Source organism: Crocuta crocuta, unplaced genomic scaffold (genome assembly GCF_008692635.1).
Source record: "Crocuta crocuta isolate KB4526 unplaced genomic scaffold, BGI_CrCroc_1.0 scaffold54, whole genome shotgun sequence".
In the NCBI taxonomy this organism is placed as follows: domain Eukaryota; kingdom Metazoa; phylum Chordata; class Mammalia; order Carnivora; family Hyaenidae; genus Crocuta; species Crocuta crocuta.
This window is the reverse complement of record NW_027530356.1, coordinates 2,959,613-3,020,560: the sequence shown is the minus strand read 5'-3', so window position 1 is coordinate 3,020,560 and position 60,948 is coordinate 2,959,613. Positions and strand designations below refer to the sequence as shown.

General features: G+C 37.8%; 2 protein-coding genes across 4 annotated transcripts in view; both read left to right on the top strand.

Moving 5' to 3' along the window:
• The first annotated feature begins 1,688 nt into the window (after nt 1-1,688).
• LOC144233061 (ceruloplasmin-like) lies at nt 1,689-31,209 on the top strand. The gene is given in 20 exon segments (XM_077765857.1): nt 1,689-1,847; nt 2,848-3,088; nt 4,505-4,717; nt 5,220-5,390; nt 6,212-6,454; nt 9,110-9,275; nt 10,912-11,042; nt 11,419-11,559; nt 12,087-12,298; nt 13,855-14,005; nt 14,634-14,846; nt 15,735-15,942; nt 16,738-16,877; nt 18,485-18,613; nt 20,697-20,803; nt 21,751-21,952; nt 24,615-24,754; nt 27,260-27,422; nt 28,159-28,322; nt 31,176-31,209. Coding segments are annotated over 18 exon segments (3,126 nt in total). The 3' UTR covers nt 27,419-27,422; nt 28,159-28,322; nt 31,176-31,209.
• Nucleotides 31,210-35,151: 3,942 nt separating this feature from the next.
• CP (ceruloplasmin) overlaps nt 35,152-60,948 on the top strand; it is a 64,900-nt gene continuing 39,103 nt past the window's right edge. For 2 of the 3 annotated variants that reach the window (XM_077765877.1, XM_077765878.1), the window contains exons 1-9: nt 35,152-35,559; nt 42,619-42,866; nt 44,606-44,818; nt 46,020-46,193; nt 47,823-48,077; nt 49,501-49,672; nt 52,833-52,972; nt 54,162-54,314; nt 55,833-56,047. In XM_077765877.1, coding sequence (XP_077622003.1) covers nt 35,414-35,559; nt 42,619-42,866; nt 44,606-44,818; nt 46,020-46,193; nt 47,823-48,077; nt 49,501-49,672; nt 52,833-52,972; nt 54,162-54,314; nt 55,833-56,047 — 1,716 coding nt within the window. In that variant the 5' untranslated portion in view covers nt 35,152-35,413. The remainder of the gene's footprint in view (nt 35,560-42,618; nt 42,867-44,605; nt 44,819-46,019; nt 46,194-47,822; nt 48,078-49,500; nt 49,673-52,832; nt 52,973-54,161; nt 54,315-55,832; nt 56,048-60,948) is intronic. The other variant, XM_077765880.1, reaches the window with a different exon arrangement.

The window sequence follows — 60,948 nt, the reverse complement described above, 5'->3', positions numbered from 1 at the left end:
TCTCAGTGCTGTATTTGTGTTTGATATGTATCCTATTTTTTTTTGTCACTTCCTTAAGTCTGTATAGACATCAGTCTGCACACGCAGGAAAAATATACTTTGATCTTGTGTGTTTTAAAGAAACAAATGAATTACATTCATAATAAAAACAATGGTGCACTTAAAATGAAAGAGGTAGACTTGTAGGCAGTGATACATAAAGGTGTCTAAGACATGTAGTTGAGAAATAAAAACAGGCTGCAAAATAATACATGCTGTATGATTAAACTGCCTTAATGTTCCCAAGTGTGGGTTTCTAAACCTAAGTCAGCATACCATTCTAATTGTTGAAAGGCATTGCGGCTTTCTAAGTGGAAAGTCTCAAACAAGGTCTAATAGAGATATCCCAATATATGAAACACAAATCAATAGCAAAGACTCCTGTTCCTTTCCTTACTTACTGTAACTATGACAAAGACACTCTATTTATTCCAAAAAATGTTGGCATTTATTCCTTGACATTTCTAGAAGATATACAGAGTAAAAAGAAGTAATCTATAGGATTTATAATCTATTGGGAGTTGAGAAAATACATGAACATTTAAGTAACAGTACAAAACTGTGTGGTTAACTGCCAGGCCTGGACACGGTAGCTGGTGAATTCAGAAAGAGAGAGGTGTCTATAGGCCAAAACAATCATGGCCGTCTTCACTGAGGAGGTAAAATTTCAGGAGGCTTGAAAAATGGGAAAAATTGAGTAGGACAAGGAAGGGAGAAGGGGAGGGAGAAAATATCAGGCTAGGGAATGGGTGTACATATGATCAGATGAATTCAGAAAGGCAACTCTAACAACGGGGAGAAAGGAGGTAAAAAACATTTGTTACAGGCTGACTGTATACCAGGCTTCTTATGTGTCCCCAAGCTCCTTTACAGTGTGTGCTATTTTGTCTAATTTTCACAACTTCCTAATTGGGAAATTAATTATTATTATCATTTTATAAATGAAGACGTTGAGCTCCACAATTACACACAGGTTACACAGCAGGTGAACAGAGGAGTTGGGCAAGATGCAAACTCAGAGCTGCCCGATTGTGGTGTTCAGGTATTCCTCCACACCCCGCGCTGTGTCCCCAATCAGTCAACTTCCCAGAGGGAAGAGATACTGCAGTGAATTATGTAGACAAACTTGAAATATCAGATTGAGAGCTAGATTATGGACAGTCTTAGATCTCAATAAATTTGAGAATAATATATAATGTTAAGTGACAAGGAATTTAAGTTAGCATCTAGAGGAATAAATTATTAAAATTAACGTGTAATGAAGAATCTGGGAATGGTACATAGGATGGACAGGAACAGTGAGAAAGTGGATCTGGAGAATAAACTGTAGACAATTCCTATAATTTGGGAACAGATAATAATTGTCCCTGGATGATGGATGACTTGGGTGCCCTATGTACCAGTAATTCAAGCAAGCTCTAATACTGGCCAAGAATCAGCATTCTCTGTTTGTGCAACATTTCACCCAGCCTGACTAATGAAAACTAAATGCATTTGGAATCAAAATGACGTATGTGTAGATGAAACACATGATGGGCTCTTATGCAACCCTGATTTATGTAAATGGATACAAATAAAGGAAGAAAGCCTGGATTATAAAAGAAAGGCAGGCATCACTCACTTAGCCTCTCCAGGCTTAGGGTTTGAAAATGAAGGCCCTTTTACCATTAATGCTTCTGGTTTTTGTTAGTTCTCCAGGTTGGGCAAAAGATAGGCACTACAGCATTGGCATCAAAGAAACCACTTGGAACTATGCTCCTACTGGTAAAAATATGCTCAATGGGAAGACTTTTTTGGAAGATCAGTAAGTAATACCTTTCGTTGTTTGCTTGTTTGTTTGCTGTCTTTTGGTTTTTTTCTCGTTTATTTATTTAGCTTCTATTGTCATAGAAGACAGATATTGATAGAAATCAGAACTTATTCCATAATATTTTTTTAACATTTACTTATTGCTGAGAGACAGAGAGAGACAGAGCATGAGCAGAGGAAGGGCACAGAGAGAGGGGGAGATACTAATCTGAAGCCAGCTTCAGGCTCTGAGTTGTCAGCACAGAGCCCACTGCGGGACTTGAACTCACAGATCTTGAGATCTTGACCTGTACTGAAGTCTGATGCTTAACCACCTGAGCCACCCAGGCGCCCCAGATTCTTCCTTTTAGAATTGTCGCCACTCTTACCATCATGGAATGTTACTTTAGGGATTATCTCTAATTCTGTGTTTATCATCAACTTTGTGTGGTGCTCAAGATATAAAACAACACATTTTCTTCTGATATGGAGGGTGTGGTGGAGATTGTAAAAATTGCAGCCATCTTCTTGATTTCTTTTTTCAAATATTCAGGAGGAAGAAATCTAGGGGTTATGGATGGGGTTCTGATTTACCGTATTTGTTGGCGAAATGACCCTAAGTCTACCAACAAATCCACAAATCCATTTAAATGTGTAAACAATTCTAAGTCATAAGACTTGATCTAATGCTCAAGATCTAAAGTAACCTTCAAGTGGGGTTAGAAACCTTTTTGTGGCTTTTAGTACAAAGAATTTGATAAGTCTTGCAAACCAAAATGCCATGTGTATTTGTATTTGATCGCTTTAGCACATATGCCAATGTTCTCTTTGCTTACAACATCTTTTGTTTTTTAACTCCTTTCACATTTTCTCTAGTGTCTTGAATTTTGTCTATCAAAATCAGACTGCAAAGCTTCTTACTTCTAGTTTCAGTGGATTCAACATTTTTTCTTTCCTGTCAAAATGTGTTAAAGTTCTCACTTTTAGTTTCTTTGTTTATTTTTTTACAGAGAGTTTCAGTCCTATGCATATCTACAAGGAGGCCCAAACAGGATAGGATCTGTTTATAAAAAGGCTTTGTATTTTCAGTATACTAATGACACATTTCAAACGATCATAGAAAAACCATCCTGGCTGGGATTTTTAGGTCCAATAATTAAGGCAGAGACTGGAGACTTCATTTATGTACATGTAAAAAATTTTGCTTCAAGAATCTATAGTTTCCATCCTCACGGACTCAGTTACACTAAAGAAAATGAAGGTAAGTGTGTCCTCTTACCTTATATTTCTGAGTTGTTGTTTATGGGAAGTATGAGCCCATTACTGCAGGGAAAGCAGGGGAATTATCAAATAGTAGTAGTTTGGGATAAATGCAGGCTTTTACTTTTGATGTTTAAAAAAATTTTTTTTAATGTTTATTCATTTTTTGAGAGTGAAAGAGACAGAGCAAAAGTGGGGGAGGGACAGGGGAAAAAGGAGACATAGAATCTGAAGCAGGGTTCAGGCTCTGAACTGTCAGCACAGAGCCCAACATAGGGCTTGAACTCATGAATTGTGAGATCATGACCTGAGCTGAAGTCAGATGCTTAACTGACTAAGCCAACCAGATGCCCCTGATTACCTTTAATGTTTATATCCAAGACAGTCCTTTTTCATTTTCTCATCTTGACTAAGTGACTATTCTTGTGCAATTCCTGGGAAAGGAAACATACTTTTCACTAATAATTTTAATAATAATGACAATAATAATACAAACTAACTCTATTCATGGCTTAATGGAGAAAACATGGGTCTCATTCAAATTTTTTGGTAGGAGACACTTATGAACAAATGTTAGCTTGGCAAAAATAATATTCTGCCCCCACCTCATTTCATTTCCTAATGGATGAGGATTAGCCTCTTGAAAACATCAGCGTCAAGAACAATCATTATTTTCCCGGCAGTATCTTGTCTCGTAAACATCTATACTCACAGTTGCCTAATGGTGTTGGAAAAAGGAAGGGAAGAAAAAGCCAACAAAGAAGGTTTTGTGTTCAGCGTGGAGAAAGGAGGTCCTGAAAATAAATGTGTGAGAAGTTGTCCATGCTTCCAAATCTTCTATTGAATGGAGGGATTTTATTCATAGTTATGAAGGCTCCAGCCTCAAGAGATAAAGATCAGAGGCAAAATTCTAGGAAAAGGAGAAAGAAAGAAGAGAAAGTCCCCAGATTCAGAACTGGGGTATAGCTCAGGGTAAGGTAAGCTATGCAGAGGGCCACTTTTGCACTCCAGTGGAGGACACATGGATGCCTCTTGATGCCTGGGGTCCCAAGTCTGATTTGCAGTGAAGAAAATAGGGAAGGCAACTCAGGAGCCCAGACTTCTGTATCTAAGGTCTACGGATATAGTAGATGCACAGTAAATATTTTTGGAATTCATCAGTAATGGTGATAATGGTGTGCAGTTATGCTGCCCGCCTCATTCTAGTTTCGTCTAGAAACTGGGCACACTGGGCATTCAGGTGGAAGCCAGCTAAGGAAGAAGAGACAGGAAGCAGGAAAGAAGAAGGGAGAAATGCACATTTGATTCTGAAAATATAAAATAACATACATTTATGGCTTCATAGAGAAGCATGAGTCACATTCAAAATAGTGCTGCCGATGGTTACTGTGACCGCAGTGCCGATTATGTTTCCTAGGTGCTCTCTATCCTGATAATACTACGGGCCTGCAAAAGGCAGATGATCACCTGGAGCCAGGGGCACAATACACTTACAAGTGGTATGTAGAAGAGAAACAAGGACCTGGCCCCAATGACAGTAACTGTGTGACACGGATTTACCACTCCCACGTAGACACTCCGAAAGATGTGGCTTCCGGTCTTATTGGACCAATTCTGACTTGCAAAAGAGGTAACATATTTTTAAAGATCTCATTGTAGCAATAGAACCAGAATAAGCGGGCTCTCCCTTGCTCTTCTAGTGGAATTTTTCTATCAAATGAGCTCTCTTTTCCTGCCTTGACCTTGATTCTCCAGTGGAGAAAGTAAAGCTGCCCTCTCAGACTCTGAGCACGAGATGGCGATGGTGAGTCCAATGCCTTAGTTCAAGACCAGTGATGCAAGATGGTCACTAGATGGTAGTCAAACCCAGTAAACCTCACTGAAGCCATCTCTACACAAAATGATGGAGCCCTTTCTTCTACAGAGATATGTTGAATCAGCAGAGTGGAATAAAGTAGGAAGATGAGAAGCTGTCTGTCTGTTCCTTGCATGCTTTGCTCCTTACGGTTCTGTCTGTAGATATGCAAGATTTTATTTTTATATTTTAAGTTGAATCAATTAGAATCACCAGTTTATTTCACAGCAAAAATAATTTTTGCGAAGAGCAAGTTTTGTTGTTCTTTATGTTTCAGGCACATTGGATGGAGACACTGAAAAAAATATCGACAGGTCTTATGTTTTGATGTTATCTATAACTGATGAAAACAGTAGCTGGTATATCGATGAAAATATTAAGACGTGTATTGAATCTGGCAAAGTAAATATGAGTGACTCTGGCTTCCAGGAGAGCAATCAGATGCACTGTAAGATTAAAGAAAACTTTCTTATTCATAATATCCTGTAATTCTAATTTCTGCAATTCTATTTAGTGATTTCCTTTTGTTCAAGTTTATGTGGTTGTGTCTACATTTTCCAGTTTTTCGCCCAGGGCACACTGGTTGATATGCAAGTCATCTAGTAAGTCTTGCTAGTTTGTAAAGTGTCATAGTACATAAAGCTAGGTAGATGCATATGTTTTCTAAAGTCTGATATTGATCAAAAGTGGATGGGCAGTACATAGGAAGGATGTAATTTTTTTTGAAGGATGTAATTTTAAGGTAATAAGCTATTATGGAAGAACAGAAACATAACTGACACATTTCACAAAAATGTGTTTCTACATAGGATTTTTCAGAAAAGATGCTCTCCTCATCTCAGTCACCTCTATCTGTCCTTGTTCTCTTCCTTATGGGACTTAGCTTCTTTCTATTCTTTTCTCTCGGCTCTGCTCCCTGCCTTCCAGCTTAACTTTCCTTCTCTTTCCTCTAACTCTCTGTGCTCCTAACACTTCTGATTATATAGAATATTGATAGCCTTTTCATGTGTGAAACAAAAGTCAAATCCTGTGGTAGATTATGCATGAGAAGAATGTTGACACGGTGAGGTTTGTATAATGAGGAAATGCGCAGAATGTATAGCATGTGGTTCTGATCTACCATGTATGATAGATCAAGGCACGTTTGTTTTCTTGGCTTAGTTGGTAGAGCATGCAACCCTTGATATCAGGGTCGTGAGTTTGAGCTCTGAGTTGGGGGTAGAGTTTACTTAAAAGATAAAGTAAAATAAAATATACGTTCATTTTCAGCAATAAACGGATACATGTATGGAAATCTGCCCAATCTCACCATGTGCGTAGAGGACAGGGTCAAGTGGTATATTGTTGGCATGGGTGGTGTGCTGGACATACACCCTCTCTATCTGCATGGACAAACTCTGATATCTCGGAATCACAGGAAGGACACCATCACCGTCTTCCCGGCCTCACTAGAAGATGCCTTCATGGTGGCCAAGGGCCCTGGAGTGTGGAAGCTGGGATGCCAGATATATGGTAGGAATTTATTACCTTTATGTAATGCAGGCTCAGAGAACTTTCAAGGCTACAACCCATCACAAATGCCTTATCTTCCAAATAGAGAAACTTATTTCTAGGGAGGTGATGGTATTGTGTTTGGAAAGTAGGTGAAGAGATTAGAACTAGAACCCAGGTTTCTGACACTTAACTCCATAAAAACGGACCTTTTTAGATATATTAGGTTGTTTTGTTTTGTTTTGTTTTTAAAAACCTTTTTTAAATTGTTTCTTAATTTTTTAATTATTTCTTTTTGAGAGAGACACAGAGACAGAGTGGGAGTGGGAGAGGAGCAGAGAGAGAGGGAGACACAGAATCCAAAGCAAGTTTCAGGCTCTAGGCTCTCAGCACAGAGCCCAATATGGGGCCTGAACTCACAAACTATGAGATCATGTCCTGAGCCAGTAGGACGTTTAACAGACTGAGCCACTGAGGTGCCCCCCAAAACCTTTATATTTATTAGGTGGTGAGCCTTACAAAAAGCCTGAATGTCAAAGCACATATTACTGTTTGTCTGTTTGTTTGTTTTTTAGTTGAGAAAATAAGTTTCAAGAGGTTAAAACACTTGTGCAAAACCCTATAAGAAGAATTGCCAGGAATTATGTAGGATCAAATTATTCTAGTCCAGAGCTCAGGAAACCTATGTATTTTCATTTATTTGCCTCTTCATTCACAGTCTCCATTGAATAACATGATGGCCAGTTATGAAGTTATTAATCTTTTCCAGTCTTAAATAGGACCAAATGCTACATACAATCTTGCAAATGTTTTGTTTTACCTTTCGATCAAAAAACGTGATTGTTATTAGAATTGAAGAATTTCACTTTTCATTTTTTGTACAAAAATGGGGTTTACTTTTCTGATCAAAACTCATCTTTTCTAAGTCCCATCCTTTGATTAGCATCATGCTTCAGTTAATTACTTAAAGAAGTACACAGCAAGTATTTATCAGGATTTCCTATGTGTTGTGGCCGTCCTAGGGTTATGGGAAAAGGGTTATGTAGTTCCTATAACTCAAGGATTAAATTTAATGATTAGAAGTTTCTCACTTAGAAAGGAATTCCATTTTCAGGTGAAAATGTACATTCAGCTCCAGTCTTCCTAGTTATTTACTTTACAGAGGGTGTCTTCAAGTCAGGTCTGGCCCTCAACTCTGCTGAAAGAATACGGTTGGCCCTAAGCACAATTGAAGAAATGCCTGAGAGTTCCTTGGCTGATTTGATTGACTCCATAGCTTTCTCATGTGTTTAATCAGTCTCTTTCTGTGTCCTAGAGTTGTATGTGGTTTGAAAATTTTACTTCCACTCTTTTAAAAATGTTTACTTAAAATCTGCTTAAAATTCTACTTTATGTTATTAGTGATTACAAGGATACATGGATAGACTTTTGTTGGAAAGAAAGGAAGGACAGAAAGGGGAACGAAAGAGGTGGGGGGAGGAATAGATGGGGGAACAGCAGGCAGAAAGAGTGAAAGTCTAATGTGATGTATGGGGGCCACCTCGTAACATCTCAAGAGGGCTGAGAGTTAAGACAGCCAGCTGGTAAACTCTTGGTAACTTCAGACTGCCCACAGTGGGAGTGTTTAGACCACAACAATTAGCAAATAAATCAAATGTTGTGGTTTTTGTCTTTAGAGAATTTAAGGACACACTGTTAGTCCAACCCTTCCATCACCATCCTTATCCCTTCCTAGATAGTACACCCTGGGTACGAATACTTGGACCTGTTTTTATGCATTTTCACGTAATATATGAACATGTAGAAACAAAAATACACAGCTATATTTTGTGTTTTGTTTGATATAAGTAGATCACACTGCATATAATTTTCTACTATATTGTATTCTTTTTTCATCCACCAATATGTCTTGAAATCTTTTCTATGACATTCCCCATACATCTAACTTATTCTTATAAATTTTTGTGTACTTTTCCACACTGGGGATGTATCCTGAGTTATTTAACCATGCCTCTTGATTGGACTTTGTTTGAATTGCTTCCACTTTTTTGGCTTATTACCAATGACATAGTTTATACATTTTATTTGTATCTTTTTATGTATATGCAAATATTCTTCTTGGTTGACTACCAAGAAGTGAAATTATATACTGCAGGGTGTTTAATTACAACAAATTCTGCCAGAATGCCTTCCAAAAAGTCTACTCAAAAAGTCTAATTTACACTCCCACCGACAGTGCTCTGAAATCAAAGCACAGGACTGATGCCCTCATGGAAAGTTTCCTGCCTTCATTTTCTTCCTGCCTGCCAACTAGTTAACCTAAGAAATCAAGTAATTCATTCGTGACTAATGGTAGTAATTTTATACCCACGAGGAAAGATGTTTTTGGCCAAAACAACTCTCAATTCTTCCTGGTACACAGGCACCATCTTCTAGAGACTGGTCCAATGGAGATTATTATTCTCCGGTAATATATGTTCCTCTAACATCCATCTTTGTATCCTGCTTTTTGTACTTGCTTCTTACACTTTAGGTTTTTACACAGAGTCCATAAGTAAAATACCTTGAATTTCTCAAAAAACGAGACATTGCAATATTGTTGACTAAGATACAAAATATTTAGGAATAAGAAAAATATTTTAATAACATTCTCTACTTGGGTTTACTATTTTTCAGATAGTATGCAGGCCTTTTTCAATGTAACGAATTGCCACAAACCTTCAACAAAACTTACTAGGACACGTGTTATACATTACTATATTGCTGCTGAAAAAATTGTTTGGAACTATGCTCCATCTGGTATAAATTTCTTCACTAAAAAAAATTTAACAGCCACTGGAAGGTAATCACTCAGGGATTAAAATATTTATGGTTAAATAAAGATAATTGAACTTTTTCATAACCAGCTACTCTTAAAAAAGATTTAGGCATCTTAAAATAAAAAGGTACTGATAAAATAAAGGTAGAAAAATATCAGTAATTAGAAAATATTGAGTCGAAAAATCACTACCACACAAAATAGTTCTCTATTTTGCCTATACCTTGGTAGCCAGTACAAAACGAAACATACCACTCATTGATTTTTTCCTAGCACTAAATTTTAAAATAGATTTATTATATATAATTATGAGACACAGTGGATAATGTTATCAATAACAATTTTACAAAGATTTTTTTAAAATGTTACATATAATTTATATTTTCTTGCTAAGGTCTGAAGGCATAATTAAATAATTTCTTGTGAAATTATTTTTTAATACTTTTGAAATTAAGAATTTTATTTCTTAATTAAAACAAGAAATGAAATTATTTTTAAATTACTTTTTAAAATTCTTTCTTATGACATTCTTAAATCACATTTTATAAATATTTTTTATTAATAACATCTAAGAATATATTACCAGTTACTTTTTTCATGACCAAAAACTAAGACCAAAACATATTACTGTGGCATCAGCATTTAAGAGTACACAAAAAGTCTTTCTGATAGTCTAACTGCTATAATTATATTTACCAACTCAAAGATTACAGTTTTATTTAAAAAAAAATTTTAATGTCTATTCTTAAACATTTGACATGAGGCTTGAACTCATGAACCACAAGATCATGACCTGAGCTGAAGTTAGATGCTCAGCCAACTGAACCATCTAGGCTCCCCAAAGATTATAGGAGTTTTAACCCTTCGGGTCTGTTGAATGAGTTATATGTCAGAAAATATCAAGTTATAAAAATATCAAGAAATGCTTCCCATGGTATTTATTTTTCTCCAAATTGCTTACAGAAATTTTGAGAAAACTAAGACTGTTATATCAAGTGAATATTTTTTCTTACATTTTAAAGCTCATCAACAAATTATTCAATCTGTGTAATGGAAATTTTGCATTAATTGTATGAAAGATATCTGGGCTTAAAGAAAAAATTAGATTCAGAGTTAGGTCTAACTCTCATTGTATATTAAATAAGTATGAATTAGTAGATTTTTTTTTCAGCTTGCTTGACTATCCTGGCTATGAAATTCTATGNTAGGGGACCCAATTTAATTTTATTATAATAAAATTTAAAAATAAGAATGACATCTCTCATCTTAATAGTCTAGCATCTCTGCACATAGTTGTTTAAAAAATAGTGTTTGTTAACTACCTGACTGGAAAAAAAAATATTTTATTCCAGAAGAAAATGTGTAGATAAACTACCAGGTAGACAGACATAGATACTTATATATCCATCCATAGATAAAAGACTGACAAGAAGTCCATGGAAAATGTTGATCACAGTTATATATAGGTAATGAGATTATGAAGATTTAAAAAATTTTTGTCATATTTCTTCTTATTTTTCAAATTTTCTAAAATGAGCATGCATTGCTTTTATAAATAAATTACAAGTACTTTAAAATGGATATATGTAGATTCTTGCCTTCTTTTCACATGATCACTGTTAATTTAAAAGTTTTTTGTGTATCTATTTTCTCTGCACAGTGAATCTCAGGTATATTTTGAAAAAAGCCCAACCAGAATTGGAGGATCTTACAATAAAATAGTTTTCCGTGAATACACAGATGCTTCCTTCCGAACACAGAAGGCGAGAGAAAAGCACCTTGGAATCCTTGGTAAAATTCTATTCATAGTTTGCAGGGCTATAAACACCATTTCCACATATTCTGTGCAATCAAAATAGTATGCACTTCTCACGGTTTTAGAGATTTTAGCTGTCCTCTTATAACCTTAGGAAAACAATACATTCTGATTCATGCAGTTCTAAACTACATTATTTTGTCCCTGTACATCCAATAAGATTAATATATTCACATGATCCAAAGTGACTTTCTAAAAAGACCCTGAATCATCTAGAGCTCTTGCAGTTGGATGCATTTCTGGTTCATGACATCATCTTAATTTGTTCCTAGAAGAAACTTACTCAAGTAACATACCTCACAATTGTGTTTGTGAAAACTGAGGACTTCTACTAATTCTGTTGGTTTCTAGGCCCTGTCATTAAGGCAGAAGTGGGACAGACCATCAAGATCACTTTTTATAACAATGCTTCCCTGCCACTCAGCATTCATCCCCATGGACTACGTTACAACAAGAGCAACGAGGGCTCCTTCTACAAAACACCTGGAGGAGGTAAGTACAGAGCAAGGGAAGCCCAAGCAAGTCATATGCAATAGAATGCTATTTGGAAAATAAAACTCCTCCTGGGGCGCCTGGGTGGCTCAGTCGGTTGAGCCTCCAACTCTTGATTTCCGCTCTTCTCATGATCCCAGGGTCATTGGGATTGAGCCCACAGCAGGCTTTACACTGAGCGTGGAGCCTGCTTGAGATTTTCTGTCTCTGTCTCTCTGCCTCTCTGCCTGCTCATACCAGTGTGTGCATGTACGCTCTATCTCTCAAATTTTAAAAATAAGATAAAAAGAAAATCATAATGATCTTAAGAAAATCATTTTCATAATTTTCTTAAGATCATTATGATTTTCACATCATACCAGCTCTGTGTCCTTATTACGGCAGTAATCCATCTTTAACACCTTTCAACTACCACCCAAGGTGCTACAAGGTGAGCAAGATACGTCTTTGCACACAGAGATCTCATAGTCTAGACTAGGGTACTTCTGGTCCTAGGTCTCTTTTCACAAATATTTGTTTCTCACTAGGTATCCCTCCACCCTCCTCGCATGTAAATCCTGGCATGACATTTGTCTATACATGGGAAGTCCCAAGAGATGTGGGTCCTACCTCCACAGATCCCAACTGCCTGACTTGGTTATACTATTCCTCAGTAAATATGACAATAGACATCAATACTGGCCTTGTAGGGCCTCTGGTCGTGTGCAAAAATGGAAGTCTTGGAAAGGATGGCAAACAGGTGAGTCATGGAACTATGTCCAGATATGCCTTGGTGAGGGGTTGCCTGAGACAGAGCTGCAGGGGAAAAGTAATGTGGCAATGAATTTCTTTTGTGTGCTGATTCTCCCAATTCTATCCATTTCTTAATTCCAGACCTGTATCTTCCTCTGCCCAATGAATACCTACCCTAACTCTTTATCTCACTCTGGACAACCACTCTCTGCCCCTCTCGCCTATAAATCAGCTTTTTTTCTTCTACTCTGTCTCTTAGTTAATGACATCACCCATCCCAGTACTTTGTCAACAACTCCTTTCTCACTTCCAACATTAGTCACCAAACTCCCAATACCCCTGCCTTATTTGAGTCACCATCTCCTCTTTCTGAATTTCTTTAACCTCCTGGCTCCTGTTTCCACTCTCACCCTGCTTCAAATTAGCTCCACATCCCTTCCTTCCAAATCCAGCTATAGCACTCTCCACATGAAAAATCGCTCTGAAGTCTGTTGCTTCAGAAACCAACACATGAGGCCCTGTTGATCCCTCCAAATTCATGAGCCTTCTCTGCCACCCTGCACATGCAATTCTGGCTCCACTACAAAATTAGCTTGCTAGTTCCTGAGGAAGGAAGGCTAATACACATCTCTTTGATTTTGTCCTCTTCCTTTACCTGCTAAAAGGGGAGACATTTTTAAAAGTCAGACTGAAGGTCCCTTCCTGCCCTTCAGACAATATTCGCCAACTAAAGTGGTTTCTACAGGTTACCATAGTTTCTTGTGTATGTTTCTGTTGGATCACTTATCTATGCAATTATATTTACTGGCCTTTCTGTCCCACCAGACTATAAGTTTCTTGAAACCACACACAAGTTTTTTTAATTCTTTTGTTACAACCACAGCCCCTCTCTGACATTGTAGTAGGTGCTCGATAAATGCTTGACAAATGAATTTCCCTTATTCCTTACTCACAATTCAACTAATATCCAATTTCCTTTTTGCATTTATAATTTATAAGGTAATAAAGCCTAATAAATCCCTCCAAATAAATATATGTATAATCGAACATATATTTTCTTTAAAAATGAGATTTAATAGTCATCCATACAATGAAAGTGTTTTAAGTCTCATAATTCTTATAGTACATATAATTTTTCTATCTATCTAAAAATATAAATATGTGTACGTATTTAATTTCTTCAGAAATGGTAAGAATGCAGACTTTCTAGAATTGAAAACATTTTACCTAACTTACTTTCTATAAAGCATCCCATGAAAAGCCACTATACACATCTATGATCATACAGTTCAATTTTATGAAGTTCAGATGTAGGGCTTTGTAAGTTCAGAGTAAAAGCTTTACATGCAAACAGCTGTAGAGAATTTTTAACTTCTTTGTTCTGTGATAAATCCATTCACTGGGATTCATGCCTTTATATAAATGTCCGTAAGTGGATTTTCCAGGATTATACAAATCCCTTTTTATATAGGAAATCCTATGTACAGATCAACTATTTGACTAGACTTTGTATATAGACTATCTATATTTCACACCTATTCTATTTTCTATTCTTATCTACAGAAGGGAAAAGACAAAGAGTTTTACCTGCTTGCCACAATATTTGATGAAAATAAAAGCTATCTCTTAGATGAAAATATCAGAGCCTTCACTACAAAACCTGAAAATGTGGATAAAGAGGATCCAGACTTCCAAGAGTCTAACCAGATGTACTGTAAGGGAACATTCAGTTTACAAGATAAATGCATTAACAGTTGGTTAATTTCACTGAGCCTAAAGAATTTGGGATTGTTTAAGAGAGACAAACATTTTTCCCCCTAGTTTTGGTTACTATGTTTCATGTTTCTTTTAAAGTTAACTTCCCCACACACAAAAAAATTAACAATTAAAATGATTATGTTAAGTTCAGTTTACTAAATATTTAACAATGCCTTTTTGGTGCACTATATTGTTTAGCTATTACTAGATGTGAGACATAAAACTCACGTATTTTTCTACTCCCAAATTAGTGGTGTAGGTGGGTGGAGTGTTTACTGAGTTGGTTAGTTACTTGATTGGTTGGTTGATTGGTTAGTTTTTGAAGACTACAGGTATAGGGGGAAAGGATTGGTCTAGAATCTGGGGACTTGGACTCTGATCTTAACTGCTCTCAATATTAACTTAATGACACTGGACAAGTAATTGCCTCTTTGGCATTAGTTTCCATTCTAAAAAAGGGTTTAACTCAATCTTGAGATTCTTACATGAATGAGCTGCTTTATGATTTGTCCTTCACTGAGTTTCAAGAGATGCCAAGTTACAATAAATTAAATATTCTTTTCTTTGTCACAAATGTCTTATAGCCATAAATGGATACATGTATGGAAATCTGCCTGGACTGGATATGTGCTTAGGAGACAACATTTCATGGCATGTTCTTAGTGTGGGATCAGAAAAAGACTTACATGGAATATATTTTTCAGGAAATACCTTCACTTCCTTAGGATCAAGGGATGACACCATCTCTCTGTTTCCCCACATCTCTCAGACACTTTCTATGACACCAGATTCCTTAGGTAAGTAGTCGATCTTCTCTTTCAGACTGAAACATGTCCGAATTGTGAAAAACAGTGTCTTTACATGCACTGAATATTGTTTGTACAGAAAAAAAAAAATGACCATATGCAAATGATTAAAATACCATTCCCCTGCTCCATTTAATTTATAGGAGCAGTAGTGTATCATTTTCCAGGACATAAAAATAGCCTCCACCTCTCTCAGTTTTCTCTTCCTGGGCACCAGACTCCTTGCTCCTCAAAATCAACCCAGCTCCTCAAAAGCGATGAAGATGCCTTGAAGCATTGAACTTGTTTTTATTCTATTATCTTCTCCATTTCTTACTCTTCTGTTCATTTGTTTCCCAGGCCTTCCTTCTGTTTCTGTCTTCTCTCTGCCTTTGCTCTCTAGGGAAATTTTCTCACTTCAGTGAGGTTGATTGCTGCTGGTAAAATGTTTTTAAAAGGCACCCCCATATCAGAAAATGGTTAGAGGTGTCAGGGCCTAGCCTGATCAACCTATAGAATAATGCTAGTTTCTCCCTTGACCTCTCCCTGCCCCTCTCTGCCCCACCCAGGATTCTCAATCTTCCTTACACTGTTCTGCCTTCTTTAATCCATAGCTCTTATCAGCTTCCAACTATATCAAAGTTACCTGCTGTGTTTATTGCTTATCTCGACAACACCCACCCTGCAATATAAACCCCAAGGACAAGGATTTTTAGCTATTTTGTTCACTGATGTTTAGAACTATGCCTGGCATTGAGAATAAATAAGCATCTGTGAAATTAATGAAAAAAAATAAGTAGACTGTCTTACTATATTTCATTTGGGGGTTTATATCTTATAGATGACTTCACAGAGAAATCCGAATGCAGAGCTTTACCCACTCTTCTTACTTGCCTCCAGGAACTTTTAATGTGGTTTGCATGACAACAGAGCACTATCTAGGAGGCATGAAGCATAAATACCACGTGAGGCAGTGTTCGAAGCCAAGCCCTGATCAAACACAGTATGAGGAAGAGAAAACCATTTATATCGCAGCTGAGGAAATTGTGTGGGATTATTCTCCCAGCAGGAAGTGGGAGAAAGAACTGCAGCATTTACAAGGAAAGAAGTATGGCCCTACCTTCCATCTCAAACCGGGAAGGGTTCATTCCAGAGTCCTCCACCTTTTCTTTTTCAGTCTTTCACACATGTGCCTGTGTGTGCACGCATTGTGTATTTGCCTGGTGTGCCTTGTGCATTTGGCGTGCATGTGTGTGATGGGTGTGTCTGCGGGGTATGTATGAGGCATGCATGTGCTTAGGATGCGTTCCACTACAAATAAACTTCACAGAGTATCCGTGTGCCATTCCTTCAATTATAAGTGGCTTCAAATCTTCCTAAATATCTGCATCGCTTACTTCTATGCTCTGTTTCTTCCTGTCTTTCTTTTCATTTCTTGCTTCCGATCTTCCTCAGGTGTGTTACCAGTCAATCTCCTCATGCTGAGGTGTCATGAATGTGACTTCAACTACATTTAACACTTGGCATCAGGCAGATTTCCTTTCTGTCTTCATTTGTTTCTGTCAATCTTTCTTCTTCTGGGAACCTCAAACCGAAGACTCATTTGTGTGTGTGTGTGTGTAAAATTTGATTTCTTTCTCTGACTTTCACTTCTACTATTTATTCATTTATCGAAACTAAAATTTCATACTGAAAATATGTTTTAAAGTAGAGTGAATAACCAACAATCTTACCAGAACTGATATTTTTTAAGAAGAATTACTTTCCATGGTGAAGTAGCCTCTAGACATTAATCAATCGTGTTATTTCAATAAGGAGTCCTTCCACATGAGAATTAGTCTAATTTAATTGTTAAATTAACTAACTTGGCTTTTTTTTTGTTTTTGTTTCTATTTCCATAAAGCAAAACAAACATATATTTGGATAAAACTGGGACATATCTTGGGTCCAAATACAAGAAAGTCATATACCGTCAGTATGAGGATATCACATTTACGAATCAAACAAAAAGAAATGAAGATGAAAAACATCTGGGTATACTAGGTATTAACACATGATATTCTTGTCCTCAGTCACTAGAGATTGTTGTACACATGGAGGATATCGTTAACCTTTATCTTGACAGAGGAAAATGCCTATAACTCAACCTCTAACTTGTTTGTTGGTAGGCACTTTTTGAATCAAGCAAATTGATTGAAGTGTTATTTCATAGAAAATGAAGAGACCATAGAAAATTAATGTGGTTAGTTTCAGATTACCTGGCTTCTTACCCTCAGAACTCATGAATTCTAGAGAGACCTTACAAATAGCCTTTGGAGAGTATTTCACTGATATTAAACTGTTGCCCAGAAGCTCTACTATAGTGAGGAAAGGGCCTCTTTGTTTAAGTGTTTAACTTAAACACTTAAAGTGTTAATATTTAGTTTCATCTTCTGTCCAAGAGTGAGGAAAATTACAGCCCTTTCTTCTACCCTTGACAGGTAAGTTAAGAAAATTATAAGTCACCCCAAAGCACCTGCATGTAATATTTCCCTAAGTCACACAGCATTTCCAGAGGTCATATGATGTTTTCATATGTCAAATGACATTTCCATATGTTGCACAGTATTTCCAGAAGTCACATGGCATTTCCATATTCCCAAATTTTATTCGGGTCTTGATATCTGTGTGTCTGTCTACTGGAGGCTATTTTCTGGTGTGGGACCCTCTGAAGATGGGTTTACATGCAGTTGGAGAAAATCTTACTCTCCTTGGCTTCTCCTTGGCCTCATGAACTTCCCCATTTGTGGCCCCAAGAAAGAGGTCTATGCTACCCAGTTCCTACTGTTACTGGGTGGGCTCCTATCTTTAGTAACAGCAGAATGTTAGTTTTCACTAGGATTCTGGATGAGTGCATCAAGATAAATAATACAGTATGACCCTCTAGATTCCATTATTATTTATAAAAAGAAAAAAAGGAAAACACTTTATGGAAAAGGGAAAACAAGCATAGTGTTTGGAAAGGTGGACCAGCCAAGGGGACAAACCGAAGATGTCTCTGCTACCATCTAGTGTCCACCAGATGTCTTCAGGGCTCTGATTGCACTTAATTATAGCACAAGTTCAAAGAGAATTCTTACTGCTTAGTTAATCTCAAAACCAGAATTTTTAGTCACTGATATAATCCACTCTAAATAGAAAGAAGTTTTAAAAAAACTTTTTTTTACCTCCAGTTCTTGACCTGGATGGAAGGGAGAGAGAGTATAATGAAGGGGTCTTCGGTCTGTGAGAAAAAAAAAAATCACCCTTCGCCAATAAAAAGGCCTTCAGCTTCTCCTAATTCTCCACTAAAGGGCGGAAAGAATAAAAGGTTTAAATGATAAGGTTTGTCAAGAAGAATGTAAAGATTTCACATCTAAATTGTGTGTTTTCGTAGGCATTAACTGATGCTCACCAAAGTAAGTTTTCTAGAGACTTATATTTTCCAGGCAAAGCCATGTTTCATAAATCAGCAATGATCTATTTGTTAAAAGTGTGTTTTATTTGGCTCCATGTTAAGGAAAAAAGATAAAAATAAGTCCCTGTATAAATACAGGGACAGATGACTCATAATTTAAAATAAATAACAACTTATTATAACATTATAACATTTTCCTTTTTATATTCCCTAGGTCCTATAATATTTCTCACTCCTGGTCAAAAACTCCAAATTATCTTTAAAAATGAAGCCTCGAGACCATATTCAATTCATGCTCATGGAGTGAAAACAAACTATTCCACTGTTGTTCCAACTCAACCAGGTAACTGCTTTGGGAAAGAGAAAAGCTTCAAAGCTTTTATGCAGGGCTATGTGCTAATATTCTTTCTTAAATATCAGTGTAGTTCTAGATGAGAGAGACCAGGGGACTAGTAAGAATGGTCTAAAGTAGTTGAGGAGCAAGTTCCTTTTACAAGTCTTGAGTTTGCCTCCAGGATGGGTACCATGGAAAAACTCCCCATTTTATACAATTCTTTCCTAGAACCACCTTCCTCCCCCATTCTCTACCTGTCTTGCTGCTTGGTATTCTTACACTGTGCTCCATCTCTCCAATTCAAGTGCTCAAGTAGGAGTTGAGTATAAGATGCAGCATGTGAGGGGCGCCTGGGTGGCTTAGTCGGTTAAGCGTCCGACTTTCGCTTAGGTCATGATCTCGCGGTTCGTGGGTTCGAGCCCCGCGTCGGGCTCTGTGCTGACTGCCAGCTCGGAGCCTGAAGCCTGTTTCAGTCTGTGACTCCCTCTCTCTCTGACCCTCCCTGCTCGCGCTGTCTCTCTCTCTCTCTCTCCTAGAAATAAATAAAACGTTAAAAAAAAAAAAAAAAAAAAGATGCAGCATGTGAAGGAGGGAGCAAGGGAGAGACTTGAACCACTGAGAAGTAATGAACATCATGTATTAACATTCCTATGGCATCATCATTATACAGCATTCCATTCCACATGCCTCACGTGAAAACAAATGCTTTTTAATATAAATGTTCAGGGAGCAGACTCTGAAATGAAAATCTGTGTGCAGATAGTGCTCTTGGGATCAAAGGCAATGGAAAGAAAGACAAAGAAACAGAATTGGGCAGAAGTTAAGCAGAGAAGCAGCCTCAAAAGAAATCACAGCCAACCTAGAAGTTCTGAAGATAGGGTGGCATTCAGCTGTTCTGAAGTGGGGTGAGAAAACTGGGCCTTTCTGTCCCTGTATCTGGCATTGCATGCAAGCTTGGGTGAGGTGGCTCTTTTCCCCCAAGGCTATCCTGATGGGGGTGGGCAGCCTGTGGAGCAAAGTTTCCTTCATTCTTAAAGAGGAATCTGAGTGAGGCCTCTGGAATGTCTACCAAAGTTGCTTATCAAAACAAGTAGTTCAGGGAATTGAGTGTATCAACAAAACAGTCAGATTGAGAAAGGGAAGATATGTGGTACAGAGGGATGAAAGACAGATTTTGATGGTGAGTGGAATATTCCCTTTCGATTTTAAAAAAGAGACGGTCCCATTGTGGTGTCAACATCAATCTCCTATCAAGGGAGTTTGCAAGTCAGCGCTCTGTGCTCATTAGTCAGAGAAGGATCAAATTATGTACATTCCACAAACACTTCTGAGTACCTGCTGTGCCCAGGCAGTCTGTGGTGCTTTGGAAGGGGAAAGTTGGTACTAAGTAGATTGATTGTTAAAGATTTGGAAGCAGAGAGGCTAGGGATAGGAGTGGAGATGCTTGGAAAAATTAATTTAAGCCTCTGAGAGTGGGAGATGCAAGATTATTCAGCAAGGGGCAGGGGTGGGAAGAGGTGTCCAAAAGAACTTTTCTGAAATAGGCAAGAATATAGGATTCAGATTCAGTAGGGCTAATGCAAATGCTTTGGGAGCAGGGAAGAGCCACATTTGATCTATAAATTGGAAGGTTCAGGGCTGGAATTCAAAATAAGTCTGTCACATTTCAACCCCCGAGTTATCTTTACTACAGTAAATATTTGTTAAATGAATGAATTAGATATTTAATGACTACCATTTTTCAATGGCAAAATCACTATAAGGTTTTGCTTCATAACCCTGAGAACATAATGGCTAGCAGTGATGGTTACATCAACTTCACCCTGTGGCCCAAGTAATGCAACATCAGTGGCTTCATTTTGCACCTTCTTGTCTAATCCCTAAATTCCCATTTTATGTGCATGAGAAAATAGAAGCTCAGAAAGTGTAAACACATTGGCTAACACCAAAACGACAGTAGATCAGGAATGGAAAACTAGGACTACACTCCCTAATATTTGTGTAGCTTTAGGATTTGCTCATTATCTGGTTTCCCACAAAAACATGTGCTTTGAAAGATTCTGTTTATATACACCATATTTGTCTATTTTAGGAGAGATCCAAACATACGTTTGGCAGATTCCTGAAAGAGCTGGTCCTGCCTCAGAGGACTTTGAGTGCATACCTTGGTTTTATTATTCAACTGTGGACGTGGTTAAGGTAAACTTCAAATCAAGTCATGGTTTTCCTCTTATCTCCTCTTAGAAATTATAATGGAAGAAAGAAGGAGTTTATTTGTGTTTTTAAAAAAATCTTAGTTCTATGTAATCTTTCTTTTTTAAGTAACCTAAATGCTGTTCAGCTTTTCTTCTACACAGTTTTGCATTTTACAAGCGCAAAATCATTGCATTATGATTACTTAGATTCATGATACTTTCCCAAATGGCACTGTGAGTTGAAAATACAATAATATCCTCTTTGTTTCATTGAATAGGATTTAGATCACAGACAACAAAGTATGGAATTTAAAATTCTCTGATTTAATGAGAAATAAGCACATACACATGTATATTTTTTTAAAAAACCATCAACTCTGGAGTTCAGTTTATTTGCATTTAACAGCAACAACAACAAAAGTTTCCTCTCCAGACTTTTAGTTATTTTGGCCCTCTCTCTGCCTAGCACAAGAATCTACACAAACATTCAACCCCAAACCAAAATGAGTATAAACAAACCAAGGCTCCCAGCCACAAACAGCTGTAGGGGCAGAAGCATCACAGGAGAAAGGGTCCAAGACCTTTAGACTCCGCTGCCAACCAACTCCAATGCCAAGAAATTCTAATTAAAATCAAAGCCTGGGTTTTTTTTTTTTTTTAATTAAAATTTTAAAAGGAGAGCTAAATCCACTGAGGAATGTGTCTGAAATCCCTTTCAGGAGTTAGCTATTCTCTTTAGATTTCAACTCGAATGAGTAGGATGACAATTTTTCCTTAATCAAGAATTTAACATGTCAAACATTTTACTCCTTACTCTCAGACTTAGAATCCTAATAACTAAAAACTCAGCATCTGACCTCCCTAGAACTAACCCTTGATTCTACTCGTTTCACTGGTTGGGGGAAATTTTTAGTTCTGGACATAGTTAATAATGTTGCTTTACCTCTTCAGGATCTTAACAGTGGACTGCTAGGCCCTTTGATAGTATGTCGCAAAAACACCAAAGCCAGCTTGGTTCACCGTGTTCTCCACTTCATGATTTTTGATGAGAACAGATCCTGGTACTTTGAAGAAAATGTCAGAACCTATTCTTCGGAACCAAACGAAGTAGACAGAAATGATGACACTTTTATTCTCAGCAACAAAATGCACGGTAATGTCCACTCGCTGACTTATCATCTGTGGCCCATAGGTTGTTCTCCACAAAGGAACAAATGAAGGTTCACAGTTGTCAAAACTCAGCCCTTCAGAGAAGACAGTCACATAGAGCTGTTACGTAGATCATGTGGACCAGGGGTTGGCAAACTTTTTAAAGAAATGGCCAGATACTAAAGAATTTATGCTTGTAAACCATACAGTCTCTACCATAAGCTACTTTCTACTCTGCCATGGAGCACAAAGTCACCTGTAGACAGGACGTCAATAAATGGATATGGCTATGAGCCAGTAAAACTTCGTTTATGGACACTGAAATTTATATATCATATAATTTTCACATGTCAGGAAATGGTTTTTTGTTTTGTTTTTCAACCATTTAGAAATTTAAACCCATTACTCATGGGCCATAGAAAAACAGGCAGTGAGTGGGCTGGGTCTGGCCTAAGGGCTGTAGACTTAACAGCGTGGAAAATTCCAGTGCCTCTGGAGCCATGTGGGCAGGTTATATAAAACCAAGAATACCAGCTATAATTTCTGGAAGGCTTTGCTACCCACTTTTCTAAGTATTTTACAGGGATGAACACAGGAAGAGGTGGGGCTTGAAGCACACTGGAAAGAACATGGCCCCACCTGATTTTCCCACCAGGCAGAAAGTTTAAAACACCCCACACTCATCAGCCAAAATTCTTCTATAGTTTGATTGTGATTAGGCATGTCCAGTTTATGTCCTTCCTCCCATCTAGAATCATAGTAATGAGACAATTATTCACATAAAAAGCACATACACAGTCTCAGACTCCTGGCCCCAGTCCTTCCACCTGAGGCAACTCTGGGGTAAGACTAGATAAGGGATTCTCACGTAAGGCAAACCCAAATGTGATCTTTTTCAACTTCTTCATTTCCCCCCGCCCAAGACATATATAGTAAATTTAAAATTAACTCAGGGACTGAAGCCTTGCCACCCATAATCTTTTAATAAGACTCATAAAGAGCGTGGAGTGTCCTGCTGAGAGCTAAGGACCATGAGATGAGGCAGCTTCTGCCAAGTTGTTCACAGCATAGGGGCAGCAGACTTGTGCATTGTTACAATGCAAGGTGGATGTTGGGGGCTGCTATAACAGAAATAGAAACACAGTGCTGTGTTTTAAACTCCTATTTGGAAGAAGGCTTCATTAAAGGGAGGGGAATTTCAAGTCGAGTATTTAAAGATGCATGGTAATCTGTCGAGTAGAAAGGGAGGGGAATGACATTCCATGTATATGCAAGAATGAGGACTAAGATAGAAAGAAAAGAAAAAGCCAACACGATTGTGCAAGACCTTGAATAGCCTGTTAGGAATTTAGACTCCATCTAAATTGGGGTTTCTCGAGCTTGCCACTATTCATGTTATCACTCTGATAACTACTGTGGGGGGAGGCTGTCCTGGTATCGCGAGATGTTTAGCAGCATCCATAGTCTCTGCCCCTAGGGAGCCAATAACACCTTCCCACAAGTTGTGAGGGAATAATAGGAATCGATGTGTACCATAGGGACGGCTCTGGCAGTCAGCTAGGCATGTGTCTTCCAGGTGCAGTCCATGGACCAGCAGCAGCAGCATCGCTTGGGAGCTCATTAGAAATGCAGAATTTCAGGCTAAACAGACCTAGTAAATCATAGTCTGAATTTTAACAAGATAGGGCACGCCACATACACATTAAAGTCTGAGAAGCACTGTCTAAAGCAGAGTCCCTAGTTGTTTCTAGAGCATCCCTCTATCAGCTAAAAGTATTAGAACCCAAGCCTCCATGGAAATCTGGTTATAAATTCTATATTTGGTACCATTGTATCAAAGCATTTTTGGCATTTCAAAAGATGAACACAAAATAAAACGGTAAAAAGGAGGATATAAAATACATATATATACATATAACATATATAACTAAATTAATATTTTCTTCCTATTACCCTTTGGAAATGACACCTATAGAGGATTAGACAGAGGGAAAGACAAAAGGCCTGGATTTCAGCCAATGGACATTCTAGTCATACTAGTGATGGAGCACAAAAGTCTGACTTAGAATAGTTAAAGAGGAACGTACTTAATTTCAAAGCATCTTGTGATCACCTTAAATGTGCTCTAAATATGTAGACATCTTTAAGTACCCATCAATTTAAGTATTCTTAGTTGTGAAATATTCTAGTTCAAACTAATTAGGTTAAATCAAAGGCAATGCCTCATTTCCTCAGGCAAAGAAAACTGGTTAGACTCATCTATGAATGGATGGCTTGGTCATGTGTAACATGTTCTTTAGGCTGACTTTAAAATCCTCATGGCCTCTGAAAACAGCCATGATACTTCTATGAGGTGTTTTTAAAAGAAGCCTACATTGGGGCGCCTGGGTGGCTCAGTCAGTTAAGCCTCCGACTTCAGCTCAGGTCATGACCTCAGGGTTCATGGGTTTGAGCCCCGCATCGGGCTCTGTGCTGACTGCCAGCTCAGAGCCTGGAGCCTGTTTCAGATTCTGTGTCTCCCTCTCTCTCTCTGACCCTCCCCTGCTCACTCTGTCTCGCTTTCTCTCTCAGAAATAAATAAAAACATTAAAAAATTAAAAAATAATAAAAGAAGCCTACATTATTTAAAACCTTTGTTGAATATAATAAATTGTGTCCCTCCACAGCAATTAATGGAATGATGTATGGAAACAACCAAGGTCTGACGTTCCATGTTGGGGATGAAGTGAATTGGTATCTGATTGGCATGGGGGGCGTATTTGACCTGCACACGGTTCACTTTCATGGCCACAGCTTTCAATACACGGTAAGAGTCCTAGACAGCTTGATTTAATTATTGCGTCTGAGAAAGTAGTTATCGGGGCAGCATATTAGGATGACAAGACTAGAAAGGAAATGACCAAACCAGAATGGAAGTTCAATACCTACAATTTATACTATATCACATGCACGTAAATAGTTATACATTCAGCTCTTTGTGTCCTGTGAACACTCAGCAAATGCTTGTGAATGGATGAAGTGCATTTATCACTCTACTCTGGTGTTACATGGTAGGTAAATAACACTTCTATAACCACCTTTAGTTTCACCCTTTCTAACCCAACTTTTTTTCAAACCCTTAGTAACGTGAAAGAAAAACACTTTGAACACTCATACACATCACATTTTCTCTCTCTCTGTCTCTCTCTTTATTTTTCCCAACCAAAGTTAAGGTAAATAGCGAACATCAAGGCTCTTCACCCTTAAATACTAAAGCCATGTGCATCCTAAGACTAAGAAGAATCTTTGCTCCACCACAATGACATTATCACACCCCCAAGGTTAACATTAATTCAATAGTATAAGCTAACATATGATCCATCCAAATATCCCCAATAGTCCACAATATGTTCTTTATAACTGTTTTTTTTTAAACCAGGATCTAATTATTTATACATAGCATTTGGTTGTCATTGTCTTATCTTTCCTAAAAGAAGAGACCTTCATTGTGTTTCTCAGTTCTTCATGTCATTTCATCTTTGAAGGGTCCAGGCCATTTTCATAAAATGTCCCATATTCTACCTTGGTCTGATGGTTTCCTCACAATTGGATCCATGGTAAACATTCTTGACATGAACACTATACAGGCGATATTATATGCTTTCCAGGCATCATATCAAGAGGTGCATGATGTCAATAGGGGATGACATTGATGAGACTTGTTTGATAACTTTATTAAGGTGACGCCTACCGTTTCTCTCCATTTTAAAAGTATCATCTGGGGGCACCTAGGTGGCTTATCTATTAAGCACCTGACCTCGGATCAGGTCATGATCTCATGTTCGTGGGTTCGAGCCCCACATCGGGCTCTGTGCTGACAGCTGGGAGCCTGGAGCCTGCTTTGGATTCTCTGTCTCCCTCTCTCTCTTCCCCTCCCCTGCTCACACTCGGTCTCTCTCTTTCTCTCTCAAAAATAAATAAACATCAAAAAATAAAAATATCATCTTCCTCTTGTAGTTAATAAGTAATCTGTGAAGTGATTTTTTTAGACATATTTTATTCTCCAACTATATTTCACCTTGTAGCTTTAAGATGATTCTTGCTGGAATCAATTTTTACAGTGAGAGTTATAAGTGGTAACTTTCTAGGTCTATCATTCTTTTAGCATTTGTTATGAAAATAAAAATGTGGAATTAGGTGATAATTGACTTTATGGTAACTTTTTCTTTTATATAATTATCTCCATCTTTTTCTACTTTACATAGTCTTAGTCTCTTTATAGCTCTGTCACAATTGCTTTTTCCCACCCAACAAGTCATACTCTTTACAATTGTTTCTTTACTGACCACTTTTGCCTGGTCATTTCTCTAATTTATTACATTTTGAGTTTTATCCTTTCCCTTTTCAGTGTTCAAATCAGCATCCTTTATTTGCTTAAGGAGAATTTTCTTTATCTCTTCATCCTAATCCTTTTTATAAACATTAATGTACAATTGAGGGCTAATTATGCATTTGACACCACAAATATTTAGTTCCACCACTTGACATAACACAGTCCATTTTTTGGCATTGATAAAAGTTTCAGATAAAGCTTTCCTGGATTCTAGATGTGTATCATGTTCATAGTTTCTTTATTGCTCAGGGCCTATCAGACAAATTAAATGAATGTGCATGACTTGATTTGCACAAAGCTTTATTGGTGTGCTTTCTTTTCTGTTCTTTAATGAACAAATTTATTCCTCTCAAACTTATTTGTTTTGGCTTTAAAGCTATTTTTTTTAATTCTAGGAGATTTTATATGACATAGTAGACAGAATAATATAATGAATTCCTTTCCTCAGTACCTACCCCCAACAATCATGACCTTTTTGTACTTCATCTACATTCCCCATATTTTTGAAGGAAAAGCCTGGATATTAGGATTGTTATTCATAACTTCCTGTAGCCCTGAGTTTTCCTGATTAGCTACATTTCAAGGAATGATCATCATGTCACTAGTGTCCTTAGTTAGAAACATTTCTGTTAAAACTTCTGGGATTTGTAAGACCAGATATTGTCTGAAATCTAGAGCATTCTTCTGCAGGAAATGCTGACAAGGTTTCTAACAGATAATGACATGAGGTCCCTTTAGAGTGAGATATTTCTCTGTGGCCTGTCCCTGAAATGTTCTCAGACTTACTTTTCCTCTAAACCCTCAATTGTACTCAGAAGAGAAATGCAGTGTCACCTAATAATTTCTTGTCATCTAACAAAGTCCATTAGAATTGATAAAATGTGTAAGTGACTAATCTCTTTTATAAGTTATTTAATGGTGTTTTGTCTCCTTATTGAGGATGCGGGACTGTATCTCTCTGATGTTTATGACCTTCCTCCTGGAGTATATCAGACTGTAAAGATGTATCCAAGAGATGTTGGAACCTGGTTATTTCATTGCCATGTTAGTGAGCACATTGAGGATGGAATGGAAAGCACTTATACTGTAATCAGATGAAAAGGTAACCCAAATTAATTTGAAGTGATCATATTTAAATAAATTCTATGTTTATATAAAGATATCCACTGAATATTTCCATGATGTGAAATGCTACTCATTCATTCAAAGGTTACTGTTTTTAGATGACCAAAAAACTCTGGTTTTATCTTATTTCTCAAGCTTAGGTAACTATTTCTGATCTGATAAAAGATACTCTAGAGTTAAATATATTATTTCCAGATTCATGTAATATATGCATAAGGATTTGAACAATTTATAGAATACTAAACAAAACTGATTATTGAGCTTATGAAGATATCTAAGCTTGCTAATAATCAAAATCACCTAAAAATTGCTTTTAAACAACAGTAAGATACATTGAATAAGGAAGCTATTGATTAGGCAAATATTTCTTTTTTCTAAGGTAATATTGATAACAGTCTGGTGAGATGAGTACATTGCATATACTTTGGTATAAATGTGAAGGGTTTCCACAGCTCTTGAAAGAAACTAATGATTATATATTATTTCATATTCCAGTGATACTTTATTTCTTCTCATTCCCGTATTCCATTTCTCCAACACATTTTACTAGTAACTTAAGGATGAAAATATTATCTTTGTTTCTGAGATTTTCATCAGCTCCTTGGTTACTTAAGCCATCCACGAAGTCATTACCCTTTGGTCTTTTGATACAATTATTGTAATATTTTGACTCAGTTACTTCTGAGAACGTTATGAAACTTTCTTTTCCACAGCATAAACATCTTTCTGATATGAAGATAAGTCAATGAGCAGAGCTAAAGTGGCTGAAGAAGAAATATCAGCGATGGAAGAATCTAGATGGGCCTGACTGAAGACTTTCATGGCAATCTACTAGGAAAACTGGCTGGAAATAAATTGTTTTTGACCAACTTTGTGTGTGAGCTGCTTCCTCTTTTTGTAAGCTGTACCACTGGAGCAAAGTCTGTAGTGGTGTAACAAGGCTTTCAACACATAGCAGTGGGCTTGGTCAAGAGGAACAAAGACAGTGGCTACAAACCGAAGTCTAGCTCAATTAAAAAAAAAAAAAAAGAATACAATATCCAGCACTAAACTGCAGTATTTGCAAACATCCAAAAAAAAAAAAAAATGAAGTTCTCATAACATAGGTGAGAATTTGAATCGGTCTTTAAAATACAAATCCATGTGTTATTGGAATACTGCAGGTTACAGAATGTATAAGTGCCAGTTTTCCAGAACCAAGAATAAGGACTCATGCTCTGACCTTGTATCTCGCGATATTAACATTTGAGATATGGTCTGCTACAAGTAACAGAAGACCCAGCTAAAAGAGGATTATCAATGGTGTTTCTCTCAGATTTTTAAGAAAGTTGGGAGACAGGTGGCTGCTAGGGTTGGCTTAGCAACTTGATGATAAAAGGGCCAGTGTCTTTAATGCCTTTAGCCTTTCCCTCATGACTGTTGCCTCACAGTTGCAAGATGGGTGCTGCAACTCTGAATATTACATCCACATTGAAGGCAGGCAAGAAGAAAAAAAGAGTAATACTGACCACATTGTCTCCTTTTATCAGGAAAGTAAAATCTTCTGAAGAGACCCAGCTAACTTCTTCCAGTGTGTCGTTGGTCAAACCCCTATTACCTGTCTACTCCTTACTGCGATGAAGGCTGGAAAAAAGTTTTTGTAGCCTTTGTAGGGAAAGAACAGGAAGAAGGGACTAGAAATGTCCTGTGCGTTGGCTAAGAAACAGTTTATACCTTAGACAATAACTAAGAATATTTGAAATCAGGAATTGGTGAAATAAAAGAATTGAAAGTGAGAATTGAAACCAAAACCAAACTTTTCATTCCTTTTACTTTTGAACTTCTTAACTTCATAAGAAATATATAAACATCTGGAGTCTTATCAATCTTATCATTTTGCCCCCAAAATACTCCAACTTGTGTCTCCAGAAAAGTACTTTTAAAAGTTATTATGCTAATAATGCAATTATAACATTGGATATAAGTAATAATACTACTTCACTCTCTGCTGTTGAAACCAACTAGAACCTGTAAAATATGGATGCAACTAGCCCTTCCCCTCTTCCCCACAATAAGCATCCAAGTCTGAAAATTTTAAAGGTATTGCTGATAAAACTACACTATTCTTTAAGAAATTATTAAAGATGTTGCCCAAATTTCACCAAAAATAATGCTTAATTCATCCACTCATTCACTTAAGAGCACAATCCTAGACTTTGGTATTCAACAATGGACAGGAGTCATAGTCTAGTAAAATAAACTATAATTTAATGGATACATGAAGTGGGATTTTGTAATTGGAGTTGAATGGAAAGGTCCTCAACTGCATGCATTCTTAATAGGAAGAGTCAAAGACTAAAAATGCATCAGTGGGATATGTCTCCTGCACAACTATTGAAAGATGCTTTCATTGTAGTGATGAGTACTCATTATTTCAACAGAAATATTGTTAGTGCAAAAAAAAAAAAAACAAAAAAATAAGGAATATGCTTTAAGAATATATACTCTTTTGGTAAAGTTCTATACTTACCAAGAAATTTTCTTTCCATAGTTTGATTTTCTAAGTAGATTTATAAGCAAAATTTTTAAAAACCTCAATAATAAATGAAGTGCTTGGCTGGCTTAGTCAGTACAGCATGTGACTCTTGATCTCAAGGTGGTGAGGTCAAGCCCCATGCTGAGCACAGAGATTACCAAAAAAACAAAAAACAAACCAAAAAAACCCCACAACAACAACAACAACAAAACAAGCCAATAATATATACCAATCCTTCTTTACTTTTAAATGAATGAATTACCGCATTGATTTATCTCTCCAAGTTTGTTTCCAATCAATGAGCCCTATAAACCTAGTCATCTTTTTGTCAACTGACACAATGAAGTTTCTAAATCTGCCAACTGCCAACCAAACCCTGGCCAGAGAGACTGGAAGGTCCAGCCCAACATGGTCTGGGGCCATGCTCTAATGTCTTCAGGATCACAGTGCATCTCTGGGTCAAGCAGGCCTATACTTGAATTCCATCCATTCCACTTACTAGCTATGGGGTCTTCAGCAAGGTATAAAATCTCTCTTATCCATAGTTTCCTCATCTATAAAGTGAAGATGATGATGATGATGATGATATCTATCTGTGGTATTCTGTAAGCAAAATAATGGCCCTTCAAAGATGTACTCATCCTAATCCCCAGAACCTATGAGTATGTTACCTTACACGGCAAAGGTGAATTAAGGTTGCTAATCAACTAAACTTAAGATAGGAAGTTATTCAGGGTTATCATGGTGGGTCCTTAATAATAGACTAGAGACACAGAAGAGAAGGTCGGATGTGATGCAATGTAAGGACTCATCCTGCCATTGTTGGCTTTGAAAATGGAAGGGGGCCTGAGCCAAGGAATGTGGGCAACCCCTAAAAGCTGGAGCAGGCTAGGAAAGGGTTCTCCTCTAGAGACTCCAAAAAGGAATGCAGCCCCACTGACCCCTTGATTTTAGCCCAATGATACAGATGTCTGATTTCTGACATATAGGACAGTAAGATATTAAATTTATGTTGTTTTAAGCCACTGAGTTTGTGGTGATTTATTAAAGCAGCAATAAAAAAACTAATATGTCTACCTAATTGGTTGTTTTGAGGATTAAATGAGATAAAATTTATAAAGCTCTTGGCACTGTGCTGGCATACAGTCATCATCTAATAAATGTTAGTGACTGTTATTATAGTTAACATTTATTCATCCTTTCCATTTTTATTAGGCTGTATGTCAACCACAATGTTGAATGCATAGGATTCAACACAAAACAAAGCACAGTCATTGGTCCGCAAGAAAGCCCAGTCTAATTGAGGAGACAGTCACATAAACAGATGATTCCGGTAAGAAATATGTATTCATCATGTTTTAAATTTTTAATATTTTATGATGCTTTGACATCTTTGAGGGATCTTGCTAGCTGGGAAAAGACCATCCCTCCCAGACCTAGTTAATTCATAGAGATAGTGAACAGCTTGTAGATGAGCCAGAATTTCATATGCAAACCATCCTCTCCCAGATTCCGTACCCTCAGCCACCTCCTTTATCTAACTCACACACCAAGGCCATATTTCCTCTGCCTTAAATCAATCCGAGCCAAGTACCAGACAACTAGAGACAGTTCCTATGCCCCAAAGCCAGCTTTGATTATTCAAACTAGCCAATCATAAGCTATTTACTCTGCCCTGCCTTGCCTTTCCCACAGAAACCGCAATAAAGGCTATGGCCTATGCTTTCCCCAGTCTCTACTTCGGCCTCCTGAACAACTCTGGTGCCTCCCCACGTGACCTCATGTGAGGTGCATGCCTCTTGTTACTAGGGGAATGGTAACTTTTCTTTCAGTGGCACTGGCCTCCTTATGTCATCAGCGATGTGTCATCTTTTGTAAATTAAGACCCAGGCACAAATCAAAGTGTTAAGAGCTATACAGAATATATTACCCCAGCATGGGATAGAAACAAGAGGGAATGAGGTCAAACATGGCAAGAGAGGAAGATGTTTCAAGAAGGTCATACATTGAAGTTGTATGTAATTAAGCCTTGTGAATAAGTTATTCTTTAATCTTTTATAAAAGTAATTCTAGGGGTGTCTGGGTGGCTCAGTCAGCTAAGCGTCCCACTTCGGCTCAGGTCATGATCTCGTGGTTCGTGAGTTTAAGCCCCACTAAGCACTCTGTGCTGGCAGCTCAGAGCCTGGAGCCTGATTTGGATTCTGTGTCTCCCTCTCTCTCTGCTCCAATTTATCTCTCTCTCTCTCTCTCTCAAAGATAAATAAACATTAAATTTTTTTTAAAAAAAAGTAATTCTACTATTTTGGTTCTCTTCCATTGCTAACAAATCACATGCTTTGATTTCTATGTTGTTCATGGTAGTAAGAAAACAAGAATGGAATAGCTGGAGTCCTTATGCCTTTAAAAAATAAATTTCCTCCATTGTAATGTACACATCAACAACACCAAGGCTTTTAATGGATTAAAATCTAGGCTCTCTCTTCCCCCACCTGTGACCCATCTACCTGCCAGAAGGTGATGGACCTAACTTTTACCCACTAATGAGCAGCCGAAGGGGATTGAGCAGTGAGAGTCCTCTCTGTGTGATCACTCCCTAAATAATCATGAATTGAGCAGTAGAGGAGAAGAGGATCAGCCAAGCTGGTGCTATACTATTTCAAGTCAGGGGACTTGTTATCAGAGCTCTGTATGTGACCACACTCACTGATAACATTCCAGAGTTGCACAATTTCCTGTAAAAAGATAGCATCATGGTGGTCTGACTGGTCATGAACAGAATGACCTGCTATTTTATAGTGAGTGTTTCCTGCTGTCACAGAGTGAAGGACTCGCCTCGGCGGTTTGTTTCTTAATAATTCTGATTTATCATGTTAAAAGCCACTTTTCATGGATCAACCAAAAAGAAACTGGGGGTATAAGCAGGAAGAGTGGTGGGAAGGAGAGACTGAATCTTGCCAGAACAGAAATAAAATGAAAGCTTCCTTGATTTTAGCCACTATCAGTCCCAGGACCTCAATTGCTAAACAGGTAAGACTCACCCAATCCATGAATCTTTCAGATGACAAAGGAAAAAAAAAAAAAAAGAAATTGTGGAAAATGACTAAAACTTGGTCATGTAACTCTAAGTGTGCAGTGATTATTTATAACAAACTACAAAGATATACCCCAGGGTTCTGAAGTAACAGCCTTCTGACAGACACAGCTAGGTGGATAAGTTACTTGGTCCTATCTAGATTCTTCTCTTCTTTCTTGCAGAGCTCCAAGCGTGCTGAGCCTCTCCTGGTGGCTTCTTATCTCACCCCAGTTTATGCTGCTGTGACACATTTCTGGAGTGCAGAAGTTCTCAATTGCAACATTATTCAAAGTTCACTTTTGAGTATCAGCTCTGGAATCACCGTAGGGAGGTTTGCAGTGTTAAATGACCCCATCAATGGCTGGTTGCTTATTAGCCCGCCCTGACCCCTCTTATTTAGACAGTCCTGAGGCCCAGAGCATTCTCCCTACTTCCCACCACTCCATAGCTTCTTTATGCCTTTTAATGGGAAGGGTTACTGTCACAAAACAGGACAGAAATATGGACTTCCTGACCCTCTCTGCATTGCAACATAAAATATTGACTCCCACTGGTCAGGAGTGTTACTGTGTAACCATTTCATTTCACCACCAGTATAAGGGGTGCTAGAAGTATACATTCTGGAGCCCTCTATAGTAACTACCTGAGGGGTGTGTGTGTGTGTGTGTGTGTTATTTATTTATTTGGTGGGGATGGGGTAGACATACTGAAAAAGGTGACTTCAAGGATTATTGCTGTGATCTGGTTACCGTGCTCCCATCTCTCAGGGCTGAGTTTGAGCATGGAGTAGAGAATGAGAAAGAAGGAAATGCCTGGAAAGCCACTGGCTCATACAGTGGCGTGTGCCATTCTCCCTTTGGGAGTATGAACTGCTAAATGATGTCCCTTCTGAGTAGACCATTTGGAAATAGGAACCCCTCTGGACACCAATATTTAAACGGAAGAGCATCTTGCAAGGCACAGATTTTGACCAGTGATCCTCTCAGTGGGCATGAGGGCACAATAGTTACAGATGGCTCTAGACGGAGGTCCTGGGACATACCGAGCAATGGAACTCTGTTTTCTCTATCAGGGCAATTAGTTAAGATTATTACGAGCTGGTGGGAGAAGCATCTCTAAGCCTTAATGTAGTGGATCATTTCATTTGCCATCTGGAAGTGGTCGTCTCAGACTGAGGTTTTACAGGTGAGGAAACTGAGGTTAAGTTTCTTGCCTGATGTGATGTGGTGTCATCAGATCTTGATCTTTATCCTGCTGTCTTCCCTGTCACTCATTATCGTCCTTCTCTGTTTTTTTTCCATAGCACTTGCTGCTGATACTAGCTATTTCTCTCTTTATTTGTACATTATCAGCCTCTTACAAGCAGAACATAAGCTGGTGAAGGTAGAGTTTCATGTCTGCTTTATTCACTGCTGTATCTGCAGCACTTAGAGAGCAGGGTCTGACACACAGTGGGCTCTCTCAGTAATACTTATTAAGTTAGTGAATTATGCAAACATCAGGGTACTTTTTCCTATACCAATCTATTTCTATAAATAACTTGGGACAAATACATAATGCATCGAAGGATTCTAGAGGAAAGGTTATACTAACACAAAATGTACAGCGCCGACAGCCAGGATTTTCTGTTAATAAATTTCATATTACTTCAGGCAATAAACTTCTATTTATTAAGACCAAGCTTTGCCTTTGAAAACAGATCCACTTATATCTGATTTCTTTAATGTAAAACAGAATTATCACCCCGTTTTGCTCTGCTAGTTATTTGCATATAGTAATACAGAATAATTTGGCAAACTTTCTACACAGATATGTTAAGAGCGTACAAAATAGATAAATCCTTCACAGTAAGATTCTTATTGTGGGGCACTTCAGTTTGGCATGCTAAATATCATATTTCGTATCATCAAGTTGCAATCAAGTGTTGCTAGCCATTTCAAAAGTAAAGAGTGACACGTTTGAGTCCATTTTGCCTAATTTCCTCATGACTTAATAAAAATTCAGTGCAAGCAGGGCACTGTACTGTGGCATATTGTTCGAGGAACAAAGGGAGCATTTAGAGATGATTTTTGCCCTCCTGGAATTTACACAACAAATGGAGGAAGGCAGAGTTATGCACACTCTAGTGGCTCCAACAATAACTGTTGACTTTTTTTATTGGTAATCAGAGAAGCCTGGCAACAGAAACCTTTCTTTTCCCCCGGGGTTACGAGAACTGAGCCGAAGTGGGAAACGTTATTTGCTTTGACGAAACAATTTACTTTTGTGCAACCTGAAGTTGTGTCAATCAAGCAAATAAAGGAAGAAAGCCTTATTTATAAAATTGCCTGCTTCTGATTTCACTTCGTTGGCTTCTCAGGCTCCACAAGGGAAAAAAAAAATGAAGATTTTGTTGCTGGGCCTTTTTCTATTTTTATATAGTAACTCAGCCTGGGCGAAAGAAAAGCATTACTACATTGGGATTATTGAAACAACTTGGAACTATGCACCGGACAATGAGGGAAAGAGACTTATTTCAGTTGACAGGTAAGTCACTATTTTTGTTGGTTACAGACCAAATTAATTTTATCAATTAAAACCGAAAGGCAAGAAGATAAAATGTTTTATTAATGTGTTGTAGATAGAAACTGCAAAGTGTGGACTTGAAACCCAGGAAGCTAATAAATCTCCTCTAAATTCCCAGGCATGTTTTGGTGGGGATGGGGTGGGAAGGCTATCCAACTGCTTTCCCCTGGGTCCTGGGGCATCTGTGTGGGGTTATTATTACCTCCTCCTGTCAATATTGCATCTCTCATCAGGGTTCAGTCTTCTTGCCTATTTATGCAGAAGTTCTTTAATTTAAATAACGACAGTATAAAGTGTTGTGTTGCTTATACCATTTATTGATTATTAGCAGGTAAGTCTAAAATGATTTTTAATCCTTTAAAACATCATTTATAGATATCAAATACAATTTTAATAAATAGATTTGTTAGATAACTCTGGACAGTTAATTAAGTTTATCTCTCTCTCAGCCTCTGCATGTTAACCTGGAAAATGGAGACCATAAAAATACCTCATAGGGTTCTTTGAAGAGTTGGTGCCTGTAAAGGTCTTAGTACAGTGCTAGGTACATCATACCTGTGCAAAATATGTGAGATATCTGTTGTGATGACTCCCCCCAAAACTCTGTGTAACTTAAATGTTTTCATGTTTCAGGTGAAAGCCCTCTTATTTCAAGAAATAGTCACCATACAATACAGAAAAGAAAAAGCATAGTTCTTCATGTTTTTATAATGGAAGTTTATACAGAGGTCATCACTCTTACTAATGCTAATTAAACATCTATCACCAAACCCAATGTTCACTACTTTTTTTTTTAATGTTTTNGATCATGACCCAAGCGAAAGTCGGACGCGTAACCAACTAAGCCACCCAGGCGCCCCTGTTCACTACTTTTAAAAATGCAATTTAGGGGTGCCTGGGTAGCTCAGTCGGTCGAGCNGAGAAAGAGAGAGTCAGCATGAGCAGGGGAGGGTCAGAGACAGAGGGAGACACAGCACAGAGCTAGCCATCAGCACAGAGCCCGATGCCGGGCCTGAACCCACGAACCGCGAGATCATGACCCAAGCGAAAGTCGGACGCTTAACCGACTAAGCCACCCAGGCGCCCCTGTTCACTACTTTTAAAAATGCATTTTAGGGGTGTCTGGGTAGCTCAGTCGGTCGAGCATCCAACTTCAGCCCAGCTCATGATCTCATGGTTCATGAGTTTGAACCCCACATCGGGCTCGGTGCTGAAAGCTCAGAGCTTGGAGCCTGCTTCAAATTTTGTGTCTCCTCTCTCCCCCCAGCTCATGCTCTATCTCTCTCTTTCTGAAAAATAAATAAAAACATTAAACAATTTTTTAAAACTGTATTTTAATGGTGATAAAGCATAAATGAACCCAATGACAATCAACTGCTAAGATTATATCTTTAAAAATAGCAAAACAAGTATGCCAATTTTCATAATTGTAGGTTCTGTTGATGGGTATATACTATTCTATTCATTTTATATATGTTTGACATTTTTCACAGTAAAAAATATATAGCTGTTAATAATATCTGCTAAGTTATCAATTTAGTAAGAAAGGTTTCTGACAAAAAATAACTGATTGTAAGCAAAACTAATACATCTTGCAATAATTTTTTTTTACACCTGTTTTGAGGTAGTGTTCTCTTCTTAGGAATAGGACCTGTTTTCATGACTTCACAAAATTATTTTGTTTGAATGCAGTACTTTGTCTGATTAAATATAATGTAAATTATACATGGTTTCTATAGGGAAACAAGACACATTAAAAAGAAAAAAAAAGAAAAAAAAGTCTGCTTTACTCCGAGCCCCCATCCACTATTCTTCTGCTATTATTCATAATCATAAGTCAAATCAGCCCTACTGGGCATAAATGAAGTGCAAGACATTGTTCCAAGCATGCTTCAATGAAGTCTGTAATATCAGAAGCTAGAGAAGGCAGAAGAGAGAGGGAGTTTATTAAGAATGGGGCAGGAAAGGACGCCTGGGTGGCTCAGTCCGTTAAGCATCTGACTTCGGTTCAGGTCATGATCTCACAGTTTGTGAGTTGGGGTCCTATGTGAGTTCGAACCCCGCGTGGGGCTCTGCGACGCTGCACTGATAGGCAGGACCTGCAGCCTGCTTCACATTCTGTATCTGTCTCTCTGCCCCTTCCCTACTTGTGGTCGCCCTCTCTCTTTCTCTGGGGTGGGGAAGGGGGGGTCAGAGGATTCTTTGGGTTTAGACATTCTTGTGTCTTGTCTGTGTTTAGGGAGGTTTTGCAACATTGGTTTCATAATCTGTGGCTTCAAGGACAGCCTAGAATTTTAGTGACTCTAGATGGCACTGCTCACTCTGCCTGTGATCTGATTTGTTTTTTGTTTTTTGTTTTTTTAATTACATCTAACTGTGACTATTGAACACAGATTCAGCAATTTCGCCAATACTATGCTAAATTTTTTGTATAGATGAGTTTAGGTAGCAACTTGTTTCTCCCTTCTTTGTCTCCAGTTACCAGCATGTCCAGCGGTTTTAGTTTCTGCGGGCTGCTATAGCAAAATATCACAGCCTAGGTAGCTTATTAACAACAAAAATGTATTTTTCAGTTTTAGAGGTTGAGAAATTCAAGTCAAGGATCAGCATGGCCATGTTCTAGTAAGAGCTTTCTTCCTGGTTATTCCTGGTTATAGTAGCCTATTCACTGTGTCCTCACATGGTAGAAGAAGCTCCAGATCTCTCTGGAGCCTCTTTTATAAATCCCTAATCCCATTTATGACAGTTTCATTTTTATGACCTAAGTGCATCCCAAAGGCCCCATCTCCTAATCCACCATGTTAGAGGTGGTCCTAAACCTCAGAACCTACACATATGAGCTATCACTCTGTGAGCTATGTTATACTCAACGGTGCAGTTGACTTTAAAATAGGGAGATGATCTAGATGGGCCTAGTCTAAAGAGAATCTCTAGAAGAAGAGGAAGAAGAAAGGGGATTTGAGGTGATCCAATAAACTGCTGCTAACTTGAAGATGGAAGAGGCCACTTGAGAAGGAATGGCCCTGAGGCCTCAGGTGGCCCTGAGGAGGTGGGTGAAGTCCTTGGTTTACAGCTGGCCAGGAAGTAGGGATCTCAATCCTACAATCACAGTGAACTGAATTCTGCCAATAACTTGAATGAGCTTGGAAACAGATTTCTCCAGCTCCTCCAGATGAGTGCTCATACCAGCCAACACCTTGATGTCATACTCGTGCTAATGTGAGCAGAGAAGACAGTCATGCCACACCAGAATTCTGACCCACCGAGCTGTGAAATAATCAGTGGCTGTTCTTTTAAGCTACTATGTGATAATTTGTTATGTGGCAATGGAAAACTGATGTCTTGTGTCTCAACCAATGAGGCCAAGAATCCAGAAACTTTTCCCATTACCCACATTTCAGTAATAAAGTTTAAACATAAGTCAAGACCACTCAAGTGCATTCTGAATTTATAGAAGGATATACCTTTATTATCATCTTACTGAGCCAGTATAATTTTTTTTTAATTCTACTACCATTAAAAACTCACTTCTGAGTCTCAATCTGCCAGAAATTATAAGAATTAGCTATAGGATTCTAGAAGATGGGCAGATAAATAGGTGGGATATGATTACTGAGAGGGAGACAATATCTATTGTAATGAATAGAAAGGAGCATATTACAATTGTTAACAGAAAGAACTACAATTAACGTGAATTATCTGCTTGATTCAAAAAACAACTATAATAGGTTCTTTTGACTGAACCTGACTGGCAAACTTACTGCAAACTTCCAGTAATTGACCCTTGCCCTCATGCTATATCCTTGAAGTTAATGTTTATTTTTGAAAGAGGGAGAGTGCAAGTGGAGGAGGGGCTGAGAGAGAGGAGGACAGAGGGGTTCTGCACTGAGATCAGTGAGCCTGATGTGGGGCTCAAACTTACGAACTGTGAGATCACGACCTGAGGTGAAGACTGATGCTCAACTGACTGAGACACCCAGGTGCCCCTATGCCCTTGAAATTAAATACACATCTCCTAATGACCCTTTGATGTTCCTTTGTAGACAGCACATAATCAAACAGACCTCCCCCAAAGTATCACGTGATGTGAAATATTTCCCAATTTGGTTAAGAGTTTATTTTGTTTCAAACAACAACAACAACAATAACAACAAGATGGGAAATATTTTACATATTGCTGTGTATATAAAAGGAATTCCAAATGTTAAAAACTCTGAATATAACCTCAGATCAATTANCCCCTATGCCCTTGAAATTAAATACACATCTCCTAATGACCCTTTGATGTTCCTTTGTAGACAGCACATAATCAAACAGACCTCCCCACAAATCTTTGCTTTTTAAAAGCAAATCTTGCCTCCCCCAAATCTCTGTATACAAAGAATGAACCCCCAAGATTAGGCATTGCTTGTCCTGTTTCAAGAGGTGATTCATACAGGAGAAATGCAGTGAAGGCATTCTGACAAAGCCCACTGAATTGTATTGAAACAGGATGTGACATGCTCCCAAATGTCTCAGAGTCATGTTCAGAAAGTATAAATATACACTGTATTGAACGAAGCCTTAAAAATTTGAGAGCTGGGTGCCTGGGAGGCTTAGTCGGTTAAGCATCCAATTTTGGCTCAGGTCATGATCTCACAGTTCATGAGTTCAAGCCTCACCTCAGAATCTGTGCTGACAATGCAGAGCCTGCTTGGGATTCTCTCTCTCTCCCTCTCTCTGTCCCTCCCCCACTTGTACTCTCTGTCTCTCAAGAATAAATAAACGTTAAAATTTAAATAAAAAAGAATTTGAGGGCTATTTTGAAACCTAGGCCTATGTAAAATGTGTATCAACAGGGCATTTTAGAAGATAGATTAGCCTCTTTAACAGTTGGTGCTGGGAGAGCTGGACAGCAACATGCAGAAGAATGAAACTAGATCACTTTCTCACACCATACACAAAAATAAACTCAAAATGGATAAAGGACCNTCATTTCTGTCTCTCTCCCTCTCTCTCAAAAATAAACAAACATTAAAATTTTTTTAAATAAAAATTTAAAATTTTTTTAAATTAAAAATAAAATCTCCAGGACCCATCTCCTAGCAATGGGGGATGCTGGAGAAAAGATACCCTCAGACATGGATGTGCCTGTGTAAGACTGAGTGGTCCAGGGTCTTCTGGTGTAACTAGAGAGGAATTCTGTCTTTGCATTGTGAGCTTTGCTACAGCTGTGTGCCTGACTAAAGCTGCACTCTTGCTAACCTCCTTGCAGCAGTGTGGACAGCATGAATCTGCTTTCAGTCTCCATGGTCTTCAGTGCCTTAGAGTTTGGCTGTTGTTAAAACATCTGTTTGTTTAAATATTTCTGTTCATACTAATGCTGCAGTTTTAGAGGAAGAATTCACACCCCGTCCTGCTGTTTTCCTGTGCATTTGGATGCCCTTGAAGTCTCTGAGCCTTCCTGAATCTTTCTATTTCATTCTAACAAAATGGAAACCACAACAATTAGAAAATGGAACCCATTAAGAGAAATAAAACAAAAAAGTCACTTTTTTGTTCTTCTAACTTGCAGCTTGGCCCCCTTCCCCTCAAAAGGGTTCATTTGTCAGGGAACAATTTGAGAATCCTGGAGTTCACACAATCCAGGAAAAGTGGGGTCTTTAGTATGTGGTGTCAACGATGCGACGCTCATTGTCGGTGTCCTGTGGTCAGTCCAGTGCGTGGTGCTCTGCTGTTTCCAGCACCCGCTGCCACCCAAATTCAGCCACCAGGACCACCACTGCCTCTGGCACTCAGGCTTAATCTGATGTCCCCGCAACTACACCAACAGAGGTCTGGCCGCAACCAGGGTATGGTCTTGGAAACAGAATCTGCCACCTTTCTGTCTCACAGTCCCAACAACCCAAGAAACCCCACCGCCTCTGGGATTAGGCAGCTCTCCCTCGCTTCGGAGCCTCCCCTCAGGTCGCCCATGAGCCCAGAGCTGCCTGCCTGCAACCCAACACACGTGGGTGTTTGTTAGTAACTGTGCCCGCCTGAGCCCCGCCCCAGGTGCACGCAATCAGAGNCTAAGCGAAAGCCGGACGCTTAACCGACTAAGCCACCCAGGCGCCCCTACTTTGCTAGTATTTTTAGAAAAGTTTTAAGCAACTATTAATCAGCCATAAGACAATATAAATATTCACTATTCAAACATTTTCAGTAGCAAGGGATTAAAAGAACATAAGGGTAATTTGAATCCAAAGGTAATTTTAAAACCCACATACACTGCATGCCTCAATTCCAATCTTAATGTAGTGGTTAAAAATGGTAGAATTAATTTAGCATCATTAGTTTTATTTATGTAGGAAAACAAAATATATACATACCCTGAAGTCTCAAATATCTAGACTAACTTCTTATAAACTCATTTTCTTCTAGCAGCTGAAAGAGTAATAACGGAGTAATGTGTTTACTGCTTTACCTTAATATTTCACTTTAACTTTGTATTCTATTTCATAATGCTTCTGAATTTTTACATAGAAATCCTGTAGAAAAATAATCTGGTGGGGCGCGTGGGTGGCTCAGTCAGTTAAGCGTCCGACTTTGGCTGAGGTCATGATCTCACGGTTCGTGGGTTTGAGCCCCGCATTGGGCTCTGTGCTAACAACAGGTTCAGAGCCTGGAGGCTGTTTCGGATTCTGTGTCTCCCTCTCCCTCTGACCCTCCCCTGTTCATGCTGTCTCTCTCTCTCAGAAATAAATAAAACATTTAAAAAATTTTTTTTAAAAAGAAAAATACTCTGGTAAGATATACCATATTTTTTATGGTGCCTTCACACATGATTTGCTGCTATACACCTGATGTGGGACACCTCACATAATTAAAATAGTAGGGTAAGTGCTAGCTCACCTCTTTATTTTTTGTAAGCAACCCTACAGTGATAGGCGAACCTTTAATGTGATATGGCCATTAATTTCTCTTTAATTACATGAAGTGTTATAATGTTATCCCCAGAAATTATGGCTTCTGATAGAGTTGTCTTTTTTTCCTTTGCAGGGAACATTCCGATATCTATCTTCAAAATGGACCACATAGAATTGGAAGTTTATATAAGAAGGCCCTTTACGTTCAGTACACAGACCAAACTTTTAGCACAATTATAGAAAAGCCTGTCTGGCTGGGGTTTTTAGGCCCTATTATCAAAGCTGAAACTGGAGATAAAGTTCATGTACACTTAAAAAACTTTGCCTCTAGGCCCTACACTTTCCATCCACATGGAGTAACTTACCATAAGGAAAACGAGGGTAAGTTTTCAACTCATATTCTAGCTGGAATTTCCTCTTAATTTTCAGTAGGAGCACTTTTTTTTTTAACCTCTAAGATGACGGCCCCGCCTCCTGGAAAAGATGTGTCACTGTGTTGTTATGCGGTGTTTCCCTTGGTTGCACTTGCTTGTGTGCAATGTGGATGTGAAAGGACTCCTGGGTGGGTTGATAGTGAGAGCCTGGCCTTCCCTCCAAGTGCCTGGCAACTCTCCAGCCAGAGAATGAGAGGACTAAACAACGTGTGTGAAGGTCTAGAAAAGGCAAACATCCAAAGGGAAGAAACAGGACTCAAGATAGGGATTGTCTTAGGTCTAAAGTTCCTACGTGTGAACATACCGTGGCCATTGTCACGTCCCATCCTAACTCTGGATTAACTCTTTCCTACCCAAGGCAGTCTGAGTAGTCTCTGGCATCAGTCCAATGGTACACATGACTGGATGACCCTAGAGCCACATCTGAAATACAATTAATCGAAAGGTCATTTGAATGCATGACTTAGAAACCTTAAAGACGGTACAGGAAGAACTAAGAATAGGTTTGGTGTGGGGTGCCTNGTTTGGTGTCTGCGATAATGATAATAATAAAAAGAGGTGGTGTTTTGTTATGGATAAGAGCAAGGACTTTGAAAGTAACAGACTAAACTTCAAGTGCAGCCTTGTCTTTCACTGGCTGAATGATCTTAGCTAAGTTACTTAAATTCTCTGTGCTTCAGTTTCCTCATATATAAAATAGGGACAATGATAGTGCATACTAATAGCTCGATGAATATCAAGCATTATCATAAGCAAAAATGTGGAGGCCACGCTAATTGAAATGATAAGGATTAAGTCTGGAAATTAAGATAAAATTAGAGTTTTTAAATTATTAGTTTTCTTTTTATAAAGGTATTACTTTAGAAGGTGAATGTTTTGACCATATATTTTTGTTTGTTTTTCTGAAACAGTTACATTCATAGCAGAGAGGCTGACTGCCATCTTCTTTCTTACTTTTTTTTTTTTTTAACAAATTCATGGCATATTAGGGTATTAATCATTTTTAAGGTATGGTAGTTATATTGTCTTTATGTTAAAGGAAAAAAGAGTTCCGATCCTTCAGAGGTACATATTCAAGCATTTGTTAATTAAATGATATGATGCCTGGGATTTGCTTTAGAATTAATTAAATGGTGATGGAGATAAGAGTGGGTGGGGGTATATATGAAACAGGATTGGCCTTGAGTTGATCATTATTAAAGCTTGGCTGATGGGTAAATGGAAGTTCATCATATTATTTTCTCAACTTTGACATATTTTTGGAAATTTCCAGAAGTAAAAGGACAAAATTTTTAAAACTCCATAGTTCTTGGGCAGAAACTTGGTATCTTATAAGATGTTTCAAATGATAAGAAAAAGTAGCAATTTTGTTCATGCTTCCATACCATGACCACAGAGCCAAAGTGGTTCTTTATGCTGCAAACCAAAAGTCACTATCCTCTGTTACTATTCCCTTAAGAATCAGTAAGTATATAAAATAACAACCAAATTTTTGCTGAAGCTTCCATACCCCCCAGTCATTAGCCTCTCACTCTTGTGTGTTCAAATAGGACATTACTAGATTCCCCAAGGGGGCACATATTACAAGTTGAATACATGTTTGCCAAATAAATTAACGGATCATCTATTCTCTCATTTAAGTTCAAATACATTCACTTTGTAACCTCATCACATATTGCTTCCTAGGAGCCATCTATCCTGATAACACCACAGGTTTTCAGAAAGCAGATGACAAAGTGCATCCTGGTGACGAGTACATATACATATTGAATGCCACCCAGGAGCAAAGTCCTGGTGAGGAAGATAGCAATTGTGTGACCAGAATTTACCATTCCCACATTGATGCTCCAAAAGATATCACCTCAGGACTCATCGGACCTTTAATATTCTGTAAAAAGGGTAAATTTTTTCATTGTTGCTCATAGTGTGTCACCAAAAGGAAAGAGACAGAGAAGTTTGTTTTTTAAACTAGAAGTCAAATTTTCTGTGTTATGATTGAGTAGGTAAGGTTGCGAAAGAGTGAATCTAGATAAACAGGAAAAAAGAACAGGGCAGGAAAAGAAGAAGGAATAAATGGAGCAAGTATTCACACACATTACTAAGCTGCAAGGAACATGCTCTCCTGGAAGATAGGTTTGCTGGACCCAGTTTCCAACAGTGATGCTGAAGATATGTGTGACTACCAAAAGTGATACCCTTAGTGGCACTCCATGATGATAGATCTGTAGTTATCTGCATTGTGTTGGTAAATAGAATATCACAGTAACTATTTCCAGCATTGGGAAAAGACAACATAGCTCAAAGAGCTTGAAATCTAGGGGCATCTGAGTGTTTCAGTCAGTTAAGCATCTGACTTGATCTCAGCCTCAGGTCTTGATCTCACAGTCATGAATTCAAGCCACATGTTGGGCTCCACACTAGGCATGAGGCCTGCTTTAAAAAAGAGCTTGGGTCGNTCTCTCTCTCTCCTAGAAATAAATAAAAATATTTTTTAAAAAATATAAAAAATAAAAAAGAGCTTGAAATCTAATTCTCACTCGAACAATAGCAAGTTACTGTCAAAGACTTATTGTCCTAGCTTATGGATGTATGCACCAGAAGATATACACCCAGCTTCGAATCCCAACCTTCTTATTTGCCAAAAAGCATTGAATAGTTACGTGGTCAATGGACATCCATACATATGAGTGTCTGTAAGCTCAGGATACTGAATTTAAAGTTTCCTGGTGTTTCTACATCTGCAAAACAGAAGGGACAAATCCAGATTTGGAGTTTATTAGAAAAGTAAAATTTTGGGGCGCCTGGGTGGCTTAGTCGGTTAAGCGTCCGACTTTCGCTTCGGTCATGATCTCGCGGTTTGTGGGTTCGAGCCCCGCGTCGGGCTCTGTGCTGACTGCCAGCTCGAGCCTGGAGCCTGTTTCGGCCTGTGACTCCCTCTCTCTCTGACCCTCCCCTGCTCACGCTTTCTCTCTCTCTCCTAGAAGTAAATAAAACATTAAAAAAAAAAAAAAAAGAAAAGTAAAAATTTAAAGCTATAAATTACCTGCTAAAAATACATGCTAAAGAGTAACTTCTACTCAAATAGTAATTTTCACTTCAGATTCTCTGGATCAAGAAAAAGAAAAAAATATTGACCAAGAATTTGTGCTGATGTTTTCCGTGGTGGATGAAAATCTCAGCTGGTACCTAGATGACAACATTAAGACCTACTGCTCTGAACCAGAGAAAGTTGACAAAGATAATGAAGACTTCCAAGAGAGTAACAGGATGTATTGTAAGATTACAAAAAGCATGTTAGCTTGATCTTATTTTTCTTGATCCATTAAGTTTGCTAAATTTATTCCTTCACATGATTAAGTAGTGTGCTTCTAATCCCTGGCCCTGATAAGAAAGCATATTAAACCTATAACTACATATTTAGCTAAACAGATCAAATCAAAACTCTGCCGGGTAAAACTGGATACACCATATTGTTCCCAAATGAATAAGGAGAAAACATCATCAATTGTGATTTAATGTATATGTATGTTATATTTATTTATATATTTGTTTATTCTCCAAACTCATTCTAAAAATTATTTGAGGCAGCCTAAAATTATTAAACTAAATGCTGAAAATTATATTTATATCATAAAGCATTGAACTACATTTAAAATAGCTCAAACTACTAGTTCTAAAACATATTTCTTTTAAAGACATTGTCCTTCTGCATCTTTTTTTTCCTATTTTTTAATTCACTTTATTTCTTCTAGAAATGCTTTCTTTGCTCCCTAGAATCCTCCTTAATTCTCAGACACAAAATAATGAGTTTAGTAAGGTTGTCTATCACTCAGAATTTGCATAAGAAATCAAATCTCTTAACATCAGCTAGACCAACAAGTATGGATTTTTGTTTGCTTGTGTTTAGCTTCTTTAAAATTATCTTTGCTCAGAAACTGAGACTACAAAAATAACTACCAAAGCAGAAAAACAAATTAATTAACAAAGTACAGATTTTCCCCCGTAACTTTTGTTTATTTCTGGCTGGAAGGTCCTCTTTCTATACTTCAATCCTGCCTTTGTTATGCACTAAAAAAAATAGATAATAGAAAAAGATACACGAAGGTCTAGTCTGGATAGGTCTGGTTGTACCTCTGTTATATCACCTACATTTATGGTGCTTCCCAAAACCAATTTCTATCTTATCTCTAGGACAACCCAGTTTGAATAGTGATCCTAAGTTTCTTCTAAGGGTCTTGGGCCGTCCTGCCTTTGAACTTTGAGGACTTTGTGTCCTTAGTATGTGTCCCTACTATCCTTCCCCTGGATTTCTTCTTTTCTCTTTCATGTCTTTTCCAATTTTGACTTATAATCCTTTAAAAAAAAAAAAAAAGCGCCTGTGTTCTTATTACACAAGGAATTGATGTTCACTGTAGAAAATCAGCGAAGTTCTGACATGTAAAAAGAAAACAATGAAATTCATATTACCACTGTCAACATGATACATGATTGATTATGAAATAACCTTCACTGTTTCTAAGACTTACTCTATGTGTGTCCATTTTGTATATATGTGCATATATATGCATACATGTATATTTACAAATAGACATACACATATACACATACTAATACACAGCTATACAGCTAAAGTGTATAGCTTATAACAGAGAGAAAAAATAGGTTTCATCTTCAGTGTTGTGTTCATCTGCTAATGTGTTGACAAAAATCCTGAGGCTGAATTCAGGTCCAAATAAAAGTGCTATGATTGATTAGCAATGTCTGATATGGGTACAATAGGAAGGAATAGCAGTATGTGTGCCAGGTAGTTTCTCCCAAATTGATTCTATTTCTATAGACAGAACTATTACTATATCCTAGGCACCTATGTTTGTTAGTGACAGTCTCTGCTCTTGACTTACAGCTGTGAACGGATATACTTTTGGAAGTCTCCCAGGGCTCTCCATGTGTGCAGAAGACAAAGTAAAATGGTATATTTTTGGTATGGGTAATGAAATTGATGTGCACTCAGCTTTCTTCCACGGCCAAGTGTTGACTAATAAGGACTACCGTATTGATACAGTCAATCTCTTTCCTGCTACCCTCTTTGAAGCTTTTATGGTTGCCCAGAATCCTGGAGAATGGATGCTTAGCTGTCAAAATCTAAACCACCTGAAAGGTAAGGCATCTTTACCTGAAATGAGCTGGTGGCTAAAAAAAAGAGCCATGCCTCAGTTATACTGCTAATGGGGTGATAACTGGGAATCAGAATCTAAAAGCTAAATATCGTTGGAATAATCTGAGCTTTGAACTGGTAACTTAATTTTATTCCTATGATGGTATGCATCACACTATAATAAAAAAAAAACTGGAAGACTAGAGTTTTACAAAGTAATGAAATCTGAAAATATATTAATTTGAGGAAAAGAATAACTGGCCCTGAATGTATTGTGCTGTCCTAAATGTATAGGGCTGTATACAACTTCTCAGCTTTGTAAAATACACAATACTGTAAGCCCCAGAAAATTTGTATACTGTGCTAAAAAGTTGTTTGTTTGTTTGTTTTAATTTGGTTCTATCAAACATAACCAACTTTGTCCTTTGAGTCCAGCTACTCGTTGGTTTAACTTGCTAAATCCCTCCTTCATCTCTTCAATATAAGAACATTCTTCGTTCTTGAGAAATATTAGTTTGTAATACTGATCTCCTGAAGAAATCAGCTTTAATCTGGGTCTTTTGGCATGTTATTCTGACCTTCAAACATAATCTCACCTATTAAATGTGACCTTGGTCTCAGAAGACCCAGTATAGTGGGTATATAACCATTTTGATTTTGTCTGGGAACAATAATAATATATGCTCATTCTATTCCTCCTCCTCCATTCCACCCTGTCCCTTAAAATATGGCAAAGGCTCTCTTTATTACTTATCTTTTAATGTGTCCTTTTTTTTTTTCCTCATCAAAAGACCTCCCAAGTGAAACCCCACAAAGATAGGTACCGTGTTAAAAAAAACATATACTAGTGTTTAATATCTCTTCACTGTGCCATTTTATTATTTTTTTATTTTAATTTTTTTTTACAAATAGTTTATTGTCAAATTAGTTTCCACATAACACTCAGTGCTCATCCCCACAAGTGTCCTCCTCCATGCCCATCCCCCCCTCCCCCCACATCCATCAGTCCTCAGTTTTTGTCAGCATTCAAGAGTCTCTCATGGTTTGCCTCTCTCCCTTTCCCCCACCATTTCCGCCCTTCTTCTCCCCCTTGTTCCTCCGTCAAGTTCCTCCTAATCTTCCTATACGTGCAAACATATGATATTTGTCCTTCTCTGCCTGACTTATTTCGCTCAGCATAACACCCTCAAGGTCCATCCATGTTGCTACACATGGCCAGATTTCACTGTGCAATTTTAAAGAAAAGTTTTACTGATTGAATTTTGTCAGTAATTTAGTTATAACTGTTTACTATCATTTTTAATATTGTTTCCAGCTCTTTATTTCTTCAGTTTCCCTCTGTCATTTCACCAGTGGTGTTTACAAGGCAATGGGAGGGAGAAACATTGACTCCATTAACCAATGTCTCCTTCTGTGTGATTTTCAGCTGGTCTGCAGGCCTTCTTCCAGGTACAAGACTGTAACAAGCCTTCATCAGAAGACAATATCCTTGGGAAACATGTTAGACATTATTACATTGCTGCTGAGGAAATCATCTGGAACTATGCACCCTCTGGAATAGACATCTTCACCAAAGAAAACTTAACAGCACCTGGAAGGTAATTCAGAAGGAGGACTATTATTTCAAAAGATGACTCCCGAAGGAAGGAAGGAAGGAAGGAAGGAAGGAAGGAAGGAACTGATTCATCAGTTAACATTTTAATTGGTACCTGAAACTGAGTAACTAGACTGCTAACTATTTATTAAGGTGTTTGGTATGAGTCCAAGTTTAAGAAATATGACTTTTGAGTTTATGAAAAAAATGGATATAAAAGTTATCAGATACTCAGACAAAATCCTCAGAAAATACTGAATATAATTAGACTAATTCATTTACTTTTCTTTCGTGAAAATACAGCATTGTGCAATCCAGCAGCATTAAGTACATTCACAAGGTTGTACAATCAACATTATCCATTTCCAGAACTCTGTCATCATTCTAAATAGAAAGTCTGTATCCATTAAACAGTAGCTCTTTAATCCCTGATGAGTTCTACTTTCTGTCTTTGTGAATTTGCCTCTTCTAGGCACTTACTACAAGTGGAATAACAATATTTGTCCTTTCTTTGCCTGGCTTATTTCACTTAGCATGTTTTTAAGGTTCATCCATGTTGTAACATCTATGAGAAGTTTATTCCTCTTTAAGGCTGAATAATATTCCACTGTTTGCATATACCACATTTTATTTATCCATCAGTCTGTTGATGAATGTTTGGGTTGCTTCTACTTTTTGGCTATTGTGAATAATGCAACTATGAACATTGAAAGTACAAGTATTGTTTATACCCCTGCTTTCAGTTCTTTTGTGTACATACTTAGGAATGGAATGCTCAATCATATGATAATTCTATTTTTAATTTTTTTAGGAACAGTCATACTGTTTTCTACAGTGGCTGTACTATTTTACATTCCTACCAGTAATGTACAATGGTTCCAATTGCTCTACATCCTTACCAATATTTATTTTCCATTTTTAAAATAATAGACATCTTACTGGGTGTGGAGTTGTATCTTATTGTGGTTTTGATTTGCATTTTCCTGATGATTAGTGATGTTGAGCATCTTTTTATGTTCTTGTTGGTGTTTGGAGAAGTCTGTTCAAGTCTTTTTCCTGTTGTTGAATTGAGTTCTTTGTTTTTTTTCTTTTTTTTGGTGGTGGTGGTTGTTAAAGTGTATGACTTCTGTATATATTCTGGATATTAATCTCTTATCAGATGCATTGTTTGCAAATATTTTCTCCCATTCTATAGGTTTTCTTTTCACTTTCTTGATAATGTCCTTTGCTGTACAGCAACTACTCCTGTACATGTCTAATGACTTCCACAGCCTCCCAGGCATTGTTCGCTGCTCAGTCTTCCTTTCCCACTATCCCTTCACCATACAGCACCCAAAGGGATCTTTTGAAAATGTTGATGAAATTATGCCACATCCCTGTTTCAAGTCTCAGCTCAAATATCACCTGCTAAGAGAAGTTTATTTGCCACCTATCTACTTGGAAAAGTTAAGTAACTTACTGAATGATACACGACAAGTCAATAGCTGGGCTTGACTCTACCCAGGTCTCTGATTCCTGAAGCAGAAATTTAAGTCCCTGTCTACACTGACATCCAGAGGCAATGACTCCACACTGTATCACCAGCCCAGGGCGCTCTTGTAAATTGCAAATTTGCATTTCTAATTGCTTAAAAACACCCCGCTTGGATGAAGTCCCTCCAAATCAGTGTGTCCACATCTGAACCATTGTCTTCTCCATATACCTGAATTTCCTCCTCTCTGTGAATATTATCACTATTCATCCATCAGTGAAGCCCCAAACCTGAGTACTGTCCTTGACTCCACACTTCCCCACTCCCTCCTCGTCTCCTCATCAAGTATTGTCTCACTATATCCTAAATATCTCCAAAAGTTGTCTACTTTTTCCTTACCTTAGGGATCCTCTTAAAATACTAATCCTAAATCCTTACATCTTTCAAAGGTTTCCCACTGCTCTGGAATGGAGTACTGAAACTTCAGTGAGGTTCTGCTGTCCACCTCTCACCCCGCCCCCCCCGCACCATCTTTCCAAGCCTCATTCTCTCTCTTCTGTCCCATTCTCCCTCTTTTGCCCTGCCCTGCATATTATGCTCCTGTCATATTTTGTAAAACATGCCACATTCACTCTTTTCTCTGAGCATTCCCATCAGCTATTTCCTCTTTGTAAACACCCACCTCACTCTCCCCCACCACATATACTTCATCTTTTAAAAAAATGTTTATTATTTTTGAGAGAGAGAGAGGAGAGAGAGAATGAGAACAAGCAGGGAAAGGGCAGAGAGAGAGGGAGACACAGAATCTGAAGCAGGCTTCAGGCTCTGAGCTGTCAGCACAGCAGGGCTCAGACTGAACTGTGAGATCATGATCTGAGCCAGTCGGTCGCTTAACTGACAGAGCCACCCAGGCACCCCTATACTTCATCTTTTAAACTCTACTTCTCTACTAGATAGTTTTTAAAAATCACTTTCTTTGAAAAGCCTTTGGGGCCTCTCCCTGCCACTTCCCCCAACCCCAGGAGAACTGCTCCATAACACTCTGTGTTATTGCATGTTTTCCATTGATTGGTTCATGGTCTGTCTTCTCTGATAGATGTCAAGTCCGTGTGGACAGGGAGAGGTCCAGCTTGCTAATGGTTATATCATCAGCACATACCAAGTTTCCTGGCAAAAAACAGGTGTCCTATACATTTGTTAAATGGAAGAAGAGATGAATGCAATGACTTTGGCGAGTCAGACACCTCTCTGAGATCTAATTTCTCCATTTGTAAACTGGGGAGAATAATGCCATCTTTGCTGCCTTATCATGGGAGTTTCAGATAATAAATGATAGCTCCTAAGCACTGGCTGGTGCTAATATGCAATAAACCAGCTATTGTATTTTTAAACCTTTTGTAATTTGTTAAAAAGATTCTATTAATAACTGTCAGGGGTTGACATGAGCCATCTTAAAATTTTTTCACTTCGCTTGAAAAAGTGAAACCTCTACACCATGATTCTCTGCTCTTCAGCTGAACGTCCTTCTGTGAAGTGGCTAGTACCATCTGCTTCTTTTTGGATATTTGGATTCAGGAATAATAATTACCTCTGAGCACTGGCCACAATTTTTCTCTTCAATTAGTGTCTTCTGTGAATACCTGCTTTCTGTTTTGTTTTCAACTCCACTGTTAAACACTTTTTCTCTTGGCAGTGCTTCAGAGGTATTTTTTGAACAAGGTCCTACAAGAATTGGAGGATCTTATAAAAAGCTGGTTTATCGTGAGTACACTGATGCCTCCTTCACAAATCAAAAGAAGAGAGGCCCTGAAGAGGAACATCTTGGCATCCTGGGTGAGTCCATGCAGAATATTGATAACTATTATACTCTTCTCCTGGGCTACACAACCTCAGAAAAAACAGAAACTTCAAAAACTGCAGTATGATTTCTGTGTATAAACTAGAGTTGTGGAAGGTCATTCAACTATTGGATGTAGCAGCTAATTACTTTTCCAATGTAAATTACCAGTGGTAAATCTGCCATTTATTGATGCCATTTAATGATGCCATTAATGATGCCATTTAATGATGAAGTCATCATTAAAAACTGCTGACTTCAGATGATGATTTTGTTTTTCTTCAAGAGGTAAGAACTGTAAGTTTATGACTGATTTAAATAGACAACAAACTGTTAGCCTCTGTTCCTAGCTGAAGGCACACTTCCCAAGAAATAAAATCCAGGCTATTAATGAAAGAGGCTAGGTTTGTCCTAGAGCCTTGTCCACAGACAGCGCAGAGACCTGTTCTTGCTCAGGCCTTCAGGCAGAATATAATGGGTGAGCACACAGAGGCTGGATTCAGACTGTCCTCACTCCTCACCTATTAACCATGTGACCTTTGAAAGTACTCAGCTTGCTGTGCCCTCTTTCTGTAAAATGGAAACAATAATAGTGATTATCGTCCTTACCTCATAAAGGTGTTGTAAAGATTAAAGGAATTACTACACATAAAAACTCAGGAAAGCATGTAAATATCATTTTATATTTTACATAAAATATGTACTATGTATCTGTGTTTTTATCCTGTATTTGGTAATAATATTAATTTTGGTGAAGAAAAATCCACAAAAGTGTTACTCTTCATATCCAAGACAATTTAACTTACCCTATTTGAGTGATCAAGGTTTATAGCACACCCCCTGACTCTTGGAGACAAATATCACACATCTGGCCAACAAAAGACTAAGATGAAAAGAGTATAGACACTGAATAGTTTCTTGTAGATGTATAAAGCTGGTGAGCTTGCTAGAATAAAAATAATAACAAATTTCCTTAACCTAAAGTTGAATCAAAAAGCCCTTATCTCTTTCGAGTCTCACCATGTCAAATTGATAATGGATTTTTTTAAAACTAGGTTTTTCATTTGCCACAAATAAGATGTTTCAGGTGGTTTTTGCCAGAGGATAAGCCAAAGAAAACAACTGTCTTGTGTATTCTGTATGTTCTATACTAAGGAAGGATAATAATGCTCTCTTTGTCCCTAGGTCCTGTCATTTGGGCAGAGGTGGGAGACACCATCAGGGTCACTTTCCATAACAAAGGAACATATCCCCTCAGTATTGAGGCCATTGGGGTGAGAGTCAGCAAGGACAATGAGGGCACATACTATGCCTCACATCACAACCTCTCGAGTGGAAGTGAGTACAGCATTCTGTAAAAACAATATTTAAGAACCCACTGTGCTGGTCCCCCAGGGGAAACTGTCCTGCAAAAACTGAAGGCAGGATCTTCCAAGGAAACTGTTCATTTACCATTTTTAGGCATCATGGCAGGATGCAAGTTAACCTCTTTTCCTTCCATTTCCAATTGGTGTATGGAATTTTATCCTGCTGTAATCAGATGATTTTTAACAGTGCTGGTAATAACTAATTAGGATTATATCAGTTATAGATTTCTGGAGTACTACTTGGGTGATTTTTAAATTTGAAAGTGTTCTTGCCATTATAAGATTAGATGAATATTTAAATATTTGAAAAATATAAAAAGGTATAACCAACAATCTTATCTATAGTTCTGTAGACAACCATATTATATTCTTGTGCAGTTCCTCCACTCTTTCATCTTTGTGCATGTAATATATATTTTAAATGTGGTTGAGATCACAGCTACATAAATATACTTATTGTAATTTTGTACTGAGCTTGTTTCCTTAGCATAAGCATTTTAATATCATTTTAATGATACAAAATATTCCATTTTATGCACGTATTTTGGTATTTTGTATGTCAGGGCTGACCAAAGAAGACTAGTGCCTTTGCCACAGCTTGCAGTGTGACTGTGGGCAAGTTATTCAGTCTTTCTGGCCTCAGTTTTCCCAGGTTACCATTGGGAGATTTGAATAAGATCATTTGCAGTTTCCTTTCAGGTCTGAAATTATTCTCAGTTCAGTGTCATTCGATAGAAAATGTATGGATTACCCCCTATTTTCAGGTGTTGTTCTAGCCAATAGAAATATAGAGACAATGCTTGCCTTTCAGGAAGGTTAATTTCCATTGGGTGCTGGGGTGGGGGCAGGGAAATATACACAATCTAACATAAAAGTTTCTGGGGACATTCTCAGGGGCTTTCTTAGTCTGTTCAGGCTGCAATAACCAACTACCACAGACTGAATGGCTTATAAACAACAGAAATTTATCTGTCACATTTCTAGAGGCTGAAAATCCAAGATCAGGGGACCAGCATAATTGGATGAGGAGGACCCTTTCTGGGTCTCAGACTTCTTGTTCTATTCTCACATGGTGGCAAGGACTAGGGAGCTTTCTCAAGTGGTGGCAGAGACTAGGGAGCTCTCTCTTATAAGGGCACTAATCCCATTTAGGATTACCTTGATCATCTTCCAAAGATCCCACCTTCTAACACTGTCACACAGGGTGTTAGGATTGCAATATGCGAATTCTTGGAGGACACAAACATTCAGACTATAGCAGGCACTAATTGCAGATTGGTTAAGAGGAGGCTTCCCGATGGAAATTACACCCATCCGTGTGACCTAGGCAGAGGAGCACAAGAGGGACTCCATTCAAGTAGGATTTCATTCTAATTCTTAATAAGGAAATAAGAAGTGGATTGTCTTAGGCTAAACCCAGTCTACTTTGTGGCTCAAATGACCACATTAGAAGGCATCCTTAACCCCTCCATTGTGATACTCCTCACAGGTGCGCCTCCTCCTTCAGCCTCTCACGTGGCACCTGAACAAACATTCACCTATGAATGGACTGTCCCCGAAGAAGTGGGACCCACTCACAAAGACCCTGTCTGTCTATCTAAAATGTATTATTCTGCTGTGGATCCCACCAAAGATATATTCACAGGGCTTATTGGGCCAATGAAAATATGCAGGAAAGGAAGTTTACATGAAAATGGGAGACAGGTAAGTTCCATCAGGGAAAGTAAAAAATATTTCCCTTTGAACTATCATTATTACAGGGAAAATTCTGGGTTTTGAGGCAGGAAGGATTTTACACATAATGTTCAGTATAATTTTTTCTCAGGCTCATGAGAGCTGTATTACACAGTTTCCCTGGCTAACATGATTATTTCAAGATGAGCTGGAAACAGACTTTCCTCAGAATCCAAGGTCTTTTGTGATATATTTAGACTTCAACATACAAATTAAAAAATGATAATAGGTTGCTCAACATTCACTGAAGAAAATACTGCTTTAAACACTTTTTAGAAAAAAGGAAATGACCCTTTGACCAGGAAATAGAAATGCCTACCTCCATCATGTTTTTTTCTCTAACCTATTTTACTATAAGCCTTTAAAAGATAAGTACCCTCTCAAAAATGCCTTCAATATAATTGTCATACCTTAAAAATAATCATAAAAATCTTAGTATTATCAATTTTTTAATCAACTTTTATCATCAAATTTCCAGTCAGTGTTCATAGTTCCTCAGTTGCCTCTTAATTGTTTCAAGTTTGTTGTCTGAATCAATACCCAAATAATTATACACATTGCAGTCACTTGTTACATTTCTTAAGATTATTTCCTTGCATTTTTTTCTGTTGCAAGGATCATTTATCTTATGGCAGATTCTCATGCCTAGATTTTACTGATTGCATTCCTTTGGTGTCATTTAGCATATTTTTTTCTCTCTCTTTCAATTTCCTATACATCAGTGGCTAGATCAAAAGGCTTGATCAGATTCAGGTTAGATTTTTTTTTTTCAATACAAGTTAAAGTGTGGTACTGCGTACGTCCATCAGGGAATATATAATATATAATTGTGTCTCAGTTGGGAATGTTGTCAGCCACTGATAACCATTTCCTAGATTCACAAACCAATCGGGTTGCACAATAGTAAAATTCTGATTCTATCATTCTTTATTTATTAGCCAATATACTTCCATAAACAGGAAATTCCCTTAATGGATTTTTGGCTAGCCTGAGGTTCATATTATATAAGAAAGGAATGATGAATGCTTGATTCTTTCCCTTTATTTACAAGTTTTTAGAGTAATAGTTCTCCACTAGCATACTTCAAAGATTCTTAATAATTTCTTTTCTTTTAAAAAAAAATTTTTTTTAATGTTTATTTGAGAGAGAGACAGAGAGAGAGAATGAGCAGGAGAGGGGCACAGAGAGAGATAGACACAAGAATCCAAAGCAGGCTTTGATGTGGGACTTGAACTCATGAACCACAAGGTCATGACCTGAGCTGAAGTCAGCTGCTTATCCAACTGAGACACCCAGGCGCCCCTCTTTTCAAGTACTATTGTGAACTCATGGATTTAAGAATAATTGAATTCATTGAATTCAAATGTGTATTTGAATTCATTGCCATTATCCTTGTTGATGCCCAAAGTATTCTATTTTTTGCCACTGAGAGGATTTGTTCAGGTTGGCTCCTTGATTTTTACATGAACTTAGTAGTCTTTGAAGCTTCCTTGATTTCAAGTATAAAAAGCTATTTTAGGTTCATATTACTCATTTTTTGAGCCAGACCTTGAATCAGCCATTCCTCCCAAAAATCCTTAGTTCTTTTTAGTAAGAAATTATTTTTTGAACCATAATCTGAACACTTATGGGTGCTCATTTCTATTGGCTTAATCATTGTTTCTACACCTTTTCAATGGGGGAAAAGGTTGTTAGGATAAAATGCATCTTGAGTTCATACTGATACTTTGTATTCAGATGCAGGTTTAAGGCTTCTTTGTGTGTGTGTGTGTGTGTGTGTTTTGTTTTGTTTTGTTTACCTAACCTTACTAATCTTATATCTGGATCTCCCTTCAGCTGCACAAAAAAATCTTAGTTCTTAATGATACCAACATAAATATTCACTCAATTCATCCCACAATATACTGACAACAGCCTCAGAATCATAGTTACAATACCACAGCCAGCAATATAATTACTGAAAACAACATAAGATTTGTTTGCTGCCCTTTTTTGTCCTTAGAGTAAATTCCACTGGGGATGTTCAGTCAAATTACAGAGTTGAAGTCGCTTGGAATAGTTCTCTGGTAGTTTTGCCACCCACCAGATATACAGGTTTATTTAATTTATTTTACTTCTATTTCTTTTAGGGATTGCCTTTAAAACTGTAATATTATTTTATAATTATGTAACATACTTACCTGGTTACAGCATCAAATCTACAAAACGATGCTCATTCAACAAAGTCTAGCTCCTATCCTTTCTCTCCTCTTGCCTATTCCTTTACCTCTTATTTTTTAACTTTATGGTTTATTTTCTTGTTTTCCATTATTATTTTTGTCAACTTGACTTTTTAGAACAGTTTTTTTCTTTTTTTAAAATTTATTTATTGTTTAATTTACATCCAAGTTAGTTAGCGTATGGTGCAACAAAGATTTCAAGAGTAGATTCCTTAATGCCCCTTCCCCATTTAGCCCATCCCCCTCCCACAACCCCTCCAGTAACCCTCTGTTTTTCTCTATATTTAAGAGTCTTGTATGTTTCGTCTCCCTCCCTGTTTTTGTATTCTTTTTGCTTCCCTTCCCTTATGTTCATTTGTTTAGTATCTTAAATTACTCTNTGAGTGGAGGGTGGGGGAAGTGCCGCAGCCCTCAGATCCTCCAGGGTCAAGCAGCAATACAACCCGAGTGCGTCTGGGCATCGTAGCAACTTTAGGTCCGCAGAGTCCACATCGCCTCACCCCACCGCAACTGCTTTACCGGCCGCCGCGCTTCAGCAGATTGCCTTTTAGTTTTGCTGATTGTTTCCTTCACTGTGCAGAAGCTTTTTATTTTGTTGAGGTCCCAGTAGTTCATTTTTTGCTTTTGTTTCCCTTGTCTCTGGAGATGTGTTGAGTGAGAAGTTATTGTGGCTAAGGTCAGAGAGGTTTTTTCATGCTTTTTCCCTTGAGGATTTCGATGGTTTCATGTCTTACATTTAGGTTTGTCATCCAATTTAAGTTTATTTTTGTGTATGGTGTAAGAAAGTCATCCAGGTTCATTTTTCTTCATGTCGCTGTCCAGTTGTCCTTGCACCATTTGCTGAAAAGACTGTCTTTATTCCATTGGGTAATCTTTCCTGCTTTGTCAAAGATTGGTTGGCCATACATTTGTGGGTCCATTTCTGGGTTCTCTATTCTGTTCCATTGATCTAAGTGTCTGTTTTTGTACAAGTACCACACTGTCCTGATGATTATAGCTTTGTACTACATCTTAAAGTCTGGGATTGTGATGCCTCCTGCTTTGGTTTTCTTTTTTAAGATTGCCTTTGGCTATTCTGAGTCTTTTCTGTTTCCACAGAAACTTTAGGATTGTTTGTTTTAGCTCTGTGAAGAATTCAGGTGTTATTTTGATAGTGATTATATGGAATATGTAGATTGATTTGTGTAGTGTCAACATTTTAACAATCTTTATTCTTCCTATCTAGGAACATGGAATATTTTTCTATATTTTTGTGTCTTTTTCAATATCTTTCATAAGCTTTCTATAGTTTTCAGTGTATAGATTTTTCACTTCTTTGGTTGTGTTTATTCCCAGGTATTTTACGGGTTTTGGTGCAATTGTAAACGGGATCCATTCTTTGATTTCTCTTTCTGTTGCTTCATTTTGGTGTATAACAATGCAACTACTTTCTGTGCTTTGTATCAGTTCTAGCTGAATTCATGGATCAGTTCTAGCAGTTTTTTGTTGGAATTTTGGGTTTTCCATATAAAATATCATGTCATCTGTGAAGAATGAAAGTCTGACCTCCTCCTAGCCAATCTGGATACCTTTTATTTCTTTGTGTGGTCTGACTGCTGAGACTAAGACTTCCAATACTATGTTGAATAACACTGCAAGAGTGGATATCCCTGACGTGTTTCTGACCTTAGGGGGAAGGCTCTCAGTTTCCCTTTCATTTTCCCTATTGAGGATGATATTTGCAGTGGGACTTTCATATATGGCTTTTATGATCTTGAGGTATGATCCTTCTATCCCTACTTTCTTGAGGGTTTTTATCAAGGAAGCATGTGTATTTTGTCAAATGCTTTCTCTGCATGTATTGAGAGGATCATGTGGTTCTCGTCCTTTCTTTTATTGATGTATCACATTGATTGTTTTTTGGATATTGAACCAGCCCTGCATCCCAGGTAGACATCCTACTTGGTTGTGGTGAATAATTCTTTTAATGTATTGTTGGATCCAGTTGGCTAGTATCATGTTGAAGATTTTTGCATCCATGTTCATCATGGAAATTGTCTATAGTCCTCCTTTTTAGTGAGGTCTTTTTCTGTTTTTGGAATCAAGATAATGCTGGCTTCATAGAATGTGTTTGGAAGCTTTCCTTCCAAAATTTCTATTTTTTGGAATAGCTTCAAAACAGTAGGTGTTAACCCTTCTTTAAATATTTGGTAGAATTCCTCTGGAAAGCCATTGGCCTGGACTCTATATTTTGGGAGATTTTTGATTACTAATTTAATTTCTTTACTGGTTACGGGCCTGTTCAACTTTTCTGTTTGTTCCTATTTCAGTTTTGGTAGTTTCTGTGTTTCTAGGAATTTGTCCATTTCTTCTAGATTGCATATAATTGCTCATAATATTCTTTTATTTTTGTTTGTATTTCTGCTGTGTTGGTTGTGATGTCTCTTCTTTCCTACTTGATTTTATTTATTTGAATCCTTTCCTGTTTCTTTTTGATCATTCAGGCTAGGGGTTTATCAATTTTGTTAATTCTTTCAAAGAACCAGCTCCTGGTTTCATTGATCTCTTCTATATTTTTGGTTTCAATAGTATCAATTTCTACTCTAATCTTTACTATTTCCTGTCTTACGCTGGTTTGGGTTTTATTTGTTGTTCTTTTTCTAGCTCTTGAGG